This window comes from Rhipicephalus microplus, chromosome 4 (assembly GCF_043290135.1).
Source record: "Rhipicephalus microplus isolate Deutch F79 chromosome 4, USDA_Rmic, whole genome shotgun sequence".
Lineage (NCBI taxonomy): Eukaryota > Metazoa > Arthropoda > Arachnida > Ixodida > Ixodidae > Rhipicephalus > Rhipicephalus microplus.
Window position 1 is genome coordinate 226,008,987 of NC_134703.1, and position 72,089 is coordinate 226,081,075.

General features: G+C 42.1%; 4 protein-coding genes and 1 long non-coding RNA gene across 5 annotated transcripts in view; 3 read left to right on the forward strand and 2 right to left on the reverse strand.

Moving 5' to 3' along the window:
• Positions 1-9,708: 9,708 nt before the first annotated feature.
• LOC119170164 (uncharacterized) lies at positions 9,709-12,846 on the reverse strand. The gene has a single exon (XM_075893244.1). It carries the CDS (start codon positions 12,844-12,846, stop codon positions 9,709-9,711), a length of 3,138 nt encoding a protein of 1,045 aa, XP_075749359.1.
• A 7,895-nt stretch (positions 12,847-20,741) lies between these two features.
• LOC142761708 (uncharacterized) lies at positions 20,742-37,480 on the reverse strand. The gene is made up of 6 exons (XM_075894027.1): positions 37,244-37,480; positions 35,434-35,528; positions 30,904-30,996; positions 29,417-29,596; positions 25,613-25,847; positions 20,742-23,251 (listed from the first exon to the last, which is right to left on the reverse strand). The coding sequence occupies exons 1-6, from the start codon at positions 37,434-37,436 to the stop codon at positions 23,142-23,144; spliced, it is 906 nt and encodes a 301-aa protein (XP_075750142.1). The 5' UTR covers positions 37,437-37,480; the 3' UTR covers positions 20,742-23,141.
• A 2,081-nt stretch (positions 37,481-39,561) lies between these two features.
• Positions 39,562-44,908, forward strand: LOC142814769 (uncharacterized). Its single transcript, XM_075894024.1, has 3 exons — positions 39,562-41,759; positions 42,103-42,360; positions 44,775-44,908. Exons 1-2 carry the CDS (start codon positions 40,364-40,366, stop codon positions 42,321-42,323), a joined length of 1,617 nt encoding a protein of 538 aa, XP_075750139.1. The 5' UTR covers positions 39,562-40,363; the 3' UTR covers positions 42,324-42,360; positions 44,775-44,908.
• On the forward strand, positions 44,288-55,321 carry LOC142814485 (uncharacterized). The gene is made up of 3 exons (XM_075893245.1): positions 44,288-44,296; positions 44,798-45,035; positions 50,223-55,321. The coding sequence occupies exons 1-3, from the start codon at positions 44,288-44,290 to the stop codon at positions 50,918-50,920; spliced, it is 945 nt and encodes a 314-aa protein (XP_075749360.1). The 3' UTR covers positions 50,921-55,321.
• Positions 55,322-70,016: 14,695 nt separating this feature from the next.
• Positions 70,017-72,089, forward strand: part of LOC142814767 (uncharacterized) — a 9,756-nt gene continuing 7,683 nt past the window's right edge. The window contains exons 1-2 of the long non-coding RNA XR_012895086.1: positions 70,017-70,370; positions 70,898-70,976. This is a non-coding gene — a long non-coding RNA (uncharacterized LOC142814767). The remainder of the gene's footprint in view (positions 70,371-70,897; positions 70,977-72,089) is intronic.

The following is a 72,089-nucleotide window of genomic DNA, read 5'->3' on the forward strand; positions in this document are numbered from 1 at the left end:
ATTGGGTTCTTGATGAGGCGCTCATGGCCGTTTAGCTCGCTCCACTTAAACCAAATTAGGTGTTACTTGACGTCAATGAAAAACGAAGTAGCTGAACATCAACTAAACTTGGTATGACGTGACGTGAATAGATGACGAAAGTAAACGACACATACAAAGAGGATTACCATGACAAGGGAGTCATATAAGACATAATTTACCTCCACCTCGTAGCGTTGGGCTGGTTTTAAAGTGACATATCAATCTTTCTCGTTCGGCTTCGCATATCATTGAGTCTGACTATACGTGGGATCTGCCAACTTGTTTTATTTATGCAGTGTATCGAAATAGCAGAAAAAGAACGCAGGCCGCTGTGGCTGGCATTTCTGGATATCATGGCAGCTTACGATAGAGTGATTCAAGAAGAATTGTGGGGAATACTGAATACAGTGGATGTGGAAAATGGAATAATTAGTTTTCTAAAGGATAGCTACAAAAGTGAGAAGGTAGTTATCAAAGGGGAAGAACAGGTATCTGAACCTAAAGAGATAAAACATGGGCTTCAAAAAGAATGTCCCTTGTCACTTTTGTTATTTATGCTATATCTCTAGAGACTAGAAGCCAAATTAGAGGGAGTCGACTCGGATTCAGCCTTTCTTTTGCCAAGCAAAAAAAAACAACACATTGAACATTCATTACCAGCATAGATGTATACAGATGATATAGTAATAGCCGGCAACAAGGAAGATCTGCAGAGATTGATTGACATCTGTGGTAATAAGGGCGATAAGTTAAATTTGAATTTCAGAAGAAAAAAATCGGCAATCGTGATATTAAACGATAACAAAGGCAGTTAGCATAAGATACAAGAAGTCACGCAAAAATGGTGGATAAACACAAATACTTGGGCGTATGGATAAATAATGGGGCTGAGTATCTAAGGAAGCACGAAAGATACGTCACTGACTAGGGGTACCAGCAATGCAGCTGTAATGAAAAATAAAGCCCTGTGGCACTACAATAGGTGTAGGTGCGACGTTATGAGAGGGATTTGTAAAGATGTCATGGTACCGCGTTTGACGTTCGACAATGTGTTCTTGTGTATAAAATCAGAAGTTCAAGCAAGATTGAACAGCAATACCCCAAATCAGGGGGTACAGGGAGACATGGGATGCACATCGTTTGAGTGTAGGGAAGCTAGCAGCAAGATAGAATTCGAGGAGCGATTGAGAAAAGTGGGAGAGGAGCATTGAGCTAGCTGTGTTTTCAGTTACTTGTACATGAAGAATGCCGATACTAAATGGAGGAAGCGAACTCGAAAACTGTCAAGCAAGTATTTAGACAACAGCAGAATACCAAGCCAAAAAGAAACATCAGTTAAGAAGAAGCTGAAGGAAACAGAGAGTGACATTTGGAAGACGGGAATGCTTACGGAACCATAACTTGAGACCTACCAAACTTTTAAGCAAGAAAATCCAAGGGATGATATCCACGATAATTCTCGGGGTAGTTCTTTGCTCTTCAAGACTAGAACGGAAGCACTGTGGACCAAGCCGTACCAAGCGAAATACGAAGGCACGGACACGGTAAGTTGCGCGTGTGTATAGGAGGAGAAAATGCCTGAAGATTTCATAATGTTCTTTAAAGGGCTCCACCCTATAGTCGAAGATAACGGCGCCGAATTTTTAATTGCAGTGGGGTTTAGGCACAGTGAATGCAAAATAGACTTTACACGGTTATAAATAACCAGGAGACGGCTAACTGATTGGTGGCTACAATGAAGGCGCGAGTGAAATGCAATTCTTAAACACAGAGTGATAGTACTTAACTTTATGGTTAGGTGGCGTGAGCCACCGCCCCGTCTAAAGGGCACAACCGGATACATCCATCCATCCATCCTTTAAATATTTGCCCATAGTGAACGCAATTGTTGTACAAAAGATATACGGAGTGCTTCGCAACTAAAATTATTAAGGAGCCGGCACATGCGGTAACCGTGTTCTGTGATAACCGTTCGTTGTACCATAAAGTTTGATTGCATGGTGGATTACGTGTACATAGTTCCGACTGCAAATGCACTCAGTAAAAAAAAAACCTTGTGGTTCAAGTAATTGCCTTAATAAAATGGGGGCTATAGGTTTTTTTTGTGGCCGTCACGTATTTCGTTAGCCCTGTAGCAGGTCTGTAGAATAGTAAGGGAATGCGCTTTAGATAATTTCTTGAATACCGACGCCATGCCTCAAAAACGTTATCACTGCTATCGGGAACCAGATACATCGTCCACAAGGTACCCCGACAGACTGTTTGGAGCCAGCGAAAGCAACAACCACCTGCTATGTCAGCGGTGAATAACACTGCATTTTCGAGCTTACGTATAACGTCACCACTGTGTTTCTCCGTGTCATTTGGCAGCAAGGATTGCGGTAGCGGACAAGCAAATAATTTCGTCCTTGCACTTCGTACAGGTTGCAATTCACGCCTACAGCCATCGACGGACTGTTCGCTTCAAGTGGCATCGACTGAAGTGACGTCAGCTATCCTGTTCACGTCACAACTCGCGCCTGCTGCTATCAACACTCTGGTGAAGTGAAGCGACGCCTATCGGAGTGACTTCATCAGCCGGACTGCCTACAAAAGCGGTTGTCCTGTGCGCCAGCCCGTCATTTGGCAGCAAGGGTTGCGGCAGCGGACAAGCAACTAATTTCGTCCTTGCACTTCGTACAGGTTCGTCACATAAACTTTTGCATCTACTAATCCTTCTTAGCCGCTGCCCTGTTGCCATCAGTCTCTCGTGCTTTTTTTCAAGATGCCGTCCTGTGCTGAGCTAGCGAAAGATATAGCAACACTACGTGCTGAATTGGCATCAATGCAAGAAAGTCTGAGCATGTTTAATGGACTGTATGAATCCGTGAAAGTTCAGAATGAAACCATCTTGAAGGAAACTAAGTTTCTGAAAGAAGAAAACGCGAAGCTGTCTCAACGTCTTACGTCACTCGAGCAGTATTTACGCCTCAATAACGTAGAAATCAAAGGTGTTCCCGTCACGGAAGGTGAAAATTGCCTGGCTGTAATACAAGCTATTGGTAAAAAAATTGGTTGTCCTGTTGTACCTTCTGACATTGACATCGCTCATCGTGTCCCCGCGAAAAAAGACAAGAACATAATCGCGCGTTTCTGCTCGAGATCAAAGCGAACGGAATTCATTAGTAAAGCTAGGAAAGCTAAACTCACCACTTCTGCAATTGGTCTTTCGCGAAGCAGTGACTCACCTTTTTTTGTGAATGATCATCTCACGCCAGAGAACAAGCGTCTTTTCTCGCAAGCTCTCGAATTGAAGAAGGCTAAAGGGTGGCGATTCCTCTGGACCGAAAATTGTGTGATTAAGGCCAGAAAGACTGAAAATAGTCGTGTTTATCGTATTTCTAACGCAAACGACCTGGCCATATTTACATAATCAGTGCGCCTGCACATCCTTTTTTTTCGTGTTTCTACCATGAACAGAGGCATGTTTTTGTGTGACAAAACGAAAGCATTGCTCCTTGATAAACCGCCTCAATTTTCATTCCTTCATTGCAATATTCGCAGTCTTCGTAAGCATCACGATGATCTGATCAACTTTCTTTCTATACTTGACCATAACTTTTCAATCATCTGTTTGTCGGAAACGTGGCTGACACAGGTAGATGGCAATCTATTTGATCTGCCAGGGTACATCAGTGAACATAGTTACCGTGGAAATCAGAGGAGTGGCGGATCTGCTATCTTTGTGAATTCGTCGATTGCGTACACCCGTCGTCTCGATCTTTCATTCCAAAATTTATTGTGCGAGTCTGTATGGTTAGAGTTCGACCGGAATGTCTTGCCACTCAATAACAGGCCTACAATCCTGGCATCCATTTATCGTTCCCCGTCATCATCTTATTCGGACTTCTCTTCACAGCTAGAAGAAATACTTAATCTCTTAACCAATGAAAATAAGAACATCATCATTTGTGGTGACATCAATATAAACATACTTCCTCCTAGCTGTCAATCGTGCTCTGATTATATCAACTGCTTATTTAGCTAAGGTTTCTCTTCCTTAACTGATGTTCCAACTAGGTGTGACACTGCCGGTTCTTGCACGTTGATAGACCACATATTTTCATCATCAACCTCTGATTACAACACCGGAGTGATTGATTATTCCATTACAGATCATTATCCCCTGATCTTCGTTCTTGGTACCGCAAAACGTGGACAGCACCGTCAATATACGAAAAATTCCTTCAATGAAGCTTTATTTGCACGAAAAGTGCATGACACATACTGGAATAACGTTTTTCGAGAAGATTGTCCTGAGAAGGCATATTCGATTTTTCTATCAACAATAACGAATTACATTAACGATTGCACAACCCATGTAACCCATAAGCACACATTCTCGTCTCCTAGTAATCCATGGATTACAAATGCGCTGCTGCGCTCAATAATAAAGAAAAATAATCTTCACAAAAAGGTGAAATTACAGCCTTTCGACGCATCTTTGCGAGCTAGATTTAAAAATTATAGCAACATTCTTTCTAGCGTCCTTAAACGTGCAAAACGGAAATATTATGAACGGCGAATAATTGAAAACGGAACAAATACTCGGCGTAATTGGGAGCTAATTAAAGAATTTCTGAATGTTAGGGAGTCCGATGCCAGTATTAAAAAAATAATTTACAAAGACAAGGAATACTCTACCGAAGCTGATATGTCAAATGTTTTTAGCGATCATTTTGCCGCGTGCCAAAATACGCTCTCACTTAGCGTTCCAGCCTATCTTCCACGTAGCCCTCAGTCCTTCTTCCTTCGCCCGGTTTCTTCTTCAGAAGTTTTTAACATAAGTTCTTCCCTCAAAGTTACGGGACCAGGCCTGGACTCCATCCGGCCCTCTAGAATAAAACTGGTTGCTGCAGACATATCATTAGTTTTTGCAGATATTGCTAACAAAATTTTCAGAACCGGTATGTTTTCTGAGTTGTTGAAACGTGGTAAAATAATTCCTGTGTACAAAAAAGGCTCTCGTGATAACATTAACAACTATCGCCCCATTTGCATTTTGCCATTTTTTGGCAAAGTCATTGAAAAGCTTATCTACAGTCGTCTGATGCACTATCTAAACAAATTTAATCTTCTTTCCCCACACCAGTTTGGTTTTAGGAATGGTTATTCAACGGAACAAGCATTGCTCAAATTCACGGATAACATTAAACAATTTATTGACGAAGGGTTCGTTGTAGGTGCCATATTCATTGATCTAACAAAGGCATTTGACACACTAGAACATTCTATTCTTCTGAATAAGCTCGAGTCTTTTAGTATTACTGGCCCAACTCTAAATTTTATTCGTAGCTACTTCTCTAACAGGCCACAAGTCGTATATCTTAATGGTCAATTTTCATCGACTAAATTATTTAACTGCGGTGTTCCCCAAGGTTCTATATTAGGTCCGTTGTTATTTCTACTATTCATAAATGACTTACCTAATACGCTTACGTTTTCTAAGTGTTTGCTATATGCTGACGACACGACCATTTACTCACCACATAAACCGCTCACCGCACTTCAAGACACACTTAATGCAGATCTTAACAACGTGCATTCATGGTGTAGAAATAACAAACTTCAGATTAATCCTACTAAAACAACTTTCGTACTCTTTCATAGCCCACAAACTGTGGTTTCTTCCTCCATAACTGTCTTGCTGGATAATTATACTTTACTGGCATCTGACAATGTTAAATTCCTTGGTGTTACTCTCGATAAACATCTTAAATACAATAGTCATGCCAATTCACTTATAAAAAGGGTTTCATTTGGTATCCGCATTATCATCACAACACGTGCATTTTTTCAACCTCATGTTTTCATCTCACTTTATCATGCTTATATTAATAGCCATTTATCATACTGCTTATAATCATGGGGTAACACATACGCCATTCATCTCAAACCGCTTCATCGTCTTCAAAACCAGGCGATCAAGTTAATGACTTTTAGCCCATTCCGTTGCCATTCTCTACCTATCTATCAACATCTTCGAATCCTAGCCATTCAACAATTGTTTTATCATAGATTGTCGCTCATCACATACCATCTCATTCATCGCGAAATATCACTTGATAACATTCCTTTCCATATCTTCGTCAACAACAATAATACCAGGTTTTCAGAGCGTAATAACTTCCTTTTACCTAAAATCAGATCAAACTATGGCAGATACACAGCACGCTTCTTTTGTGTTCATCTTTGGAATAATATCCCTCTTCATGTTAAGTCGTCTCATTCATTGCAGTCTTTTAAACATAATATGAAAAGCATACTGTTAATTGAGCCCCTTGTTCATTTGTAATAAAACATTTTCATTATTACCTCTACGTTTTCAATTCCTGCTTTTACGTATTCTTGTAGTTTTGTATAATGTTGTTCTGGTAAATTACTTTTTCGATTTGACTATTTATTGTTCTGTGTTGAATGCACTTTTTATTTTTGTTCGCACTTGCAGCTTTTGCTGCTGTTACTTACCTTTTATGTACCCCATAAACAATAGGAGGTCCCCCTGACAGTTTCTTACTTTGGGACCTCCTGACGCTGTATATATTATGTGAGCTCATTTTTTTGTACTCATGTACTCAGCAATAAACTTGAATAACCTTGAATAAACTTGAGTACCGTTATCTTATGGGCCCTAACTACGCATTGTGTACGGTTATATTTTGCCTCTCTGCATGTCGGTATTGCTCAAACGCGTTCCCCGCTCATGAAAGTTTTTGGATGGTAGCTGTTTCTTCAAACTGGTATGAAAGTTTCCTGGTTTATTATGGTAATTTAAGTGAGCTGGCAAGCTAATATAATTGGTTGAACGTGCAGCGCAGACGAAACTGGGCGTGGGGTAAGTGTGCATCCAATTTTTTGTCCCTCACCTGTGCCGCGCTGTACGGCTAACCAGTCTCTCGATTTGGAGGTGTGTACGCATCAGGAGAGATGGGGGGTAAAGGGGTCTCCACAAGCTTCGACAATATGTTGTTCTTCAACACGCACAGACACCGCACAGTACGTTGGCCTCTACCATTATGCATCCGCCGAAATGCGGGTGAAATTGAACTCACGACCTTCGGGCCAGAAGCAGAGCATCATAATCATTGATACACCGTGGGGGGTTGTTAATCTTGTCTTTGATCATGGTTGAATGCAGAAAAATTCTTTTACAAAGGCGGAATAAACGAGCCACGCCGGCAAACTGTTCGAACGACTCTTCTTCTCTATGTGGTGTTGTTCTTCTAGTCAGGAGTTCGTGGGCTAGTTAAAATAGCATCCTGTAATTTAGACGCGCCCAAAAAAAACTTGCGAAACCAAACAATTGCGCTCTGTGAAATGAAACGTCGCAAATGACGAATAGTGCGGTCTTTGGCTTGTTCATGCAAAACGATTTGCATACTCAAGGAAAATGAATTTATTGATGAAAAACTCATTTATTCATTGTTTTCTTGACACTTTCGGTAATCTTGCATTTATTATTTCAAACGGTTTCCCTGGTCTCATGAAATTCGAGCCAATGAGCTTTTGCTGTAGACAAACACATACAATGCATGTCACCACTGCTTTACACGTTATATGCTGGGTGAACTGTTGAATATTTCATGACATTGTGATTAGTGCTAAAAGAAACTCAGTGCACGGTACGGCAAAACTAGTGCTTGTTCTGTCAACATCCTTTGTATCAGATTTCTCAGCACATGGTGTTACGTATTCGGCGGCTGGACGACAGCCGGCCCAGGAAAGAGACGACTCAAGCAGTGCCAGGAAGACAATCCCGTTTATTCACCTTGCGGCGCGTTTTTAAGCGCTACGCAGCCAATCGCAGGTTGGCACGAAAGAAAAGAAAACAGCAAGATAACAGCAATCGGGCAATGTTATCAGAAAGCCCCGACGTAGAAAGAGGGCGAGCACTGCAAACGTTACAACTCGGCCAAAGCTACCCCTAGCGGAAGGCGTTCAAGAGGATGACGCTTCATGAACGGCTGGAGGTGGTAACAGGTAGCCAACACGTGGGCAGGTCTCCAAGCACAGCACTGACACGTTTCGCACGGTCATATTGTCTTTGTGCACGGCGTGGGCGAAGACCCTGAGGTGCATGGTGGCACTGGTCGTTGAAGTAGCCACCGCAGAAGGAAATGGAAATGGCATTGCGCGTCGTCTGGCTGGAACACGCCCGCGAAGGTTGGCATTAAAGGCCAAGAGGAGGCAATGTCGAGAACAGGCAATGTTCAGAACGGGCACCACTCGCCGAGTGTCGATTGGCTGCAGCACGGGAGTTGGCTGCAGGCGCCTGGAGCAGGGTTGATTTCGCCATCTGGTACGACAGGATCTGAAATGGCTGAGTGGACGAGCGGTAGAAACGCAGAAACTACGTCAAAAGCAACCTGGCGCCCAAGCTTAGAAAAGCCCGACAGTTGATTTCACTGGGAGCAGATAACGTGAAAGCCGAACACGATAAGGAAAAAAAAAATATATACTTGCGCCAAGTTGCATGCACACAAAAGAAACAAGAAACACTTAATAGGTTCGGCTAAGGCAGTCCGCATTAGCATGGTGTTTGCCTTTCTTGTGCCGCACTGAGAAATCAAATTGCTGAAGTGCTAGACTCCAACGCATCAAGCGGCTGTTTTTGTTCGACATTTGATTTAACCACACTAAAGGTGAGTGATCAGTTTCAAAAACAAATGAGGAGCCTTTGAGGTAACACGACAGCTTTTCGAGAGCCCAGACCAAGCAAGCACATTCTTTTTCAGTTGTACTGTAGGCTTGCTCGCGTGATGTTAGTTTTCGACTGGCGTAGACAAGAGGATGTTCCTCGCCCTTTTTGTTCACTTGACTTAGAACAACGCCCATTCCGCGGTCACTGGCGTCACACTGAACTAAGAAGGGGAGAGAGTAATCTGGTGCCGCGAGGACCGGTTTGCTGACAAGAATCTTTTTGATCTCAGCAAAAGCATCTTTACGAGCCTTATTCCAACTTACAATAGTTGGCTCAGTTTTGCGCAGTGCGTCTGTGAGAGGACTAGCGATATTTGCGAAGTTGGGAATGTAGCTTCTGTAGTAGTCGGCTAAACCCAAAAAGGAACGCAAGTTAGTCTTTGTTTTCGGCAAAGGAAAGCTAGTGATTGCTTCAACTTTTATTTCGGAAGGACGTCGCTTCCCTTGGCCAACAACATGCCCCAAGTAGTGGACTTCAGAGCTCGCAAGACGACATTTGGCGAGTTTGAGAGTCAAGCCTGCCTCGTGTATTCGAAGGAATACCTGCTGCAGATGTTCCAAATGCTGTTGCCAGGTGCTCGAAAAAACAGCTATGTCGTCAAGGTACGGAACAGCGAACGACTCGGCTCCTTTGAGCACTTCATGCATTAACCTTGAAAATGCGAAAGGTGCATTCTTGAGGCCAAAAGTGAGCACAAGAGGGCGATATGTGCCTGTCGGTGTCATGAAAGTGGCGAGCTTACTGGCGTTTTCCGTTAGTGGCACTTGCCAGAAACCGCGTACCAAATCTAACGTAGAAACGTACCGTGCCGCGGACACTTTCTCGATCAAGCCCTCAACGTTTGGAATGGGAAACATCTTTGTTTTTGTTATCGCATTCAATTTTCGATAATCGATGCAGGGTCGCGGTTCCTTGCCTGGACTTTCTACAATAAACATAGGTGACACTTATTCGCTTTCTCCTGGCACGATTAGACCCAGTGTCAACATGTTTTGAACACAATCGTTCAGGATCTTTTCGTGACGGGGGGAAAACCTGTGCATCCTGGTTCGGAAAGGTTGGTTGGATGTTAACTCAATGTCGTGCTCCACGAGATTTGTCCTGCCGGGAGTGGGACTAAACAAGTCTCTGAAGTTGCGCACAAGCAGTTCTAACTCCTTTCTTTGCTTGTCAGTTAGAGAAGCTTGTTTAGTGACAGATTGGACTATCTCTTCTGTTGATGGGGAAGAGCAGGGGCTTGGCACTTGGGGTAGAGGAACGTTGATCTCTTCAGGCTCGTTAAGGACAATGCTCAACGTCTCACTGCGTTCGATAAAAGGCTTCATTAGATTGCAGTGATATATCGTCACATCATTGCGTTTACCGGGCGTCGTTACCAAGTAATTGGTGTCGGAGAGCTTTTGTTTAATCGTGACCGGCCCATCCCATGCTACTTCCAGTTTATTTGCCTTTGACGACCGCAGAATCAGCACTTTATCGCCTTCCTTGAAGGTTCGTGTGCGTGCGGATCTGTCGTAGTACACCTTTGAGCGTTGCTGCGCTTCCGCCATGTTTATCTGCGCCAGTTCTTGCGATTCACGTAGGCGCTTCAACAAGGTCAGCACGTACTCGACAACTGATTTGTCTACGAACTTGTCTTCCCACTTTTCTTTCAACAACGTTAGCGGGGAGCGAAGCGCTCGACCGTAAACAAGTTCCGCCGGCGTGAACCCAGTCGCTTCGTGAGTGACGGAGCGCAGAGCAAAGAGCATCGCGGGAACAGCTTCGTCCCAGTCGGCGCCTTTCTCGAAACAGAGTGCACGCAGAATGCGCTTCATTACAGAGTGAAGTTTCTCGACTGAATTACTTTGCGGATGGTAGACTGAGCTGTGGTGAACGGATATGCCGCATTTCTTCAAGAACGTCGTGGTGAGCGCGCTTGTGAACACAGAACCTTGGTCGCATTGGATTTCACTAGGAAATCCAATTCTTGCAAAGACGCCGAGTAGCGCGTTTACAACTGCAGTGGAGCTTAATTCGGGTAATACCACTGCTTCCGGGAACTTCGTAGCAGGGCAAATGAGTGTTAGCAAGTATTTGTTGCCCGCCGCTGTTACTGGTAATGGACCTACAATGTCGACAACTAATCTGCGAAAGGGTTCGCCAATCAAAGGCACTTGGACCAAAGGTGCTTTGAGTTTTTCGTTTGGCCGCCCCGTCCTTTGGCAAACGTTGCAGGAACGTACCCAGTTCTCCGATTCTTTGAAGCACATCGGCCAGTAGTAGTCGTTCAATAACCTGCTCTTGGTCTTGTTGATACCTAAATGGCCAGCCCAGCTATCGCTGTGAACCAAACCCAAAAGTGCGACTCGATACTTTTTGGGAACGACAAGCTGTTCAAAGGTTCTGCCTTTCTTGTTTTTGAATATTCTGTACAAAATGCCTTCTTTGACTATGAGCGACACGGCTCCTTTTTGTTTCCGTTTTGATTTTTCCCAGCACGTCTTCAGCGACTCGTCGTTTGCCTGCTCCATTTTGAGAGCGCTTTTGTCTAACTTTGCTAGAAGCTGAAAATTTTCACTGACTGGGTTTATCGCTTCACCTGGGAGCGCATTACCGACGGGAGTGCTGCTATCAAAGGCTGGCGCGACACAATTGGCGTCGACAGGAACAGTTTCGCTTGGTGCAGTAGCTTGTGTCGGTTCACTCTGGTCTGTAATTTCTGTGTTACGGGTAGCGCTGGTAGCTTGAGCTCTTGTTTGGGACCTCGTGACGACCATTACAGGGTTAGCATTAAGTTCCAGTCCTGCATTTTGGAAGTCCCTCATTGATCGGTTAGAAAAAATGTAGGGAATTTTCTGAGGAAGTTTATCGGAAACCGCAGCATCAGTTTCGAATGTGCCGAAGGCGCCCTTCATTTCGACTCTGGCTACCGGCAAACACTTCATGTCTGGCTCTAGTGCCTGGCGTACCCATACACATGAACCTGTTAAGTTCTCGGGCTTAACAAATGACGGGTGGACGATATCAAATGTTGCTCCTGTGTCGCGCAGAACGTTGCAACTGATGCCGTTCACCTTCATGTCATATGTGTAGGGCAAGAGTAAATCGCTCTCTTCGGTTAGCAAATTGACGGAAACTGCTGGCTGTCGGCAACCGACTGCGATGTGACCCGGTTGTTGGCATTTATAGCAGACCAGCGGTTGTTTTTCTTCGAACTTGGAACTTTTCGGTTCACTCGCGTTGGCTGCATGCCCTTGGGCTGGAACACTGTCGCCTGGTTTCCCTTGGTTAGTTTCTTTCGTTCCTTTCTGAAATTTCTTGAACGCTCCTGACGGCTTCTTTCTTTGTTCTTCCGAACTTTCCATTCTACGGGAACGGTACTCGTCCGCCAAGCTGGCTGCCGTTTGCAAAGTCTCTACGTTTGGCTTGTCCTGAATCCACAGCCGCATTTGGTCCGGAATGGACGCATAAAACTGCTCGAGCGCAAACAGTTCAATCAGACGTTGCTTGTCCTCGTATGCGTTGGCACTCTTAAGCCATTCCTCTAACAAGCTCATGGATTTGTAGGCGAATTCTGAAAATGACTCCCCTTGGCCACGCCTCGTGTTACGGAACTTCATCCTCAAGGCTTCTGTTGACAAGCTGTACCTTCGCCTCAAATGAAGTTTCACTTTTTCGTAATCATGAGCATCTTCATCTGGCATTCTCGCGATTACATCGGCTGCCTCATTTGGAAGTAATGTCAACAGGCGTTGCGACCAAGTCTCTTTTGCAAGTGCAGCTCTTGTACACGTCCTCTCAAAGTTGACGAGATACAAAGTGATGTCACTGCCAGCCTTGAAAGGTTGCATGTATCCTCGCATATCGAAACTGTCATTGCGTTCAAGGTTATGCAGTTGCATCTCTTTTAACTTCAGTTCTACTTCTCGTTCTTTGAGCTTTTCCGAGACTGCCCTCCAACACTCCTCGACTTCGTCGTCGTTTGCTCCGCATTTGGATATCGCTTCGATAATTGCAGGCTTCCGCATAGACTTCTGTACAGGGATACCGAGCTCTTCAGCTAGCAGCACTAGGTTGGGTTTCGTTAACGACGTGAGGATCATGACTGCAGTTAACAAGTGCTACCCTGATATGTACTACTATTTAGCAAAGTCAACAACAAATACAAAAGAACCTCGACTACCAAGTAAATGCTGCTAATGCTCCCAATGAAGTCAAGCAAGCCGTGCTCTCACCAAACCGGACGCCAAGGCCGCCTTCGACGTGCGCTCCATACCGCCGCCACCGCTGCCACCAGCTGTTACGTATTCGGCGGCTGGACGACAGCCGGCCCAGGAAAGAGACGACTCAAGCAGTGCCAGGAAGACAATCCCGTTTATTCACCTTGCGGCGCGTTTTTAAGCGCTACGCAGCCAATCGCAGGTTGGCACGAAAGAAAAGAAAACAGCAAGATAACAGCAATCGGGCAATGTTATCAGAAAGCCCCGACGTAGAAAGAGGGCGAGCACTGCAAACGTTACAATGGTCCGTTTATTTTGAGCATCTGCTCATACTAATTGTCATACTCTTAATTTGATTGTTTTGTTTATAGGTCTTGACTGCTTCCATGCATAAGAGAACCAAACTTTACTGTGCCAGGCTACTGGGTCGTTTCTGTATTGTTTTTATCTTTTGTTTCCCTGCAGACAACATTCAGTGAGCCATCTGATGACAGTGTCGTGCTGGAAGAGGAGCCAAGTTCACAAAAGAGCTCCCTTGTTACAGATGACGAGCTTCCCGAAATTTCAGACAATGATGATATTGGTCTTGAAGACAGACTAAGTGCACAGGACAACGATCCAGAAATGGACAGGTAGTTTTCCGACAACCAAAAGTGTGCAGAAGGAACTCCTGTTGATGGGTCAGACCCAGAAGATTGCGACGTCAACGATCCAGATGCTGATCTTTCGGAGTTTATCACGGAGAATATATCTGTACAGTTTTCTGGCATTTTCGCAATTCGGTTGCAAGCCATACTGCTGGTACTTCTGTTGTGGCAGCGAATCTACCATGGACGCAAGTAGACAAGTTGCTCAATGCAATATTTGGCCAAGAGGTTTTTCCGTTCACTAAGTATGGTTTTCAAAAACTCTGGGATTCGCAGAAATCTCATATGGTTCAGGTCCATGCTTATTGTTCAGCGTCCAATTTTCTGACTGAAACCCATGACCTCAATGAACAGCTCTGTGATAGATGCTCCCAGGTGTTTCCACTTTCTGCTCTGCTGAAGAGAGGAAGTTCTTTTATCCTGAAGGACCTGAAGATACAGTTGCAGCAGCTTCTTAAAATAATGGGAAACATTGTTGGCAACAACTTGCAAAAGCTCTGTTCAACCTCCTCGGATCGATTAAAAGATATTAGCCATGGTGCGCTGTACAAGAAGATGCGCCATGTGCTCAAGATGAGGTGGAGCGACTTGATTTTAACTGTGAACACAGATGGCTCGCCAGTCTTCAAAGCCAGCAAAGGCTCAGTAAGGCCTCACTGAATGAGTTGCCTGTGCGTCTTTGTTGAAAGAACATTCTGATTGGAGGAGTTTGGTTCAGCAAAGAACATCCACCTCCTCACCTTTTCTTGAAGGTCTTTGTGAACAAGTTTCAGGATAGGGGGAAGATAACATGGTTATTTGCGCAGAAGGTTGTCCATTCAGACGTGAAATGGCTTGCTGCTGTGTTGACTCGCCTACACGAGCCGCTTTGCTGAATTCAGAACAGTTCAATGGATACTACAGCTGTTCTTTGTGTCTGCAGAAATAAGTTCTTGTAGAAGGTGAAGATATTTTTACATTACCTAATATTGGCACGTAGCAGTGTTAATATTAACCTCTGCTCAGCCACTACCTCAGAAGCAAGAGGGAGCGAGTCTGCATGCAATTAGCAAAGAAACTACAGCAGCCAGCATCGAGAGCTGCCGCTATCCACTGTGCATATGCGTAATGTCAGGGGTTGATGCATACGATGACACGACTGATTGAACGAGAAACAACTGATTTGTTAACGATTCAAAGAGATTACATAGCTGATACCTCGTGAACCGCTTCGCACTCGCCAAAGATCTCTCGCGTCTGCCTTGCGGCCACTTTCTTCAACCGCTAGTAGTTCCACAACATCACGATAGGTGACGCCAGTTGTCCGTAGTGGGGCGGTTCAGTTCGAACTGTCACGGTGGATGGACGTGTTTTTTGAGCGCTCCCGATTGACTGTGCAGTTAAGCGTTTTTGCATGTTTTGAGCTTGTCTTTATAATTGTAAGGCGGCAGTTGAAATCTTCGTAGCACTTATTTATGGTACGGTGTTTTCGGGGGCCAGTCACCAGGTATTTATTAGTTAGTGTGTGTGTGTGTTTGAATTTTCTGTTGTTTTTTTCTTTTGCCGCCCCGTGGGGGAGGTGCGCGTACATTGAACACGCAAATTTTTGTAGTAGAGCTTAGACTTTCTTTCTTTTTTTGCAGGGCAGGGCTCGAGTTTAGTAATTATCGAGTATAGGGACAATTGGTGTCAGAAAGAAATGGTTAAAAAGACTTTAAAGCGTTAAGGATGTGTTGTGGGTTTGAAAGTGGACCCAAGTGTAGAAGCGCTTGGAGAAGAGGCTGGCGCGAAGTGTAGGCAATGTGAGGTAGAGGAAAAAATAGAGAAAATGATGGTTGCCCAGAGTGAACTGCTGATGAGAATCGCCGATCTCGAGACTGCGTTGGCGACAAAGCAAAAGAAAAAAGAACATCCACCTCCTCACCTTTTCTTGAAGGTCTTTGTGAACAAGTTTCAAGATCGGGGGAAGATAACATGGTTATTTGCGCAGAAGGTTGTTCATTCAGACGTGAAATGGCTTGCTGCTGTGTTGACTCACCTACACGAGCCGCTTTGCTGAATTCAGAACAGTTCAATGCATATTACAGCTGTTCTTTGTGTCTGCAGAAATAAGTTCTTGTAGAAGGTGAAGATATTTTTACATTACCTAATGTTGGCACGTAGCAGTGTTAATATTAACCTCTGCTCAGCCACTACCTCAGAAGCAAGAGGGAGCGAGTCTGCATGCAATTAGCAAAGAAACTACAGCAGCCAGCATCTAGAGCTGCCACTGTCCACTGTGCATATGCGTAATGTCAGGGGTTGATGCATACGATGACACGACTGATTTAACGAGAAACAACTGATTTATTAACGATTCAAAGTGATTACATAACTGATACCTCGTGAACCGCTTCACACTCGCCAACGATCTCTCGCGTCTGCCTTGCGGCCACTTTCTTCAACCGCTAGTAGTTCCACAACATCACGATAGGTGACGCCAGTTGTCCGTAGTGGGGCGGTTCGGTTCGAACTGTCACGGTGGATGGACGTGTTTTTTGAGCGCTCCCGATTGACTGTGCAGTTAAGCGTTTTTGCATGTTTTGAGCTTGTCTTTATAATTGTAAGGCGGCAGTTGAAATCTTCGTAGCACTTATTTATGGTACGGTGTTTTCGGGGCCAGTCACCAGGTATTTATTAGTTAGTGTGTGTGTGTGTTTGAATGTTTGTTGTTTTTTTCTTTTGCCACCCCGTGGGGGAGGTGCGCGTACATTGAACACGCAAAGTTTTGTAGTAGAGCTTAGACTTTCTTTCTTTTATTGCAGGGCAGGGCTCGAGTTTAGTAATTATCGAATATAGGGACAATTGGTGTCAGAAAGAAATGGTTAAAAAGACTGTAAAGCGTTAAGAATGTGTTGTGGGTTTGAAAGTGGACCCAAGTGTAGAAGCGCTTGGAGAAGAGGCTGGTGCGAAGTGTGGCAATGTGAGGTCGAGGAAAAAATGGAGAAAATGATGGTTGCCCAGAGTGAACTGCTGATGAGAATCGCCGATCTCGAGACTGCGTTGGCGACAAAGCAAGAGAAAACGAGGGCAATGGGAGAAAGGCTGAAGTCCGCCGAGGAAGCACAAGCAAAGGTGAACAGAGGAGCAGCCTACGGAAAGAACAGTAGGGAACCGAAAACCAGAATGGTGGAGAAGAAAGAGCAAGCAAGTTTGTTAAAAACAGGTTCAGCCGATTCCATTGTCGCAAGGCCCAGTTTCAGCGAAATAGTGGTGGGGCTGGGAGGGGACAAAGCAGCTGGCGTCACAGGTGCAAGTAGCCCCCAGGTGCAGGACGCTCCAGCTGAAAAGTCACAGCATGTGATAATCGCCGGGGACTCGAATTTAAATTGATGCACAGAAGCCATCAAAGAGAGGGTAAGAGGGGACAAGAGGGTTGCAGTAGGGGCGTTCCCAGGACGCAAGCTGGAAGCAGTCATGAGGCAAGCGAGCGTAAAACTCAAAACTACAGCTGATGGACGAAACCTCGTGATGATTTCAGGCGGTTTAACTGATGTCTTAAATGAAGATACAGCAGGACTAGCAACCACACAGGCGAAAGGCATCAATGACAGGCGCGCCACTTCTTCTCAGGTACAGGTAGCGATATGAACGATACAGGAGGTACCGGTGCGTAATAGCAACCTGCAAAAAGCGGTTGTCGATGCAAACCAAGAGATATGGCAGATGAGTCGAGAGAAATGCTTTGAGGTGGTGGAAATAAACAGAGAGGTGCATAGGTGGGGTTGTTTTCAACAAGACAGAATTCACTTTGATGGGCGGCTAGGTCATGAGGTGGGTTGGCGACTTGCAGGACGTGCAGTAGCTTTTTTGGGGGGTAAGTGGGCCCTTCGGGGTGCAGGATAGCTTGTAACGAGGAAAGCAACCAGGGAGACTCTTTGACAGGTGGTATGGACAGATACGATTCGAAAGCGGCACCAGTATCTAAGATAGGTAGCATCCGAGGCAGAAATAGACGTAGCCACGAGTGCCGAGTCAATTCAGACATAGGGTATATTAACATGCAGAGTGGTAGGAACAGGCTGAAGTGGATAGAGATAGAAGAACAGCTAACGGAAGAGAGGCCGATGGTATACGGTTTTGAAGAAACACATCTCAGGGACATGAAACAACCTCCGAACAATCCGCACTACGCGTGGGAATATTGGAATAGAACAGAAGGCAGCAGAAAGGAGTGGTATAGGGGCATTCATTCATAAAAGTAAGGCTGGCAAAGGGTCAAACAGGAGTGCAAGGAACATTTATGGCTAAAAGGGTAAGTGGCAGGTCAGATGACACTCCTTGGTTTCGTGTACTTGTGGACGGGAGCAAAAGCGAGAGAGGCAAACGAGTTAATGGTAGAGTGTATAGCAAAGGACATTCAGGAGTTAGGAAGAGAGTGCGGGATAATTATACTAGGAGATATGAATGCGCACATAGAAGCTATAGATGGGTATACCGAGCCGACAGGCAAAATGATCATAAATATGGGTGAAATGCTTGATTTGGTCATTTGCAATAGTACCGAGAAGTGTGAAGGGCAAATAAAATCGGAGGTAGGAAGGCTGCAGTCGACGATAGATTATGCACTGATGTCACGTAGGATGTATGATAAGCTCAGGAGAATGCACATAGATGAAGGTGGCTCCAGAAGTCTGGGTAGTGATCACAAACGTATCAAGCTTAGTTTTGAATGAGCAGTGAAAGTGGGAAGGAGACAAGATGAGCAACTACAGGAAAATTTTTACCCAGAAAGGCAAATTGAAATAGCCACTAAACAAATGGAGAAAGTAATCACGGAGGATAATAAGACAGTGTGGGCATACACGAATCTAATTAGACTGTCTGAGCTAGAGCTTGCTAAGACGCGTGACAAGTCATCCCGGAAAGAGACCCAAACCCAAAAGTTGGTGGGATGAGGAAGTTAAGAGAGCCATAGCAAAACGTCAGGAAGCCTCTAGGGAACACAGACGTGCTAAGCAGCGGGGTGAACCGACCGATGATGTTGAAAGAAAATGGGAAATCTTTCTAAGCTCCAGAAGGTAGGCATCCCTTCTGATCAATGAAAAAATTAGAAGAAAGGGAGCCCAGTAGCTAGCAGAAGTACATAAGAAAGATAGAAAAGCAGCTGCGAAATTTTAGAACCATCTAAACTCCCTAAGAAATGAGACGAGCCTAGAGCAGAGGTTTATAACTACAGCCCTAGAGGCTAGGTTGGAAGGGGACGAAGCTATTAAATATATAAGAACAAGGGTGACAGAAAAAGTTCAACAAAGAAGTGCTTTATGCACCACAATAGACAAGGATGAATAAAGTGGCGCAGTGACTCCAGTTTTACAACGAGAGTGGGAAAGGGCTGAGAAAAGGGTTCCTAGTTGTACATCAACAGGCCCAGATCGTAATCCAATTATGCTGATAGAGACATTATGTCCGAAGTCTAAGCAGGCTTTGAGAGAGGCAGTGAGCAAACTAATAAGCGATGGTGAAGTCTCAATGGATCGAAACTTAGCAGGATGAGCATGATCTATAAAGGAAAGGTGGACAAAGCTGACATAAACAACTACCGTCCAATAACAGTGACTTCAGTGGTCTCTAGGCTGGTAATGCAGATGAAAGTGGGACTCGTGATGAATGTGGTCTCGTATAAAGGAAAGACTGCAGGCATAGATAGAGGATGAGGGCGTGCTGGGGGAACTGCAGAATGGGTTTCGGAAACACATGAGGTTGGAAGACAATCTGTTCTCGTTCTCACTGACGCAGTGGATCGAAATATCAGAAAAGAAACAGAGGCCCCTGTGGCTAGCATTTTTGGAAATTAAGGGAGCGTACGATAGCGTGGTTCAAGAGGAATTGTGAGGAATACTGGACACACTGAGCGTAGAACATGTAGTCACTAATCTTTTAAAGGATATCTTTAGAGGTAACAAAGTAGTTATAAAGTTGGAAAAACAGGTATCCAAGCCTGCAGAGCTCAAACGGGGGCTTAGACAGGGGTGTCCCCTGTCACCCTTATTATTCATAATGTACCTAGAAAGACTAGAGGCCAAATTAGAGGGAAGTGGACTGGGCTTTCACCTTTCCTTCGTCAAACAAGGAACTGTTATTGAACAGGCACTACCAGCATTGATGTATGCAGATGATATAGTGGTAATGGCCGACAAGAAGGAAGATTTGCAGAGATTGGTGGACATCTGCGGTAATGAGGGAGATAGGTTAGATTTCAGATTCAGTAAGGAAAAATCAGCAGTCATGATTTTTAATGACAATGAACGTAGTGAGCTTAGACTAAAGGAGGTCACGCTAGAGATAACAGATAAATACAAGTATCTGGGCGTATGGATAAGCAATGGGGCCGAGTACCTAAGGGAACACGAAATGTACGTGACGACTTAAGGTAACAGGAATGCAGCGGTAATGAAAAACAGGGCACTGTGAAATTACAATAGGTATGATGTTGTCAGAGGAATATGGAAAGGGGTCATGGTTCCTGGTGTGACGTTCAGCAATGTGGTCTCGTGCATGAGATCAGAAGTTCATGCAAGATATGAATTAAGCTACGTGGAATAAGTAGGCTTGCCTTAGGAGCTCACGGGAATACACCAAATCAAGGAGTACAAGGTGATATGGTATGGACATCATTTAAGGTAAGAGAAGCTAGCAGCAAAATAAAGTTTGACAAGCGATTGAGGACAATGGGGGAGGAGCATTGGGCTAGAAAGGTATTCAGCTACTTGTACATGAAGAATGTCGATACAAAATGGAGGAAGCGAACCAGAAAACTGACTGGTAAATACTTAGAAAACAGCAGGAGCCAAACCAAAAAGAATAATCGGTTAAGAAGAAGGTGAAGTAAGCTGAGAGAAATATGTGGAGAATCGGCATGATTAAGAAGTCCGCACTAGAGGTCTATCGAACTTTTAAGCAGGAAATTGCCAAAGAAAGGATCTATGGTAATACTTGGGGCAGTTCTCTACTGTTTGAGGCCAGGACGAAAGTATTGCGAACCAAGACATATCGGGCCAAATACGAAGGGGTAGACACGGTATGCAGTGCGTGTGGAGAGGAAGATGAAACTGCCGAACACTTGATAATGTTCTGTAAAGCGCTTCACCCTATAGTTCAGGATGATCAGAATCAGAATCAGAATCAAATTTTATTGTTACTGTGAAGTAAAGTCAATACAGACAGTATACAGAAGGAGGTCCCGTAGTCAGAGACTGAATTGGGACCTCCTGTGCATGATGAACATAAAAACAAATAAAACATCGACAGGAAGGAAAAAATTCCAATAATCATAATGATATGGGGGATCAAGCACATTTCATAATATAAAGAAACCATGTAAACACGAGATGTAAAGAGAAAAAAGAAAAAAATATGTAAATATATGCACACATATATACACACATACATATATACACACATACATATACACATATATATATACACACTTATATATACACACATACATACATGTGTGAAAGCATGCTTTAGGGGCTATGAGAATGAAGTGCTACGTGTTGTATTGGTTGACAAAGAGCTTTTTTAATTCTTTTACAAACGAGTGTGGATTCATTACTTTTAAGATGGATGGAAGTGAATTCCATATGGAAAGTGAGCTAAAATGAGCGGTTTGTTTGCCATAGTTAGTCCGGGCTTTCGGTAAGATGAAGTTTTTTTGGTAAGCAAATCTAGTGTTGTTGGTATTGAGAAGTGAGGAGGATGGGATGATGGAAATGGGAAATAGCTCATTTATATGCTTTGATAAATATATGACTAGATTATACTTAACCATATCGCGCACTGTAATGATGTTGTAGCTGTAGAATAGTTTTTTTGAATCGGTGTAATGTGAACTAGAAGTGACTATTTAAATTGCTTTGTTTTGAACAGTCTGTAACGGTGCGAGGTGAGTGTTGTAGGTAGTGCCCCAGGTAGTTATACAGTAGTTGATGTGAGAATGAATAAATGCGTAGTATAAAGACAAGAGAATGGAACGTGAAAAAAAAGGGCGAGACCGAATGAGGATGCGTATACCATAAGACAGCTTTTTCTTGACATCTAAAATATGAGAGTGGAATTTTAAGTTTCTATCTAGTTTGACGCCCAAGTAAACACAATCATTACTAGCGTGGATCGAATGATTTGGGATACTAATTGAAGGATCCGTTACTAGTGATCGCTGATGTGATGAAAAGAAAATGAATTGGGTTTTTTGAGGATTGAACTGTAATTTGTTTAGCTTACACCAGTGTAGTATATTGCGAAGATGTGTGCTCAGCTTATTTATTAAACCGTCTATGCTATTATCGGAACTGAAAATTGTCGTATCATCAGCGTAGAGCAAAAATTTACAGTGTATGATAAAATTTGGTAGATCATTGATACAGATTAAAAACAAAAGTGGGCCCAGAATGGACCCTTGTGGTACTCCTATGTTCGTTGTTGTTCGTTTGGAGTAGGTACCGGAAATACTGACCGTTTGGTTTCGATTGAGGAGATAACTGCGAATAAATAACAGAGCAGGACCACATATTCCCATTGCTTACCTACTGAAACGTTCCGCATATACGGATCCGTACATACGCAATTATTGGACTACGGAAAGCCGCATCATGCGGAAAGATGCGAACACCCGCAGGTTACGAAAAGCGCCATATCATGCGAAAAGATGCGGACATCCGCAGCTTACAGAAAGCGCCATATCATGCAGAAAGATGCGGACATCCGCAGCTTACGGAAAGTGCCATATCATGCTAAATTACCCGATAAGCAGCTTACGGAAATTAGCATAATGCAGAAACCATGCAGCTATCTGCTGCATCTTGCAAAGATCAAATGGACATCTAGATTTTGAGTAAAAGCAATTGGCCGTTCACGTTGTTTGCAAAAGCAAGTACTGTGTAGAAATATATATGAATATTTCATTCTTAATAAGTTGCATGAAGGTGAAATATGTTTGCTATCTGAAACAGCCTTGATGAGTAAACAAAGGCTTGAAATAAACAAATGTGTTAAGAACCTACCTAATTAATATGCTGGACATCACAAGCTGCCTTCATACTCCAACAAAATAATGCAGGGTTTTATGTAATAGAAAAAATGCCAGCTAAATCTCCCTATAGCTGCTTAGGATGGCATAATAAATGTAGCTTCTGTTAGAACTAAATGAAATCAGTCCTTGCCCAAGAAAAGCGTTTACATGCACTTCACTAGCAGCCTTGCTGCAAGGACTAAATCTTTTTTATTTTCTGTGTATCCTAGCTGTGATATCAGTTTGCATGCATACCTCAATGTTGACTTCAAATAACATGACCTTGCACCACCACTTCACGAGTGATAGCTCACCCACAAAAAGATGGGGCAAAATAATGTGCAACAACAATTTAAAAATGAACAATTTATAAAAAACAGTTTTCTTGCTCGTACGGTTGCTGCTTTGATGTGACCTGTAGTGTCAGGTGGCGACCGCTGCGACTGGCTTGCCAGGAAAAGGAGAGGATACCCCCCCCCCCCCCGCATGCTTCTTCCAGCTCATTTCTTGAGAACTTTCAATAAATCTGCCAGATGCCGGTTCATGTTCCGGCGACGCTGAGCAACTGGTAGCTGGCTTTCATGCACCTTCAGGTGTTCCTCGTATGCATCTGAATACATAAATTATAGACAGATATGAGTCAGAAGCACATTTAGGCAGCTTAGTAATGCAGAAAAATGAAACATACAGAATGACACTGAAAAAGAAATGCCCATATTATTTTTTTGTATATACATCAATAACAATGGAAAGTGCGTGAATGAGCACCATTGTAAGTAAGAACATGTAAATTACGTGCTTATTTCATAAAAAATAACTAAGTACGTCTTTCTTACTAAATTGAACAGGATGATAAACCTATAGTGAAATCACATTATGTGAAATCTTGAATTAAATATTCAAATATTTCTTGGATACTAACTAAAATTAAAGTATTGCCATTAAAAGTCCGCACTCAGAATATATATATATATATATATATATATATATATATATATATATATATATATATATATATATATATATATATATAAATATTTATATATATATATATATATATATATATATATATATATATATATATATATATATATATATATATATATAAGCACATTTACTTCCCTTAAACTTTGGTTTGTCTGCAATATTACTACTTGAACACCTTTTCAGCACAAAACACTGCAAGTTATGAATCTGAGAGATATAAACACACGTAGACAGGATCGCGCATTCGTCATTAAAATACGTGCCACCCAGACCACAACAGCCCACCAAATAGAATACGCATGAGCAAACAGCAAGTTTTAAACCTAATAAAATCATGTTATAAAAAATTGAATAACACTTTGCACTGTGCAGCATTCCTTGCAAAAGCATGACACTAGTATTCATTGCCATATTGAAGACATAATGAAAAGTAAATTGTAATTCAGCTGGATGAGTATGTTAACCTATGTGATTTCCCCTACACAAAATTAAATTTTACTATTTAATCTCTGGCAAAAGAAAATCGAAATCGTCGCACTGTTTGAGACTTAAAAAACCAAAAAGTACTAGCACTCATCAACGTTGATGATGTATATTCATTCAAAAAACAGACTAAATAAATATTCAATCACTTATCCACTAACTCCAAACACTCTTCGAAAGGGAAATTGCTTGGACATGTTAGTTGTTCATCGTTCTTCACAAAACAGGGTGCAAGTAAGAACAGAGGCACGAGAAGAGACCAGGGTGAGCAATCGTCTTGGTTTCTTTCTTGTCCCCTGTTCTTATTTGTGCTGTTTTATGAAGGTCCTAACACACTCTAGAAACTATGTAATCGAGGCTGATATGACACCATAGTGACTACCTTGATGTACTTCAAGCAAGGAAAGGTTATGAGAGGAAGTTTTAATATTATTTTAATATTATTACTTCAACAGCACATTGAGTGAATATACAGAAGCCAACACTTTATTGACAGTGAAAAATTCGAAGAAGCTTGTTTAGTTCAACTCATGGGCAGCAACAGTATTTATTCATCCTGTTTATATAATGTAGAACCATGACCAAAAGTCATTAGTCATGGTGCCCATGAGTTCCCTTTGATTTTGCCCTCAATGGCTGCCAGATCAAATGTGATATATGTAATATAAGTGTATTGTGTAGTGATCTGAGTCAGTGATGTCTGCATTTTACCAGTCTTCCAAAACTGCAAGGTTGTACTGGCAAGAACTGAATAGCTGGTGTCACAATCCATGCATAGCAATATTTTTAAGGTGAACATATTCAACAGAGTCTGGCTGGGTGAAAATCAATAAAAATAAAATAAACTTTCCAGCCGCTTGTAGTCCAATGTATTTACACTTCAAATTTGAAAACTATAAACTGATCCATTGTTTCAGGACCATTTCCTCTCCTTCTTCTGGGGTGACTGCTTGACAGGCTCATAAACGAGAATGGACAATATCAAATGCCATGCTTTTGTTGGCTCCACATAATGTTTCGTTTTATATTTTGATTTAGCTATATCAGACTGCCATGCCAAATCCAAAGGCCAAGCCTAGTTAATCGAGTGCTTTTTCTTAGCAGAGTTGTTCATACGCTAGGTATGATCAATTGCAACATATTCAAGTTTTTGACTACATATACTTCTTCAAGATTGAGTTAAAACCCCAAGTCGTTTTTATGACTATTGCATAACCACAAATGAGTTCTCACTGACCGACGAGATTTTCCACATTAATATTTCCCTGCTACTTAAATATTTTTTCAGGTAAATTACTGAAAATTATGTTGATGGTTTCAAGTGCGAGGTGCATGGTTGGTACATTCCTCATTTTAATGCTTGTAAGGATTACCTCAAACTGTACAAACTTGATGATACTCCTACGAAAAAGAGATAATAAATTTAGCTCTGGTACTTGTAATGTACTGGCTACCATAGGCAGTGCAAACAGTTACCATATATACAAAATAAAAGGCTTACTTCTCAGGGCATCCAGCTTCCTAGGCGTCAACGCTTGTTTTTCTACGCTTGGTGGCCCACCATCCTCCTTGTGAAGAAAGCGGCGACATGGGGTGCCCGTGATGCTCCTATTGTAGAGATTTTGGATCCCCCATATCGCCTTGGCTGTGTCCCTCACCAAAAGGGTATCTTTTGGCTGCGCCATCAGGAAGAGCCACTTTTCTTTGGAGATTTTGACTCCATTCCCAAGATCTTTCTGCATAAAAGAATACATAATGACTTAATGTAGATCATTCATGGATAATGAAAGCAATTTTTAATAAATGTCTTAATGCAAGTTTATATAAATTTTTGTTTATAAATCTTGACTTCTCAATTGTTAAAGAACCATTTTTGACAAAGTAACATAAAAAATTTAAGTTGGATGTAATTTCGATGACAACCAGGAAATTCCTCAGTTGAAAACTTTACCGTAAACATACATGCACGCTGATAATGTAGTGTCATCATCACTCAGCGTGAGGCACACACCCAGACCTTATCTGAAGCAATCTTCAGACCTTGAGTACTTCCCCAATTCAACCTTTGCACCTATGGTCCCACTACACATGTGCAACTGAATAATATTTTTTTCTTTCCATATAATTCTCCCAGCTGCTTCTTAGTTCAGAGGAATGCTTTTTTACTGTATCGAGAGATAGCATATGTGATGCAATGCATGACAGTACACATCAGTACATGCAGTTCCTAGCTGAACATAGCTGCAGGTGACTGTTTTTCTGGCTTGCTTTTTTCTATTTCTTCTATCATGCTTCAGCATGTACCATAATTTTTGTTTGTTCATCAGACTGGATGTAACTTGAACTTTTTCATCCTCAACATCTCTAAAGCTTTCACCACCCGTGCATTGCTTTCTGTCAGGCAGAATATACATTTCTACGCAATTTGTGTTTTTCCAAGCCTTTGTTTTCACTTAGACTTGGTTATTCATTTGAAAAAAACGCCTTAAATTTGTCATTGAGCTCTTGGCCTCATAAATAAAAAACCCTTTTAAGATTTTGAGATGCTCCTCAAGTTCTTTTGCTGTAAAAAATAAAAAAACTCCATCATACTGCAAACTGCAACACATTTGAGAACACAGGGAAAAGCTGGACTTCCTAGTCCCGAGTGCCACAAATGTGTATGCAAGCCTGAGTTGCACACAAGGTTGTCAATAATTAATGGCACAAAAATATTACAAACTAGTATTGTTAAGTAGACTACACAAAAAGGAATAGAGGTATTCTTATTATAACAAGATATTACACATAAAAGAGAACCATGAAAAGGCTAAGTAAACATCGTCTTTGGTGGCTGCACGTGATCTTCATTTCTACAATGAAAGCAGCACTCAAGTGCTGTACCAATGGTGCCACCAACCAAGTGAGCCTCAGTAAAAGCTGGCACTTTCACCTTTGTGGCAGCTAGGGATCAAGAGTGCCTGAGTGAAATTTCGGGGTAGAAAAAATTGAAACAAAACTGCCATCAACGTGGCACATGGGATACAAAGGGTCAAACATATTACTGTAAAAACTCACATATAGTCCGAAGTTTTTCTCAAACTTCATGATGCAACATTTCTGCTCCATACTATATATGCTGATTTGAAAATTTTCTTGCCAGAATTCAGTTTTGGTTTTGACACTGTGCAGTGCTATCATCATCACCAAGCTTATGCAACAGGTACTGTTGCAATCACATCATGATGCCCAAAATTTTAAACCATATAAAAAGACTGCAAAAAGCAGCATTCAGCTGCATTTAAAGCATTTTTTACGCTGAGTGGGTACTGGCAGACTTGAATCAGAAGCATGGAGCACTGCCGGGATTCTCATCTACATTTGTGCTCGACGTCTATTGGTGTCACTACCAAGAAGTGACTGCTGTGTGACTACTGCTGCGGGTCATCACCCAGGGGAGTTTGCATCTCAGCTGCACCCAGTGTGCAGCTAAGCAGAGGAGTTCAGTCCTCGCATCATTTCAGGTTAGATGGCAGTGATTCAATATGCATTCAGAAATGGGGGAAAAATGAAGGGGAAGAACACACAAAGTAGGAACAGTGTGCTGCAAAGCGATGTCCACTACAGACATGAAAAAAGCAAAAAGCAGGAAAGTTCGAAGCCTGCAGACGGTTGCCATGTCCTGCCAACACAAAAAGTTGCCGGTGATAGCAGCGTACCTACTTTGCGCATTTCTCTTCTTGTTTTTTTTTTCGTCCTCCCCCCTTTTTTTCCCCACCCTCCGAGAACATTTTGAACCACTACCGTCTAACTTGAAATGAAGCAAGGACTGCACTCCTTTCCTTTATAGTTTTTTATTTTGAAACGACGATTATGAACCGGGACATGCGCCTCCACCAGATGACGTCACTACAAACCCCCTTAAAATTAACACGCCAAGATGACAAAGATAGGTCCTCCTATCAAAATGTCGGCCAGCCTGTCTGAGACACTTACACTGTTCACTTCGATTATCCCACTACATGTTTCCATCTGTTGGCTCCTACCTTGACTTTGAGAACTGCAGCAAACGAAAGAAATAATGGCAGAGATGGCACCTAGACGGGCAGGTCGGATGCGCAGGAGACGGCCAGTTTTGAAATGCTAATGGCAATGCAACAAGCAGGCTTTTTCTTGTTCTGCTCAATTTTAGCGCGGATGTACGTTGTAGACACTGTTTACCATAAATAGAAGGTGCACATTAGACTTCAGTAAATATGATAAGTGCATAAATCAGTGTATTCAGTTTCTGCTTTCCTTGGCTTATACACAGGTAAAATGTTTTTGCGTTAGGTGTCCCCAAAATGCACCTCAGACTTTATGCGCATCCGACCTGTGGGTTTTACAGCAATATGTACCCTTGTAACACCAAGTCATGTGTCCCTATAAAGGGACACATGACTGTGTCCCCCTTCATAAAAAATGGCTTGATGTCCCGACCGCTTTTACGTTTGTGCACACAGGGCCAGCAAGTGGCACATGGGAAACAATGTTACTTGTCATAAGTTGCTGTGTCATTAAAATGTTTGTATACAGGGACATGACCAAATGCATTGTTAGTATTGCTTCTGTTCCTAACGCAGAAAGACACTGGAGGGATAAAAAAGTAGAAATGAAAAACTCTAGAATATATTGTTGGGCTAGCTGATTCATTCTGAAGAAAGGAGATGAAGGACGCAACCCACACAGATGACAAAAAAAAAAGGCTACAGAAACAACATCCTGTCCAGCCCCCCACCCCCCTCACTTTTTTTTGATATACATGGGTTGCACCTTTCACCTTTCTTCAGAAGGTAAATGCAGAATGCCATGTGATGACGATTTTCACCTTAGCCAGAGCACCAGTTATGGGAACTCGCTGCTAACTTGCTTGCAAAATTCTACAACAGTTACGCAGTCTCAAACCGTTTATTCGGCCAAACACTGGTTGAAATACATGCAGACTTGGTGGTGCATAGGCATGCATCTACAGACTAGTATTGATTAGTTTTTCAGCTACAAGGCCAATAAAGGTGCTGTTTTTGTAGGAACCTCCCCCCCCCCCCTGTTTTTTTTACACTCAAGTATTCGAACTTCACACCCATTCACACCAAGTCCATATAGACGGTCAGCAACTGTACTACCGGTGCACCTGCACAGTACTGGGCATTTGTACACACAAGATTTCTGTGCAATGAAAACAGGAGCGAAAAAAAGATGACAGTAAGTCCACCTTCATAAGTGATCATGTTATTAGTGGTGTGTGGCGTATACCAGGCAATTATGAATGTTTTACAGGGAACCTTACCTGGGTAGTCTCAGCTTCGGAACAGTGCTGAGCTCCTTGTGGCATCACTGGCATCAGAGCTGGTAGTGGTGGTGTCTGCTGCGCATCTACTAACAGCACTGCTGGTGGTGGTAGCGGTGGTGTTGCTGCTGCTACTGCTGGTGCTACTGGAGGTGGCACTGGTGTTGCAGCATGTGGTGCCTTTATTTGAAGTAAATATTCGAGATGTTAGCACTTTCAGTGATTCAACTAACACACAAATATCTCAACATCTAAGAACAAAGTAACTTTACGTGTCAAAAATGCCTTCATTTTATTGCAAAACTTTGCTATACAGGATTCCGACATTTCAGTACTGCTAATTAAGTGTGAAATTATAAGAGCATGGATGTGTATTGAAATCTTTGCAATATGTATTTCATGGGGAGACAGAAATTTAAGTAAGACGTATTATTGCGAAAATCACATTAACCAAAGAGACTAACAACAGGAGAAAAATATGCATACTGGGTCAGAACTGATGCCTATTGGGCAGTACTAAACAAAAAGCACCAGCTCATGCCAGCAGTATAGTGCAATTCCTTTTGCTCCTGGCCGTCATTTTAAAATAAACGTAACATCAGTAACAGTTTACGATGCAGCACGTCATTTGTCCCACTTTACACCAGTAGTATTTCACCATCACTATCGGCGAAAAGATAATTAAGTAAGCTATTCAACAAGGATGGTGAATAAGACTAATTCTCAGCAATTTATACCATATTTCTATAGAAGTTAGAGAGTTGCGCAAGTTGGTACTTGCATGATGCATAAAAAGAACATGGAACAAGATAAACAAGTAGACAGAACAAAAGTACCAAACACATGAAGAAAAATCTTGTGATAGGTACTATAAAGAATTGCCATTTCTTTTCATCAAAGTGCTCGCAAATTTTTTTCCTTATGTGCGTTTGGGGTGTATATTATTGGCAGACTACTAGCGCCTGCACGAGGTGCACGTGCCCTGTTATGAGTAAAAGAAGATGGCACTCTGTAGAAAGAAGGATACACGCGATTTGCTTATGTGCCGTTTGAGTATAAGCCTGTGTGGCATGTGAATTCTTCTGTGAGAGTAAATCCATTTTTTATTGCGACGTCTCATGTGAATTAAAAACACCGCAATGACAACAATCTGTATTGCATATTTTCTGATGTTAAGTTTAGTTGAGTCAGTACTTATCTTATTTTTCTTTTGTTAAAGCTTAACAATGCCCTGACAGGATGCCTGTTCAACGAGCCATATTCTTGCACAACTTGTCGTGCAACTAACTAACTAACTTGTCGTGCAATTTGGGAGTGCCTGCAGCAATGACATATTAGCACAATGGCAGGAAAACTATCGCTCAAAACCCTAGAGCTATGTTATAGTCTCATGAAATCTCATAAAAATAAGTGCTCCTACTATGGACATAATTATCCACTAACACTGCTCCAGAATGAGTTCACTTCTAACGACCATTGATGCATACCGTATATTGAAGGCTGTCAACCACGTCATCTCCAGCAGCATGGCGGTCCTCCTCCCTTGGCCCACAAAACCCCTGTGCAATTGCCTCTGGCACCTAAAATAAGACATTGCAAGTTTAAAGGGACACTAAAGGGCAAGATGACTTTTCTCACCCCATAAGTAAAGTAGCCTTCGACGATACCAAAACACCACACTTGCAGGGAGAATACACTTAATAAGCGAGAAAACCCGCAAGAAAAATACAGGTGACAACGCCACCTTAAAGTTTCCAGACCATTTGCTGTGACATCACAAATTTTGAGGGCTCCTACTAAGGTCCACGTGGTTTCTAATTGAAGAAAATTCAGTAAATTGTCATCAGAGGATGGCACAGACCTAACACATTAAGGTTGAGGAAATCGCATTTAGACAGTGGAACCTAAATACAATAAATACACTTTAAAATCTTTGACATCACACACGCAGACTTCGGCACAAAATTTAAAAATGAAAATCTGAAACATGAACATGAACATTTTTTTCTTTAGTAACAAACCAATGGTAGTGAAATAATTGACAATAAAGTTCTCAGAGTACAACTTATCAATCTAAACCAATTCACTGTTTTCTCGTACGTCCCATCAAAGGAGTACAGCAAAATTTTACATACTGTTAATTTCAATAAAATAAGCAGCTATCGACCCAATCATTAGGTTACAAATGTTACTTTACAGCAAGATAATTGGCCTGTTATTTTCGGAGACTATTTTATTGCACGAAGTTGTAGTAGAGGTACAGAAAGAACATGTAGAGGTGCGGGGCTGGAGTGGTTTCTTTGTAAACCAAGATGGCTAAATTGAAGGAATACTGTGACCCAAATTAAGCATGCAGTTTTCACCCCTTTTTCTCCAACTGTGGAATGCACTGTCGTTACATAAGTGGCAACCACAGAAACAATGCTATTATGATTTATTTTATTATTAAACTTTGTTTTTGGAACACAGTGGCACAGAGCAGCTATTTTTATGATTAGAAGCAAAGCTTCATTATGTGGGAGTGAGGAAATTGACTGTGCATTTTGAATTGTTTGACACGGTAAGTCTAACGTAATATTTTAATACCACACATAGGCCACACACTTGTGCATTAAAAATAAAAAATATGCTTTATCTTTCCTCAAAAACACAAGAACCTATATAATTTTTTTAATATGACAACTTTAAAACAATTACACACTCACACTGGGAGCGCTGCACAAGGGCCACCATGCGGCGATTCTTATAGTAACTCACTAAAAAACACACGGTGCTTGTAACCAGTTTACGTTAGTGGGAGAGTGAAATGTAACAGAGTACATCTTTTCTTATCAGTTGGGGTTTTAGAGTTTAAAGGCTAATTTCTGTTACCGGGCCTCTATTTAAATAATTATTTTTGCATTCATTTCAGTATTCAGCATTACATGCACTTCAGCACAGCAGATGGAAAAGCATTGCAGGGCCTTTTAACATGCAAGACTGTAATGCCCTGTTTACGTTTAGCCTCACGTGCACATGTGCACGCAGTTGACAACAGAGGGGGAAAACAAACGTGAAGCAAGGCAGGTACCAAACTAGTGATGTCATAGTTCGTTAGTTGTACACATTCCTATATATTTGATGGCAATGTCACAAGTTTCTTCATTGTACTTCAGCATAGTTGTGTGCGATTGCACATCACACACTTTAAAACTATGTTCAAGTTTGTTCCTGGCTGTATTACCCATTGATGTTTCATGGAAACTGCATGAGTTCACATAAATCTAGTCCCTAGTTATCTCGTCTTGAATATTTTCAGTCAGTACTCCTGTAAGTGTCAAGGAGATTATGAGGACAGGGCCTGCATGAATTTAGTGCAATATCTTTCTTGCAATTAAATGAAAATCAGTGGGTGAAGAAGCACACTTTGAAAACATTTTCATGAACATCTACTTTCCTATAGCTCGAAGCTGCTTTCCCACACAAAGAATGCCCTGTCCAACCAGCTCAACACAGAACTCATGCACTTTTCAATGACCTCGAACACCATTTTAAAATAACTAATGTGCACATGCCTTCTGCTGCTGACTGGTACAGTTGAAGCATGCTTTCTTCAGCAATTTTTCTGCATCGATAGGGGGTAAATGGAAACACGATATATAGCAGGGTGAGCACAGATTTGAAAGTAGAGAATCCAAAGATAGTCAAGAAGTTTCAAGGCAGTTTCAACCCATGAAACACTGCATCTAACGAGAAATTTTTGTATGAATATGATGTTTCAAACTCTGACTAAATTTATCGCACTTCTACACAACCAGTTGAAACTGAAAATCACAATTAAATCACTTTGCTAAATGAAACGGTTTGTAAAATTGACACCTGGAATTGTGAAATTGAGGTACTTTAAGTCTTCTATGACTGTTTTTTTTGCTAACCCATGAGTGCTTCTGTGAATAGCTAGTTTTTGTGCACAAAAACTTAAACCTCATATATTTGGTCCAGGTGATTACAGACCAGGTAGGCAGTAACATAGAATGTGATGCAGCCAAAATGCAACCATGAACAGAATGAATGCAGCAATTTTGCAACCAGGAATAACAAAAAAGTTGCGTGGAGACAACTCCCATCGCATGAAAAACAAATACAGATGGCCATGTTCATGCGAAAGCATTGACAAGAATAAATCGCTGCCACCTGCATACTACCTGATACGTGAAAACAACAGGTTGATTGAACTGTTTCATGCTTGTTGAACGAATGTAGCTTTGTGAAAACAAGACCAAGCTAGTGACTACGGGTGACAAATGTTTTAACACAATAGCATTAGTGCCAGCGTCTCTCATAATCATATGGTGGTTTTAGGACGTTAAACGCCACATATTTATCAGCGTTAGTACCAACACTTGAAGAAAAAAGCATCTTGAAAAAGAAAATTGAAGTGTTCAGTGCCTCTTTAATTATCTCCTTCATAAAAACTTCTTTTAATCTATTTTGGTAGTCAACTTGAACCTTCTGAGTACCTACCAGAGGGTGTTAGGTTTTACCTTAGATTAAAAACAACAAAAACTTTTGCTGTGTTTGAACAAGCTTTAGCTATCACTACACCATAGAAAAGTCCAATGCTGATGTCATCATAAGCAGTGCCCCAACACACAACAGGTCAGGACAGGTGCTAAGAATTTTCCTAGTATTAGCAAGTCTTGGCATTTAAAAAGCATATTAACTACATGAACTACTCACTTGACCGAGAAAAAAGCGAGAAAGAGCAACCTAAATGCAAGAGGCAAAAGTGAACTCATTAAAAGATGATAGTAAAAGAGAGAAAGCGAGATGAGGTGGCATGAGGGTTGAGGATTGAAATGGACATTAGGACAGAGCATGAACAAGCAGAAAATATGCAAACTTGCACTGTGTATTATTTTCGAAATGGACAGTTTGCTGCACTAATGCAAATGTATAACAGAAAGAAGAGAAGGTTGTACTGTCAATTTATATTAAATAGCCATGGCCCCGAAGTTCAAGGTGTTTTCAGAGAGAGCATTCTATCCCAACACGTCCAAAGAGCTTGAAAGTCCTCGATGAATGGATGGATGGATGGATGGATGGAAGAATGAAGTTATTCATTTATCCATCTATCGAAACAAGGGTACTGAAAGTGCACTTTTCAAAGTCAAGCATTTTCAAGGTTTTCAAGGACCTCTATGAACCCAACATGCAGTGCTTACCCATTCCTTTGACCACAACGTCTTGCAAATCTTGATTTCTTTTTCGTTCTTCCACTAACTTCTTTCTAAGGGAAATAATCTCCTGCTCTAATCGAGCATACTTCCCATTTTTTTTTCCGGCTCATGCCTAGCTTCATCATCTGCAGGCCAATCCATTGACATAGTCTCCATTTCTTTCCGCTTTGCCACCTCCTTTCTTTTCTTTCTTTCTTTTTGGCTCAATTCTTCCTGCGAACAACACTGCATGAATACTTTGCATGGCTGCAGAGTACTGCCTTGACATGCACGGATCCTTTGATTACCACTGATAATGAATTTGCTGAAAAAAAATTTCATTCTTCAACACATAATAAGCAATAATTGCAATATTACATATAAGTAATTATTGGTAATGTTTCCAGTGTCTTGTAAGGAATTACATATATATAAACTTTTTTAGCATTTGCCAGAGAGTGAGCAAGCATGTCTTGGAATCCCACAGTCGCAGCTGTCCCTATATGCAATTATTGAGTCTAAAATCGGCCAATGATCAAAAACCTTGGGCGTGGTCATTATGGTTTACGGCATCACTATGAGAGAACAGTAAGCAAGTTCAAGCTGACTTTGATGAATAATTGCAAGATTCAGGTGACATGCTGAGCTAGAATGAATGGCTCACATGTTCTCAGGAGCTTCAACTACAGATTCGCAGCATTTTCTCGCCACGCTCAAAAATTGTTGTGCTACCCTTTCAATAGACTTAGAAAGAAAGGATTATTGAGACATTTGTCAGGATAAATTATCAGAGATGCTTCACAGGTAAAGTTTAGTTACCTCACAAGGGGAAACCCCAAGAACGTCGTCAAATACGTGATGTGGCCATCGTAGACGACGCTTCTGCACTTTTCGTGCAAGTTCCTGCTTGGATTCTGTAACAACAACACCACAACAAGGCTACTCAGAGAAAGTGATATTAGTTGCAGTAGGCAAAGGAATGCACAATAATGCAATATTGCTGATGCACAAGTGATAAAAAGTCTGCATATATGTATATATAATTAAGACATGCAAAGTTTTATTGACAAATAAACATGGGCACTTTTAAAATAAATGGTGACTGCCAGCTATGCAGCTAAGTAGTAAAATTATTGACTTGTTATTGGACAAGAATAATTTCATATTGGCAGCTGGCTGCTAGACAGACATCCTAACTTTTAAGAATCTACAGACACTAAAAGTGGACGACGTGATACAATAAAGAAGCCAAAGGGCTATTACTGTACCAAGTATATTATCACCTACGCCTCATTAGTTGTGACCTAGTTGCCAAGGTAACAATTGTGAATCATGACCAAGGCAAGGGGGTGATTGCCCGCAGAATAGTGACGTAAAGTTTTGCACATGTTGTACTTAATGCATACCTTTTTGTCAAGACATCTGTGCTTTATTTGCAATGATGCAGGTTCATAAGCGCAGTGTAAGAAGATTTGCTCTGCACTGGTAAGTAAGCAATGCACTTAGTTCACTGTGAACTTGTTGCTGTAGCCTGTTTCAAGAGGGTATCTGAATAATATTGCTAAAAGCAGTCCTCTCTTCAGTGAATATATCACAATTTTTTTTCTTGTCCGTATTTGTTACATAAGTTCTACTCAATCCAAGACATATGTAGCATAAAAATGTAAAAGACTGAAGTTCTTTCTGATGTGCTGCTTCAGCTGATTCAATGCCACTGCTCTCATTGGCTAAACAGGCATAGCATTGTCGAGTGAGAGAACTCTTTGGTTTAGAATGCAGCCTGGCTTCAACACCCGTTCATAAATGCACTTATGTTTGATGCATTTAATTAAATTGATGTTGCAGCGACTCAAAGCGATAGCTCACTGCAACACAATTTACAAACACAGCACCATTCAAGGCATCAAAGGCAGCATTATAATCATGTTACGGAAACTTTCTTGAAGCAACAAGGCACACTTAGAGCTGAGCTGCACTCTAGGAATGCGAGATACGATGACCCAATGGGTGAAATAATGCTTCTATACAGAAATCTAAAATTGAATAGAAACGCGAGAGCACCCACGACAACAGGATAAAAATGTAACGACGTTTCGGCATCCAGAGAGGGTGCCTTTGCATTGGGAAGAAGGCTCCCTTTCTGGGTGACGAAACGTCGGTACATTTTTGTTTTGTTGTGGTCGGCGCCCTAGCCTTTTTATTCAATTATTCTCGACTAGACGGCCATTTATCGTACCCTTAAGTTCCAAAATCTAAAACTCATCAACACATCTGAGAAAAAGCCAAGGAAATAATCTTAGTGCTTTCTTCAGCGAGCACAGTGGCACAACAATATATGTATGTGCAATTTGCCTACGTCTACAGTGCACAGATATACGCAAGCTTTCAGTGTTATATGAACCACCTTAATTTTTTTTTCTGCCACAGTCAAACGTTTTGCATATGCGTAAGGTATTAGCGTAACGACAAAAAAAATCAGCGAGATCAACTGGCGCCATACAAATTTACTTATAATCGGTTACTGTCCGCCGATGGTACTGAAAAAAGGCGCGGAGATAGCAAACAAAAGATAAAATTGTACAAGACGTATTGATAAGACACACTTTACAGCATACCGTACGCCACTCACCAGCCAATTCGATGACGTCCCCGGGAAAGAAATCCTCAAGATCGCCATCTCCATTGTCTTTCTTGTGGCGCCAATATATCATTTTATTTTTGCCGCTTGCGATGTCTTTCTCAGACGACGGAGAGAAATCCCTCACCAGTCGGTGCGACACAATAGCTCTGGCGCCATCCTTGTATATAACGTACGCATACATTATGATAAAAATCAAGGTAGAGAAGAAAAACAACTGTAAATGATACAAAAAGACAAGACAGCGCGACAGCGAGGAAGCGTGCAAGCAGATGGCCCTTAGAGGCTAGGTTACGGAGGGATTCGTCTGCTTTGGGCTTTCATGGATTTTGGCTATCGTGGTGGGCTCTAAACGTCGTCTGCTCTCACTAGAAGCATTGAAACCATGCATGTAGGAATGAAAAGCAGAGGCGTAGCCAGGGGAGGACATTCAATTGCTGCCAGAATTTTTCAGTTTACATCGTTCTATTTGCAGGCGCACATACAAACGCGTATGCATAAACATGCATAATTGATGACTGGCCCCCCTCCTCATCATAAAAATTCTGGCTATGCTTCTGGAGGTAAATATATGAAACAGCACCAATTTTTAAACTACCCACACTAACTATCCGTCAAAAACAAAATATTGTATTTGGTGAGTGAATGAATAAGGTAATTATTTCTTTTATTCAAGAGCCATCAGAGCGACATATATGTAAGGAATATTCCTTCCTCCATGATATGAAAGGTCATCGCGCACATCTTACATGGTGGATGCGGCCTTACGGAAAGGGCTCTTCAATTAATGATTTACAAAGGCGTGCACATTTTCCAAGTACAATTTCAACATATTCTTGTAATTATTCACTTCGACAGCTGGCTTGAAGGTCACTCGATTGAATAACACCAGTTGCAGTGGCTGCATTTCGATAGAAGCGAAATGCATGAGAACCATGTGCTTAGAATTTAAAAAATGCTAGCTCCGTAAAAAAACTCTGGTTCGTCGAAATTTCCAATGAGGCTTGCTAGGGCGTCCCTCGTAAGACCCCAACAATATTTATGTTATAAATAATTAGACGCTAAATTAAGCAGCTCTTTGAAACAGGAGTTGACTGACCTTAACTGCTTAGTGGAACTTGGCAATATTACATCAGGCAAATGGGACGATGCGAAAACGAGCGTCTTAAGGAACATGCGTAAAAATGGCTAACAAAGCAGACAAATGGGCATATCTTATTGCCCGTTTGAGCTCCGGCATTTCACTACTGTTCACCTCGGTTTTATGACGAGCTGATTCTAGGTAGAAGCGGGTATATGGGGATGCGTGGCTTCCCTTAGAAGCAATATCATATTAAGAAAAGCGGAGCTGATTGCGTCCGCGATACCGCTGTTAAATTTCTTTGCACGCCACTGAATTGAATTTTTGCGTGCACATTTTGGTCAGGATATCATGTTTTACGGGTGTAAAACAGGCTCGCCATAGTTATACTTTGCAGTGTTCACTGGGACTCACGGATTCACCTCAGTTTGAGCCTATAATTAAGGAAGCCGACTCATGAGTTCTTTAGCATAATTTAGCCTTTTCGATGCTGGTGTCATTTCTCTTTAATGTCAGTACCTCACACAACTCTGTCATACAACTTTTGACCTGCACTTGATAATACAAATTTCGGTGGTTACAATTTAGCCAGGAACTCACACGATATACCTTCATCAAGAACTTCCCGTGAAATGTAGCTTGGGAGGAGAGGTGGCACATGGGCGCCATCCGCTAAATCACGCTCTGATTGATAAATATTGATGCCGATCATAAACGCTCGTGCGTTGAGATATGTGAGCACAGGCGATTGTAAACGTGAGTAGTTTGGTCGCCTAACAAAGGCACAGCTCACTCAGACTCATTCAAGAACTATGTTTTGCCCTTAGGGCTCACTGGGACTCAGACTAAAATGTTATTCAGCCAGGCGCAGTCGTACTCAACCTCGCAGATCGATCAGAGTCTGGTGACCGAGTGTGTTTGCCAATCTATGTTTACTTTAGTGAATCATTCAATGGCAAATTGATATCGTGACCGGCATATATGTATTTTTAAAACTATTTATTGAAAAGAACACGCAGGAGCAGGTAGTCTTCCCGATGGCTTTCGACAATTGGAAAGCAGCACGGGCAGTTTGATATCAGTCGAAGTTCACAGAAGCAATGAATATCTGCAAGTAGTTCAACGCAACATGAATGACAATACATTGCTGTCTGTTGCCTGGGTAGAGCGTATCAGAAAATCCTGAACACGCAGGGGGGGGGGGGGGGCGAGGAATAAATAAAAAAAAACTTTAATTTTCAATTTTAATAGCAAAATCGGTTGATCGTTTGAATGCACTGACCTTGTTTAAAAGTGGTGATTTCAACATATTTTGAAGATCTAGAAATGCACCATTTTTTCTATGCCTTTTATTTACCATGTATTGGTATGGTACGTATTGGGTTGATTATTTTGGTATCAGTACTTGGTTGCTTTTTTCCCCTAAGTGTTTAGAGCCCCCGGAGCGCCCTGAGACAATAATCCGAATATGCATGATGCGTGTCATCAGTGTAACTGGTATTTTAATTTTTGTTTTAATAAATATACACACTTCTTTTTTTTCTTGCATTTACGTAGAGTTCTAACAGAACTTACAACCTCTGCTTACAAGATTGAGTTCGGATGACAGTTCAGCCAACACCAAAGTTATTTAACTGTATGAGTTGCAAAACTGCGTTCTAAAATTTTGAAAAAATGTTGACTCAATTTTTTGAAAGTTAACTATCATTTGCACTACCTCAAAACAACAACAAAGCACAAATAATCAAATTATAGTAAGTATTTTACTCAATAGATGACGCTACATATTTTTTGCGTTTAACCGAAAAAACAGTAATGTATTCGCAATTTGATACAGGAAGCCTAGAGAAATTCACAACTCATGCGAGTACTATGGACGTGCTCCTGTGTGTCGTGGTGGTTTGACAGTTCGACATGAGTTCACTCATCGATCCCCAAAGTTTGTTTGCGCCAGGTGTTCTAGGGACGACCACATTCAAGTCATTTTTCTGCGCCGGCTGCTCTATGAGGCCGTGCTTTTTGAACGAAAAATGAGCCAGGATTCACCAAGGAACACTCGAAAACGCTATCTCGACAGAGACGAGCCCTTCGTGCTGCCGCGGTCGACGGCGTTTTGGAAAAAACAGCGAGAGCGCAGCGGCCCCTGTGACCCTCGCTACGATGCCGAAGTCTCCGCGGACGCGCAGGCATCAAGCGGTCACCCGTCGCCATCGACCAGTGAGCCTGCCTTGACCGCAGACGGCGCAGACGATGCGCTTAGTCGCGGCGACAACGTCGGCTTGGACCCCGAGGATGTGCGCTCATCACAGGCCGATAGATACTTTGACGACGACACTGTCTGTGAACACGCGGAGACGGATAATGGTGCGTGCACTGAAAGTGTTGAAGAAACCCAGCTGCATGAGCCTTTAATGGATGACATATTCAGCGACTGCAGCGACTGTTCTGAGAACGATGGTGACACTGAAGCTAGCAACAAATCGGAAGAGGCGCTCCCGACCTTTCTAGATGAGTCGGAGTTACTAGCAGCAGATTTTGCGCTCTTGGACTCTCATACTTTGCCTGGGTCAACAACATCGAAGGCAGCGGCAGTAGTTATGATCATGGCCTTTGTGATAACTCATGGCCTCATCTGGGTGGCCTTAGGTGATCTTCTCAGTCTTATTGATGGCCTCTTTGGCTTCAAGGGGAACACTCTTCCACGAACAAAGCACCTGTTCAGAAAGATGTGGTCGTCCAGAACAAGGAGCCTCGTCAAGCACTTTTTCTACTGTGATGTCTGTGGCAGCCTGCTGAACTCCCAAACTGGTGCAAGTACCATGAGGTGCCCCACTTGTTCTGTAGACAGTGACGTCTCAGCGCTGAAGGCCAAAGGAAATGTTTTTATTATTCTAGACTTGAAAGAGCAAGTAAAATCATTGATTGCCCGAAGTAAAGATGATCTCTTCAAGCGACTTATTCAGTTGAATGAAGGCAGCAACGAAACCTCAGTGGCCCTGGACGACATAACAGATGGGGCAATTCTCAGGAAACTGCGCCGGAGTGGGACTTCTGGCAGCATGGACTTGACGCTCACATTCAATACAGATGGGAGCCCCATCTTTAAATTGTCAACATCATCGATATGGCCAATCGAGTTCTTGATAAATGAGCTGCCACCTGAGTGTCGTATGAAAAATTGTTTGGTTGCGGGCCTTTGGTTTGGACGGCACCCAGACATGTCACTGTTCATGGGCAAGTTCGTGGAAGAAGTCAACAACTTTGGCCACCTGATCTGGAATACAGCATCATCAGTCATTAGGTCGACCATCCATGCTGTCTGCTGCTGCGTTGATGCACCTGCTCGTGCTGCTGTGAATAGCATGGTCCAGTTTAATGGCTTGTTCGGGTGTCCCTGGTGCTACGCTTGCGGAGAGCATCATGAAGGTAATTTGTTCCCGTTGTGTATATTGCACTCATTGAGTGCCGCACTGTTGAGAAAATATTGCTGGTGCCTAAACTACTGCTACAATATAGTGTTTTGCTAATAGTAGTAACCTGCTATGAAAAACTTAGAATTGTAAAGCCTTTATATTTTCAAATTCAAAATGCCTAGTATCTAAGAATAGAAAGCAATAGGGCCCAGTGTATCTACTATACAGAAAACCATTATTTCAAGTGGTTCATAGCCTAAAATAAAGCTGTGAAACTGTGTTTAAATTACACTTTTTGCATTGTCTGATGATAAGAGCTTTGTGGTTACTGAAGCTTTTCTACCAATTTTTTGTAGGACGCCAGAGGTACACGAATGTCGTGGCAGATGAACTGCGAACACCAAAAGGCATGATGCGAGACATGAAATTTGCCATTGAGGTCGGCGAGCTAGTGAATGGGCTGAAAGGACCTTCCCCGCTTGCAAGGTTGAAGGGCTTTGACCTTGTCCTCGGCCAAACTGTGGACTACATGCATTGTGTCCTTCTTGGCGTCACCAAGTGTTTTGCGGAGGCTTAGTTCGACTCCAGCAACAATCAGGAAGCATTTTACATAGGTTGGTATTGCTTTGTAGAATACAAGTCGGGGTTCAGCCCCATGTTTTTGACTAAGGACAAAACATAACTCGTTGCGAACGAATTCCCCCCAGCTTGTCTCAACATGTCCTGAAAATGTCTGAAGTAACATGCTTACCTGTAGCTAAATATATGCTACATGATGGGCGCAGGTTATAAGGGTTGCTTGTCGTTAGTTAGTGAGAACCTTTTTATGGAATTCAAGAGACATTGGTTTCGTACAATGCAGAAGGGTTGATAGGTGGGCTGGTTGGTATAGATTTATGATGAAAACTTGGCAGAGCAAGAAAGCAAGGCACAATGTGTACCTGCTTTTTTCTTTTGTCTTGTTTGTTTATATGGCCTAATTTTCATCATAAGTTTAATAGTTTCTGCAGTGCAAGTTTAAATAAGTTTCCATGTCTAATTCGCATTGTCAGTTTACTGTAAATCAATAAGCTTTCACAAAATTCACACAGCTCGATTCCTTGACATATACAATATATTATGTTGTGTGTGGCAGTTTGTCATGCGTTTGAAAAAAATTATTCAGGTGATGTGCCTTAGAAGGCAGCCCAGTGTCACAAAAGTTCATTATTACATGCATGAACATTTGGACTGAAACAGTTTTAACATATGTTGTACATGAAATGTGTCGTTAAATATAAATGGTATGATTGTTAGAGAAACATTCAGTACATACGATTCCAAAATATCTAAATTATGCTGATCTGACCTGTGAGTGTCCATTTCATCTTACTTTGCAAATCTGGCATGCTTGTGTCCATTGTGTCCAGGTTATGGAATTACGTCACTTCTGCAAAAGCTGAAGTCGTGTATCTTAGTATTTCACTTCACAACATAGTATTATATATAAATATATATATATATATATATATATATATATATATATATATATATATATATATATATATATATATATATATATATATATATATATATATATATATATATATATATATATATAGTAAAAGATCAAAAATGCTAGCTAATGCTGCTAACAGGGGTAAATGCTAAAGCAGCAAGGCATAAGTAGACTACATCAGGGATGACAGGTTGCATTAAAAATATCATATTGGGACAACAACTTCAGAATAAAAGCCTGTTGGATTTTTCACAACGATGAAGGCTTTGAAATATAATATATATCTATGTTTTGCTTTCGTAGTTTTCTTACAGCAATATTTTGTTAAAGAGCAATAGGACCGGCTTATCCACTCGAACGTCGCTTAGTGTGGCGATGCTGAGCGCAGTGCCACTCAACGCGGTGCGACTGCACACTGGAGCGATGTAGTGCAGCCACAGAGGGTGCTTTGCAACATCTACTTCAACAATGGAGCATGTTTTACTCGCACAGCTGTGCTATACAGTTAGAGTGACACATCCCATTACATGTGCGCCGCTATGGTCAAGTGCCCTGCCACACCCTGATGCACTTGGTGAAGCACAGCCATGCAGTGCTGTGTTCCCCATTAGAGTGATTGAGTTCATACAATATTTTCTAACCTTAGTAAGCAGTGAGTGGAAACAAAATACAAAAGAGAAAAGAATTTGTTTCAGAAGGAAGGCAATGTAGGGGTTGTGTTTTTTTAAATGCTACAGACCACTTCTGACCTGTAGCAAATGGCCTTAATTGAAGCTCAAAATAAACAATTCCTAAGCATCTACCTTTATTCAGATCAAAAATTTGGTAAAAGTCATTTGCATTAAGGTAAATACAATTTCTCAAATGTAGTTACATTATATGAAAGAATCACTGGCAAGTGTAAACACTCTTGATAAGAAAGAGCACAGTATAAAGTCATGGGAGGCTAACAGCAAACAATACTGAAGGTGAAGTTAAAAGCTAGAGGGCTGTTTTTTTTTACATGTTGATAGCTGTCATCTCCAGTTGGTGGTTCAAACCGAATGACATTGGTAAGTAATATGCTAGAACCTCTACTCACGAGTTGCACTTAACTACTAACATTACCAACTGTTATCTGCCCAGGCCTATCATTTTTTTAAGTACTTGAAAAATGATTCTTATTATATAATTATAGATGAACAGTATATTTTGGATAAAAAATGTTGGCCATGGCATCAAGATATATGGCCCAATTACGATTTTTCTGGTTTATTCTCTTACCATGCACAGGCAATGGTACATGAGTTCTGCAACTCATTTGATGTGGAGTACACTATGCTGCCACATAAACATGCTGGGAAGTAGAAAAAAAAGCAACTTGTTGATCACACAGTTCAGTATTTCAGCACTCCAGAGGCGTATATCTCGTGCCTGCAATAGATGCTTATGCTTCAATATGGCAGTCTCTCTTTTATGGTATTTTTTTGCAAAACTATGTCCCTCTTATAAAATGGTGGAATGGGTTACTTATATCACATTATACGGCAGGGCGCCAATCAACTGTCGCACAGGTGGACAAGAGGCTGCTCTTCATCAAGCCTCCTCAGTGCTTCACTAGGTTCCCACACTCGATCAGAGAACGTTGCCATTGGAAGGCGAGTGAATGGTGCCACTGGCTCCTCTTCTATGCCGTGCCATGCTGCTCAGAGATCCTGCCACAGCGCCACCTGAACCACTTTGTGCTTCTTGTTGAAGCTGTGTACATACTCCTTTTAGAAGAGCTGACTTCGCCACAAGTTCAGCGTGCTGGTAAGTTGCTCAGATTGACTGTAGAGTGTAAAGGGTTATCCGTTAAGAGATGAAAATGTTTGCTTGATAATTTTCTTAGTTGCAAAGTCAATACGAAAGGTAAAATTCATGCTCAAATACAGGTGAGCGTAACATGGCTCTCATAGCAAATGCTTTTGTTCTAATGTGAAATCTTGTGTGGGTGGGTTTCTTGTTGCTTCTAAAAAGTGTGGTTGTTTAAAAGTATGGTTGTTTAAGAGTCCCTTTATAGACTTGGGCCTTTTAAAGAACAAACGCATTCCGTAGTAAAGTTGGTGATGATCATGTCTGAAAAGTATAAAGTGCCCAAGTGGCACATAAATGGTGGAAAATTAAAACAAAGCTGTGTTTTTTTCGTTCTTCATTGAAGTTAGATTTGAGAGAGGCAAAGGCAGCACACACGCATTCCACCATATGGTGCACTGCTTGGAATTTCCACAGCTGGTTGTTGTTCGCTTGATTCTATCTAGCCTTATGAAGGTGGATCGCTTACTACAGCGTGTGTTTGCAGTTCTTTGTTATACAATGGGTAGTGCCAAGTGCTTAGTGTAAAGGCGCTGAGAAGAAATGCAGAAAAAAATTTTGTGGGACAAAGGCGCAAGCAAGTGCAGCTTGCAAGACCGAAAGAAAGTCATTGGGGCCTTGTCACTTCACATTATGTGGCTTGCTCTTACATCACAATTTCAGAGGACATAAGGGAGATACACCACTTGTGTGTGCTAAACTTAGAAAAAGGGGGTGTGTGCATTGGCTGAGTCTGTTTTGTTTCCTGTAGAAGGCATCATAACAAAACAGTTCACATTCTTTGAACCAGCTCTATAATGAACCAATCTCAAATACAGTTCAGAAGAGATGCCCCTCATACAGTGCCTTGCAACTTGTTACCAACCATGATTCTCAATAAGGTATGTGAAGGGCTTTTGTAGTAGCCATATGTTTCTTTGTGACCTTGTGACGGGTTCGGTAAATAAAACCAGTCGGGCTAGCTGTGAAACCTTATTCTCTGGAGAGAAAAACAGGTGAGCGTTTCATTTACCTGAAAAAAATGTTTTCACAAAAACAAAAAAAAACACAAAATGGCGAATTCTAAGATCAGCAAAAGGTAGTCTAACAAACACTGGCAGTTCTCGTTAACAAGGGGAAACCCCTACGAGTCTAAAGTCTCTCCAGTTCTTGAGTTGAAGTCCAGACACGCAAGGAGATAGATACGGCTCACTAGTGGTTCGCGTTCTTTAACAGTCCAGCGGTGAAGCTGCCGTGGGGGCAGCGCTTAAGCTCAGGCCCATAGCTCGACGGCTCGTTCCCTCTCCCGGTAGACGACGTCATCTGCAGCACTGTCTTCAGCTCGAACACCAGAACCAGACCGTGCCGGGAACTAGCCGATAGCCTTGGTGGTGGTTGAATCGTCCCCAGGACTCCGTAATTGTCGTCGCCGGCTAGGTGCATGCCTTGACATCTCGGTACCTGCACCTGATAGCTCACATTCGGCACCCTAGCCGCGTTCTTGCTTGCTTGCTTGTTCCTTTCTTTTGTGGCTCTCACCCACTAAGGGGGATTGGCCAAGAAGCCGGTGGTTAATGCAAGTCAATACCTTTAGATTTTCTAGACTAGGGGAATATGATTACTGTGTTTTGACTGTGAAATTAATTTGCCGCAATGTAAAAAAAAGCACCCACACGATTCTTCCTCTTTCTTTGATGCCGGGTTTCTGGATTCCTTTCTGCGATATTCTTGTGGGTTTTCTCCTTTTTCAATTACCAGTGTTTCACGCACTGGCACAGGTAACGCATTGTCAGTAGTCCATCTTGCCGTGCCTAATTAAAAAATCACTTCACCCGTACACTTCACTCATATAACAGACCTAAATGCTTTATAGAGGAGTTCTCTGCCTGATAATCATATTAGAGAAATTAATAAAGACATAAATTTATAGAAATTAACAGCAGCACAACAATTATGATAAATATTGCTCTCACATCAACATGCCCACCAAAAGTATTAGAATCTAGCATCACGTCATGGCAGTTGCCTTTGACCAGGCTTACGACCACATACATGAAAATTTTGATGGTGATGATGAGTGCCTGAACACTCACTGTGGAGATAAATGAAACAATATGGCAGCTGTGATATGAGCTGGTTATGGCACACAGAGACATGTGCCAATGCCAAAGTTTGTATTGGGCATGGGACAACTAGCATTAACCAACAAATATTACACACTCACCTGTGCAGCCCCCCCCCCCCTTCACAGTAAAAAACATTTACCTCCTAAAAATTCATGCTGCATTACTTAAGGTATATTGCCACCTTCTCAGAAATCTTTTTTGATTTTGATGGCTTTGTGTTGGCAATAAAGTGGCTGTTTAAAAACCCAATTTGGGCATATTAGACAAAAAAGTGCAAGTATTCACAATGAATTACGGAAATAGTCAATAATATGCCTCCTCCTGCCCCTTATTGCGGGAACGATATTAAATACCGATCCTTTAACAGCAAATGAAAATCACCTGGCGGTGATGTAGCTGTACAATCAGGCTATGCAGTGAATTAGAATATTTGCACTGTTGTCAGTAATAAGTATAGTATATTAAAAAAACAGAAGAGGGTAATTTTAGATGGTTGCAATCCACTCAAAACCTTGCATCAAAAGCCATTGGCAGTTTCCAATTATTCAAATTCATTGTATAGATTATTGTTCCATAATTAAGCATAGGATTTTCATTGAGAAATGTTAAATCATTCAAAAGTTATGACTTTTGTTGCAAGAATAAACTAAAATTAAGCATTATATGGGCAATAACCGCGTACAAACTCACGGGACGAAGAGAATAGACACAAACAAGCGCTGTTTGTGTCTCTTCGTCTTGTGAGTTTGGGTGCTGTTCCTGCCCATAATATGTCACCAACTAGGCCAACTATCAGTCCTGCTTCAAAAATGAAGTTTTGAAAAAAAAGAAATAAAAGGAGTTTTCCTCTAGCCACTAGGCTCATAGCTGGGACCTTCCTCAGCTGCCACAATCCTCGTTTGGTGGTTCAGCTGCTCCTAGTTTTATAAATGTTTTTCTTGTCAGCCATTGACTGGCGGTTCACAATCTTCGAGTGATTGCGGTGCTTGCAGAGACAAGCTACTGTGCTGTTGTAACTAGGATTGATGTCAGCTTGCCTTAAGATATCTATCGTGCCACCATTTCGATTACAGAGCTGACATGTTCAATCTAACAGTCCAAAGAAAGCGGTGTGCGAGCCTACGTGGACAGTTTTGGGGACATGCTGCCAAAGTGCCCGACTGAAGCATTCATTCATGTTTTGGGTTTTTGCGCAGGCATAATTCATAAAAACATATTTAAACAGATGTGTGCCTACACAGTCTTTTCTTCATATAGCATGTCTTTCAAAAAACATCACTTGTGCTTGTATTGACTTGTGCCCAGCGGTTTCACTCAATTGTTTGCAGGTGCATCGACTTTTTACACTTTGCATTTCAGCCTTTGTTTAACTCAGAACTTAGCCAGATTTTGTTTTTATTGGCAAGATGACAATCTTGGTGAACTGATAAAGATAGCTTTCACAATGGTAGTACAGCACGTTGGCGCAATGTAAACATTGTGTCACATTCTGAGCCTCAATACGAGCAAATAATGCAATTAGCAATACAAAAGGCCACAATTACCATTACTCCATCTTAATAGGCTTTACAATACTTCTTCACAAACCAATCTAAATGTATCCTGCGAATTTGGGCACAAGTATAACTTTGTGTTACTGATCAAAATGTAAGTTTCATTTTCACAAAGCATCACTTCCAGATTTAGGGAAGTATACTGGTAATTTAAAAACGAAGATAACTGTCGAACAGAAATATATAGAGAAGTCGTTTGTGCTGCAGAGCAATCCTGAATGCCTGTACATTTGAATATGTTGAAAAGGGGAGATAGTTTTTTTTTGAAGTATTGTTTTCAAAGGTGGCGACGTACCTTAAAGGGGTGCTATAAAGAAAAATGATTTCTCTTATATGAATAAACTAGCAATAGAAAGATGCCCGATAAAAAAAACCTCAAAGGAAACACTATTGCATAGCTCACGTCAACTTAAAAGGCATTTTGTAACATAGGTAAATAAAGCTCACGTACCACCAGAAGTTCACTGACACAGACTGTGGTCATAGCCAGTCAAATCAGTCGCCGGTGCTATGTAATGTGAAAAAAAGCTACGTAAGGTTATGCAAGAAGCTGAAAACTCGTTCAACTGAGCCATTGCAATCAATATTGATGTATATGTCTAAAGCCTTGAAACTAATACACAGTTATTCAAAGAGTTTAAATTTGTTTGAAAATGATTCTTGGGACTTTCTTTAGCGTTTCAAAGTGTTTATGCTAAATTATCAAATCCGTTTCGGGGTACCTTAAAAGCAGCACATGATGTGATGTGCAGCATGCTTTTTAGCATCATCTGCATTGTCACTGTCACTGTTGGTGCTTTCTCGACCATTTAGTTCTTGTGAAAGATTGTTGTCTTAAACATGGTCACTTTCATAATTGCTGTAAAGAAATTAAGAATCGTCTCCTTTGATATGCCGAAACTACTCCACACCTCAATGTTTACAATGAAAGTGGCGTGGCTCAGAGAACATTTTATTTACAGTAAATTTCTTCAATAAATATGGCGTTGTAATCAGACGTCAACACAACACAAATATAAAACAAGATGTATGTTGCCACCACCACCAAAAACTAGTGCTTTCTAGATGGCCAGTGTAGTGCCGGTTACTGACACATTGCCTTCGGAAGAAGTTGTGCTGAAGTTGCATGTTACAGTTCTAGGTGTTTCTGTGCAGCCTCTGTTTCCAGTTCCCGTTAGGACGAGGTCTTTACCACACTGCTTCTAAAATAATAAGACTTGATATATATAATCACTGCCTTATGAAAACTTGATGTTTTGTGCATGACGAGTATTCTGCCCCTGTTCTCATTTACCGCATTGTTTTACCATGAAGAGGTGCAAATGTCAAAGTGGCATTACTAAAATGCACGACCTAAATTAGTTTAATATCTTCATTCATGTAATTTTTGGTTTTAGCATTGCCCATTGCGTCATATTAGGCCTTTTGAAGTGTTCAATTCCATTCAGAACTACAGCGTTCATTTAGTACTGAATATTAAAATCCAGGTCGTCTGCTACAAGAGTTCGTCTCCCGGACGAAGACACTCTACAGTCCACGCATGATGACATTTACCCTGCATCAACTGCTGCACCTTGCGTCTTCTGTGGAAAGGTTCGGGCCACTATGGGCACACTCTGCCTTTGTGTTCGAGAGTGGCAATGGAAGACTGCTGAAGACAATCACGGGAGCAAAAGGGGTGCCAAACCAGATTGTAGAGAGGCTCGTGATGTTGCAGCAGCTGCATCTTGTCACTAAACTACGGTCCTTTGAAACTAAGGTCAAAGATTTCACCTGTTCTCTTTTTGGCTATCCGAAAACTTTGGCAGTGACATCTATTGACTCAGTATCATTGTTTGGAAATCCTGATCCTCCGCCTGAGTTGACAGCAGAGGAAATCAGTGCTTTGCACTCAGTGTTTATGTCTGCAAGTGATTTCTATGAACATTTTCGTTTTGCCTTCAAGAGAACAATTTTGCATAGCAGGCATTATACGAGGGCAAAAAAGAGTGATAGCAGCATTGTGCGCACTGCTGAAGAAGAATATTTCGTGATCGACAGGATTGTTGTTGTGCAGAATTTCTCACACAATCCTGAAGAAATAATTCTTTTGTGCAAGAAAATAGTATGCACTGAAAGTAATGTCAAGCTGCCTGGCCACATTAAGGAGTTTTTTTTTCACATGTGTCTAAACCATCTGTGTTGAAGGTTTCGGATATTGTTGCACCTTGTTCGTTACTTGCATTTCCAGCTGATGAGAAAATGTATGTGTGTGATTTGCCGAACTCCATCGAACGAGACTGATGCCTTATGGGATATGTCATAGCAATTTCTAGTGCACAAATGCTGAAGGGACACTAAAGAACAATACAGTTGACTTCAGCAATTAGCAAATCGGCGAGGAAAGCGAAAAAAATTCCTCTTGCGGGAACTTATGTGGCATGAGAAAGCGACAGGGAAGAGGAAATTGACTGAAAAACATTTTATTGCAAAAAGTGTGTTCGCACACTGTATCAACCCTTCCTGCTGTTCACAAAACTACGCGGACACCACTTTGTTTACGTCCGGGAACAGTGCAACCATCCAGGTTTTGCTTCTAGCTCCCACGCCATTTTCAAGCATACCAATAATGGGAGCCTTCTTCTTGCCCTCAAATAATGGTGCCCTTGATGATTGTGGACAGCGAGCTGGACGAGATGCTGCATTCTTAGTAACGTACATTCTTTCTTTGCCCTTTTCTACCTGAATGACAATTTCAGCCTTATTTACTAGGGTGATGAACTTCCGCTTTTTCATTGAAGCGGGCATTTTTGTGGGCAGACAAATCGGCTTTCACGATCGCTTCATGCAATTTACGTTGGACTAAGCATACACAGTCACTGCTACCACTCCATACACGCGACGACGTGCGGCAGCAATGGGCACGCAAAGCCAACAAAGCTAGTGAACCACAACTTACTGCAGCGCAAGAAGCTCCATGTAGATGCCAATTTCGCTACCTAGTCTATGATTACGAGTTAGCATAATAAGCGGGTGTTTTCGTGCAAGTCTTAAAATATTACCACATGACCACTGTAAAGTTGTCACGCATTCTTGCGGTTTGCATTTAAAGGTGTAAAGGTGTAGTTACTGCTAGTTAAATAAATTTTTGGCTTGGGCACTCTGCAGTGGCTCGTAGCGATGAACGAATGATCATCATCATGAACGCCAGCTTCTCTTTTTCGTAAACAGTCATGGTGGCGGCTACCCAAGTGCACTGTGGTCATAGTTTTTTTGCAATTCAAGTGTATTACTCATGCATTTGAGCAATTTATTAATGCAGGTAATGTCACGATAGTGAATTATTTACACACTTTTTTCTAAGAATTTCGTTATTCAAGGACTTCTGTTGAAATATGTTTCGTATTCGTGAGTCATCAAATGTAGTGACTCTCTTGTGCATTTACAGATTCTTCGAAAATATTTCGTCGCAGTAAGAATTGGGTTCCCTCAAAATTTAGTTATTGCATGTTACGACGGTACATAAACTTAGCCTGAACTTCTAAAATGCCATTCCAGAAACCTCAAGGTGCATGTTTCATAAAAAAACGTTAGTTTGAAAGGAAACCAAGGTTCGGTAGTTTGCATGCTATTAGCAAGCTCAGAAGTAGGCTTTTCAGTTCATTGCATTGACAAAGTGCAATACTCAGTTACTTTGAGTATGGAGGTTCCTTCCAAGGCACCCATCGGTAAATTAAGTCTTGCCCTACAGCTGCTCTTGATCAAGTTTTACGCGAAATTTGAGCAACCTATGACATCGCAAGGGTAGGGCAAAACATCTAGGTTGCTATTAGGTGGAATTTTATGAGCCAGCATTGCACACTTAGCAGCAATGAATAATAAAATTATGTTTAGACTATGCCGCATCAGCGTGCAGAGCTTGGCAAAAATGAAACCTTTTTTTTTTCACCTATGTGTTGAGAGGCAACGGCACCAGAAATTGTTTTCTTTCAATTTATCAAAAGAATGCACGCGTAATATTTTATACCATTTTGGAACCTTTTTTTCTGATATTTCCTTTTGCAATCTTTGTTTTTTTAAGGCAGTCTTACTATTTTTCTAAATTATATTGAGGGTCTGCTACGTCACGATTTTTGTACTATTGCATTCCACTGGTGGTGCATGTTGTGTGCTACATTTGCTCAATTTCTCAATTACTAATATGCAAATCTTTAAAATGCTTTAGATGTTCTTGGACATCAACCTTTCACTTTATCATGAATAGTTGTTTGCTTCAAGTGTCTTTCTAAGGGTACTGACACAAAAACTTTGGCCTCGCGTTTTTCTGCTGCAATATATTGCTGGGGGCCTGTTAGTCATAACATGACGCATCCTTTGCTGCAGCACATGACAGATAAATAATTATAGGCCCCTCATTATTGACCACTTTCGGTTTCGATTTGAGAGAGAGCTTCAAACACGAGAAGCAACCGAGTGCAACTATCAACAGCTAGTGTGTGCAGCTCTCGACCACACTGGCACACAGAACTGTGACACACTTTTGCACGGTAACAAACCTATGCACATGGATATTTGTATACAGAGCTCACTTATTTTGAATTGAATCGTTAGCAGCTATTACCATGTACCTGAAGAAATTATGGAAACTACCTTGACATACTCAATCATAAGTGCACACATTCAATCATTTGAAAGGCATCAGTATGAATATGAGTGAGTGACAAGTGTCCTGAGAAAATCTAAGTAAAAACATCAGCGATTACTTACATGAGTGCAAGTTTCCATGTAGCATCATTGTGAGGGAATGTCAATGAGTGCGAGTTAGTCTGAGCTTGAATGCAAGTGACTACTCATGATTTGAGTGAGTGACGAGTGATGTGATCATGAACATGAGTGAACACTCAATGATGAGAGTAGGCGTGAGGGGGCGAATGGGTGAGCACTGAAGGGGGGAGTAGAGGGAATATTCTTCATTGAAGTTATGTGTGGATGTGAGTAAAGTGTGTGTGCAAGTAAAATGAATACTTATGAGTGCAAGTACCAAAAGATTTCAAGCAAGCCCCCCCCCCCCCACTCCCCCTACAGCGAATAATAACCTTACCAGATTTGGGAGGGGGCACTTTCTCGTTGCTCGACTAGTCCCTGGCACTTATTTAACACCTCCCGCAAAAGGGAGAAGGGCACTTGCTTGGGTGGGGGTGCTTGCTTCGCATTTTACAGTACCTACAAGTCTGATTATGGGTAATTGTCAAGGGGTGTGAGCAGGTGTAGTATGACAATTATATTGAACAGGCAACTATGAATTGGAGTTTGTACTCATGCTTATAAGTAACATTTTTCCACGAAAACTTCTGTATCTGTTTTATTACTTTTCCATATGCATCACTGTTATTCCTGTGATACTACAAGCTTTTTCATTACTCAAGCCTGTTTTTCATGCAATCTATACATCATCCCCAATAATCATGATCCTGTAAGACTGCAGTATATAGAAATAATTAAATAAATATTCGGGATATCTCGGTCTACCCACAGTTCTTCATCACGGGGGGGGGGGGGGAAGGTTCATTGCAACTCTCTTGCCCTACTTTAAAGTGAAAGTATGAGGCATATTTTGCACACTCCCCTCTTGGGGGAAACCTGTAGTTTAGGTGAAACCTGTTTCACCTCTTAGATGAAACCTCTGACTGTATGTTCATGCACTTTCCATGCACTAGCTTAAAGCCATTTATCGTGTGCGCCTTACAAAATCCATTCGTTTCCAAACCGTTTGTGTATTAGATACCCCTGTCACAGTAGACATTTCAGTGTAATTCGAATGGAATGAGATTTGTATATAATGAGATTATGTGGCTGCTACAGAGATATATACCATTAGAATTCAATGAATTAGGCAGTTCGAGAAACACATTTGCCGTCACAGTCAAACAAAATGTCTACCTTCTTAAGAGGTCGCATTCAGCATTACCGATTTGACCTGCATGCATGCGTACATGCTAATAATGTAGCTTTTGTAGGGCATCTATAATTTGAACTAGAATGCCGTCACAAATGTCTCTACTTTTCACCTGAGTGGCACTTGGATGCCGGTGTTGTCGGCGATGATGTAAACATACGGATGCCTCTGGGCATGTATATGCATGTATCCGTAGTGATGGCTCAGCTGCATGAGCGCAATGAACCCAGGCAGAGAAGAGACTCTTGCTTTCATAAAGCTGCGGCAGTTCTGTTGCAAGCTGTTCACGTGCATGTGCAAGACCGTGTTTTAAAGCGAAGAAATGCGAAACGCTCTGGGTTTTCGTTATGTATGAGGTTATGTGGGAGGTTATGCACCGCACGCCAGGTGTGCATATGTTACTTCGCATTCTAGAAAACCTAAATAGACACAATAAGGACGTTCATTTTGACGCTTTCTTTTCTGTCATGCTGCGCATGGTGTGTTGCTTGTGGTTATTCTATCAGCTGTTTGTACTGGTTAAGTGGGTCATTCTGGCTTATAGTGGCCATAAATTATGTGATATATAAAAATTCTGTGCACATTTATTTAGCAAATTCTTTCCACTTGTCTGTTCAGAAGAATAATAAAGTAATTGACAGTTACAAGGGAGCACCCACCCTGTCTGTGTTTCTTTCAATTGTGTGGTAGTTATTTTTGTGCGAAACTGACTATTCATTTCAGCATACCTTCACAATTTTTATCACTCTACATTTCTTTTCATCAACCTTTCCAGCAATTTCTTTCTGAATGGTCAACATTGATATCATGTATGGTCATAATGGCGTTACTTTTTTCGGGATGTGTACACCACATCCCGAAAAAGCTTCACAGTTAGGTAAATTTAGTGCAAGGTCATGCCGTCGTTTGAACGCCAGGTTTGATAATACATAGATGGCTACTCCACCATGATTGCTTGATGGTCTGTGTGCGTATTCAGATGAGTAGTTGGGGAAGCCGAAAAGATTTTTATCAGCGTCTGAAAGCCAAGTTTCGGTGATACAAATGATAGGAAAGGGCTTTGTGATTGTAGAGAGAAGATTTTGAATGTCGTCGTAATGTTTCCGCATACTACGAGCATTGAAATGAATAAGCGAACATGAGCTGTTAAAAAGAAAATGATCCACCTCCGAAGTGTTTAGGTAAACTGACATGGTGAATCAGATACAGCGATGGTGAAAAAAAACAACAGCGTATGCGTAAAAAAAACAGGGATATCTAGATTATAAAAGAGATCAGATTCCTTAGTAATGCGGTAAACCTGACTGTCGGTAGTTTTCCTTGCCTTAATTGCACAATTTTCTGTCCATAAGAATTTCCAGTTATTGGCTTTCTTTAGAGTTAGAGCCTTAGTGAATAATGATTTATTTGAAGGCGTTAGGTGATCATTTACGTACACAGGGCTGTTGATTGCAGAAGAGATACCAAGATCCCCAAGACACAGCTTAGCTTTACGTGCCTTAGAAATGAATTCATTCTTCTTCGAACGCGAGCAAAACCTAGCAACAACATTCTTTTTTTGCTTGACCTTCGTTGGGACACGGTGCACAATGTCAAAGTCCGAGGGCACAAGGGGGCAACCTACAGTATCGCCAACGTTTTGCAAAATCGCTACACAGTCTTCCCCTTGCGTGCAGGGAATGCCCTTGATTTCTACATTGTTGATTCTGGAGTACTGTTCAAGTTCTTGAACCTTTTTTGAGAGCAAGTTGTTTTCGTTCAACAGTCTTTTATTATCGGCAGCGAGTACCTCTTTTTCTGAGCGCAGTGTCTCAACAACGTCATTCAGGATTTCCATGCTCTGTTTTAAATCGTCAATTTCGCTTTTGAGCTCCTTAACATCAATTCCTGAAGATTGCATTCTCAACAAGGCTTTACCGAAGACATCATGAGCCAGACGGTCAGTCTCATTGTTAAAGTTCGCTTCAATTGCATCAATGCGCTTCGCAAGTTTGGCACACGTCGGCATCGCTTAACAAGTTTCAGTCACACCATAAATTGCAAAAGAAAAAAAAAACTACAGTACTTCGGTAGCAGCAGCAACAGCGAATTGAACAGAAGGGTAACCTTAGAATACTTAACTACTAACCTGCACGAAAGACAGAATTCACTTCAGTACGTGACCATCCCGCTGTCGCTGCTGCAATGGAGCCTTGGTGGGGACGGTAGCTTTATAAGTGTCAATTCAGAGCAGGAGCGTCACACAGTAGGGCCGCAGGAAGCTCCTTCTGGTGTCGTCAGGCTGCCCTCAACGGGTTGACGGATCGGCACAAATGATGAATTTGATCAGTCAAGGCCTATGGTAGCTCCTCCTCACGGCGGCAGAATGCCCTACACGTGCCGGTAATCGCGCCGGAAGGACACGATACGGTATCTGTACGAAAGACAGAATTCAATTTAGTACGTGACCATTCCGCTGTCGCTGCTGCAATGATGGCTCAGGGTATTTCAAAGCAGTTGGGTTTAGGGACAGGGAGGGCAAAATAGACTTTAAGCGGGTAGAATTAACTGGAAGGAGGTTATATGATTGGTGGCTAAAGTCAAAGCACGAGTGAAAATTAAACGCATCACAGCAAAGTACGAATCCTCAACCTCACTTTTTAAAAGCGGAAAAATAAATCTAGTTTTTTGTTCATTATATATTACGGCTTGGTGGCACAAGCCACCACCCGATCTAAAGGGTACAGTCATATCCATTCATCCATCAATCCGGATGTAATTGCCTAACACACCCGGACTTCTAAGTAACACGTCCTCGCATCGATAATCCGTGACGAAATCTTGAAGCCAACGTCGTGGTTTTCTCAGTCTGCGCAGGTCATCAGTAGCTAACAGCGCTTGAGTGGATTGCGCAGAGTCATCGTGCAGTTGTCGGGTTGTGTCTTGTGTTTCCTCATGAAAGCACTTTAACTGTGTTTCGCTGGCTAGCCTTGTTTCTGTGCGATTGTTCTTCGTTCTGGTGATTGTGAAAGTTTCTTTGTCGCGGTCAGTTATCGTGTATGGTTCGTCGTTCCAAGGATCGAGCTTCCCGGCTTTGAATGATGTCTCGTACCATGACTTGGTCACTTACTTTATAGGGTGCTGGCAGATGCTCTCAGTCGTGTTTGGTTTTCATACCATTTAACCATTTAGGTAAGCTGTTATGTTGCCAAATGCTTCTTGCCGGACCATCTCAATGTCTTGTTGGGGCTCGTGGATGTCTACCTGCAGCTGGGTGTCAATTATCCTTCGAGGTGTGTAATTAAACAACAGTTCGAATGGTGAAATTTTGAGTCCAGCGTGGAACTGTGCGTTGACTTCGAAGGTGGTTTTGGCAAAGTATTCACTCCAGTGGTCGACGTCTCCATTAACATTGTTGCGTTAAGGTTGGAGAATTCGACCGTTAGCTCTTTCAACAAGTCCGTGGTGCGTACGGCACTGTGAGAGTGTGTTCGATGTGATGATGATGTAGATAGTCATTCATTGTCATGGACGTGAACGCGCTGTCATTGTCACTGATTATGGTTCTTGTAACTCCGAATTTAATGACAATCTCTTCTTCAATGAATTGGATCACATGTGATGCACACTTGCTCAGCCCTGCCCATGTGACAATGAACCTCGTAGCTGAGTCTACAGCTGTTATGATATATTTGTTCTCATCAGCTGTGTTGAGTGGCCCAACATGGTCGATGGCCACTGTGTGGAAGGGTGTTTGTGGCATCTCCCTTGGGTTGAGAGTTCCTGGTTGTACATCCGTTGCGTGGTTGTGCTGCGGAAACACCCGGCACTCTCTCACATACTGTGCCATGTCCTGGTCCATATTCTGCCAGTAGTAACGTTTGGGTAGTTTGGACTTCGTTCGCAGGGCGTCTCCGTGACCAGCATGATCGTGGTGACTTTGCATTAGAGCAGATTGTAGCCATTTGGGCACGACAACTCGTTGTATTGTCTTCCCATGTTGGGTTACACTGTGCATGAGTATGCCATTAACGACCTGGTAGCTTTTGCCAGCTTTGCTTAGGTTTCCCGTTTCAGTGGCAGCTTTGATACCTTTGATAATAGTGACCAGTTTTGCATCTTTGCGCTGGACTTCACACAGACGTGAATCATTTGCCCTCAGCACAAACACTGCGTTCACCATTCTCGATAGTGTGTCTGCCACGGTATTTGTCTTGCCAGATGTGTGACGCACAGTGAAATGGTATGTGTACAGGTCTAGGACCATGCGTGCAAATCGCCTGCTGGGATTGTTTTTGGACATAATGTGCGTAACAGCCCATATGTCTGTTATGAGCTCGAAATGTTCTAGTCCTTGCAGGTAACAGTGGAAACGTTCGGTTATGGCCCAGTGAGCTGCGATTGCCTCAAGTTCCGTCGAATGCTGTGGCTGTCGCTGTCGGAGACCTTTTGGCTTGCATATTCCACTACCCGGCCGTGTTGTGTGACCATGTGTCTGCGTAAACACTGCTCTGAGCACTGTGTGGGAGGCGTCGACATGTACTTGTGTCGGCAGGTTTGGGTTGAACGTTGCCAAGATAGGTGGCTTTGTCAGTCGTGCCTTCAGCGTGTCAATAGCGCCTTGAAATTCAGGCGTTCACTGAACGATGGTATTTTTGTCTCATGAGAAGTGTCGGTGGTTAAGCAATTTTCGCGGAGTATTTTATGTAGTTGCGGTAATGTGATGCGAGTCGAAGGAATGATCTAACTTCGCTTTTTTTTTGGCACCATGTAGTTCTTTATCTCTGCAATGCGTTGTGGGTCGATCGTCACTCCTTCTTGTGATATCAGAAATCCAAGGAATGGTATATCCTTTTCTGCAAACATACACTTGCTGTATACAACACGCAGTCCTAAGTCATGAAGAGCCTTCAGTACCTTGTCAAGCACTTCAATGTGTTCATCAATAGTGTCAATGAAGATGCACACATCATCGACGAAGACGATCACATGACCACAGTCGATGAGTTCTTGAAGACCTTCATTCATGACGCTCTGCATTGTTGCGGGTGCTGTGTATAGGCCGAAAATCATTCGTAGTGGTTTGAAGTGTCCATGTTCTGTCACGGTAGCAGCTTTCGAAATGTCTTTTTCACGTTGTGCTATGTTCAAAAAGGCTTTCTTGACATCCAGTTTTGACAGATATCGTGATCTGGCCACTTTCTGAATGAGTGTGTAGTGGCATCGGGTAGGCTCGCTTGACCGTCTTCGCGTTCAATAATCGATAGTCTACACACAATCGTTTCGATGTAGTCTCATGATGTGGTTGGTCGACAACGATTACAGGGGAGGCGTAGGCGAACTTTGAAGGGCAGATGATACCTCTTCTGATCCACTCTTGTGTTTCTTCCCGGATGAATCTCCTGTTGGCATCGCTTGTGCTGCAGGGCTGCATCCTGACCGGCTTTTAGTCAGTGAGCTCGATTGCATGTTCGACATGTGTGCACAGACCCAAGTCATTGTCTGCGTGGGTGAAGACATTATTGTTGTTCAGCAGAAACGCTTTCAACATTTTTCTTTGACTCTCTGTGAAATCTTCGGGAACAGGTTTACATTGCATCAACTGGGCGATTTCGTCCGCTGATAGTAGTTGGGGTACTTCACGTGTCACTGCTGTCTTCGTATCAATGGCTCCACACACTTCGATGACGTCTGTTGAGTGGACTTCTGGTTGGCTCGACATTTCTTTGGAGTATTTGATGCCTTCGCTCTTTACGGGGTTTTCCGTGCTCAGTTCTGTCACGAAGTTTGACAAAGACGGTTGTGTGTCAGAGTCACTGCTGTTTGATATACCGACATTCTTTTTCAGTTTCTGTATGAACTCTATACTGTGAATGCCGTTATCATAGCGTTCAATATAGTAAAACGGAATGGCCTGTCTCCAGTCAATGCCTACCATGACTTCGTATGGGATATTTTTGATCCCTTTAGCTTCTACTGTAGCACAGGCATCACCAATGATGATCCTCGCTTGAGTCACACCGGCTGGCTTGCACGAGTTGCCAAATGGACCACCCAATACACAGTCCACGTCAGTAGCAACCTCGAAATTGTGCTTTTGTGCAAACTGCTCGTCGATGAGTGTTACTGCAGAGCCTGTGTCCTAAACTGCTTGTGATGTGGTGTCATTTCCAATGACCTCTAGTAGTATTATCCTTCGCCCACTCGTCTCTGCGATGGCGACTTTATTGATGCCTTGTGGTGAGCTTTTCACTTGGAGACGTAGCACAGCTGCTGCTTTTTCATCTTCTGTGCGTGTGTCTGGATCAGGGCAGTCGATTGCTCTGTGTCCTTTCCTTTTGCAACGTGCGCACGTGTCGGCCGGCAAGCGTACATACTTTGGTGTCGTTGTGGTCGTTGGTTCAGCTGCATTTCTCTCGCTGAGCTTTGACAATTTTCTGACTGCCGGAGGTTCTTTTTGTCGCTGATTCCAACATCTCGTCTATCCAGCTGTTGGGCGTAGTGCAAAAACTCGGTGATAGTTCCACGTCGCAGGTCGTGAAAAGCTGCTAACATGGGTTTCACGCTTATTGACCGTACTCCCTGTATGAGCCAGTCAACCACATCGTCGTCAGACCGTTTATACGAGGCTCGTCTGATGCGTTGGAGGCGTGCGTACATATAGTCTGTCATAGTTTCATTCTCTCGTTGAGCTCTTTCGTCGACGCAGGTGACCCATTGACAGAACAGGAGAGGCTTGTCAAATTCAGTTTTTAATGCCGTCACCTATGATGTCCAGTCGGCGTGCAGGTGCCCAGTAGTTTGGCGCCAAGCGGCTGCGCGGCCCCTAAGTCGCGAGATTCCTACGTTGATTGTTGCTGCCTCAGTCCATGCGCACCACTCGCGCGTTTATTCTACGGCAGTCTTCCACTGAGCGAAGTTGTCTGATGAAGTTCCCGAATAGGTCGGCAGCGTTCCCGTGAGATTTGGTGTCGTAGTTATTTGCAGCTGAGCACTGGTGGCATTGTCGTTCGATGTGCCTGGCGGTGTTCCAAACTGCCTTTCAAGAAGTCGCGCCATCATTTGCAACGTAGTGTTGAGCATCGCGAGCTCCATTGTTCCGTTTGCGTTTTCGTTCGGCGTAGTTCGGTTTTCGATGGCGTCCATGCGTGTCAAACGAGTTGGAGAGATGCTGTCTTCGAAAATACTTTGAGGCGTTGTAAGCTTCAGCTCGTTCGTGCCGAAGCCACTAAAGCCACTTCGTCCGCGATCAGCGTGGAGTTTTCCACTTCGGTGTGGTCGGTCTCCATATTGGTCGTTGTCGCTGGCTGCACTTGCTGTTGCTAAGCCTCGGTACGTACAGTGTTATCTTCTCGCTTCGTCTTCTGTTCTACTTCGGCCATAGGTTCGTTGTTAAGTTCTCGTCGCGATGTCAGGAGTTGATGCGCACGAAGACACGACTGACTGAACGACAAACAACTGATTTATTAACGATTCAAAGAGATTACATAACTGATACCTCGAGAACCGCTTCGCACTCGCCAACCATCTGTCGCATCCCCCTTGCGGCCACTATCTTCAACTGCTAGTAGTTCCAAAACATCACAATAGGTAGCGCCAGTTGTCCGTAATGAATGTATTTGCCTAACAATAAACTATATTTGATGAAATAATCAATGGCGTCTGCAGGCATCAGATGCGTCGAGATTGCTATTTGTGGCTCATTTGAAGCACAGTACTGCACGTTATCACTGAGGAATTTATTACTAGTGCATTCTCGGTTAACAAAAATATAATAAATATAACTGCTACTCAAGAGGAATTGACTGGGATATAAGTTGTTTCGTATTTTAATTTTGCAAGCTTGTTTATTTCTCAGATAATAGAGCTCCTGTTAGAAAATGTGGTTTCTAGGTGTTCTGTTTAATGAGTTTGCTGTATAAGAGCAAAAACCTCCGCTGTCCAATGTATTGATGTCGCAAAGTGTCCAAGAATGCCTTGGATACCTTGTGGCTTAAAAGCTGATAATATGATGTCTCTTTTATAAGCAGGGTACTCAGTTATGCCTTTGTTTATCAAAGCCTATGTGCTTGTAGCACACTGGTGTTACTTATAAACAAGTGTCTGTTACATCAATCTCTGCTATAAAAGACTTCAATGTTATTCAACTAAGTGGAACCAAACAAAGCGGTACTATTTATCTTTCACGAGCTGTCAAGTACCCGTACGAAGGAGCGCACTTGGTACAGAGGTGCCATGATGTGGTGCTGTCAACAATTTCTTTTGATGCAAGAAGGAGCTGAGCAATTGATGGCATAAAGGGACCACCTCCTCTTGCCAAGGTGACATCATTGGATTTAGTCGGGGGGTTTACCTCTACACTACATGCATTGTGTTCTTGAAGGAGTAACCCAGCAGATCACAGAGCTTTGGCTGACTTCCACTAGCAAAGCCTTCTACATTGGGAACAGAATTGCGGAGCTTGCGGAACAGAATTGAGCGCATCAAGAAGGTTTGCCCACCAATTTCTTTCACCTGGTTGCCAAGGCCACTTTCAGAAAGGGCCTTCTTGAAGGCGACTGAATGACAATTCTGGCTTTTATATTGTTCCGTAAAAATGACACTAGGCGTGTTTGTTCAGAATGTATATTGACACTGATGCGTATCGCATCGACTAAGATGGAGGACAGCACGCACAACCTACAGACCACTTCCTCGTTGTCGTCTTCTGATCGCTGATATGTCAGCTACGTAGCATTAAATCCCCCCGGCGGTAAAAGCGCTGTCTCGATGCAAATAAATTATGATTTTCAGTAGGCAGATGCAAAGGCTTTAGCATGCTGATGTGCTCAACATCACTGGGTGTGGTTGCAGGCAGGCTTGTGGTCTCAGCTGTAGGAAAGATCTCATAGGTGACGTCGGTTACCTAGCGGATGACCCATATAGCGTGGCAACGACTTCTCTGATGTATGTCCGTGAAAGTGCGATTCAGGCTTTCGGTAAGGCCATTTGTTTGGGGATGGTAGGAAGTGGTCAACTTGTGCTGCGTTGGGGAAGAGCGCAGAAGAACGTCGAGTACTCGGGACAAAAATGCGCGGCCGCAATGCATGAGTAATTGGCGAGGAGCGTCATGGTGTAGGATGACATCGTGAAGCAAAAAGTCCGCAACGTCAGTAGCGGTGCGGGTCGTGAGCGCTCAAGTGATGGCATACCTAGTCACGTAGTCTATAGCAACGGCGACCCACTTGTTGCCCGATTTCGACTCAGGAAAAAAACCGAGATCTACACCAACACGGAATAAAGGTTCGGTTGGAATGTAGATCGGTTGAAGCAGTCCAGCCAGGGGTGAAATAGGTCGCTTCCTACGTTGGCATTTATCGCAGGAGGACATGCAACGGCGAATGAACCTGGCGAGACCGCGCCAAAAGAAGCGGTGACGCACACGGTCCTGCATCCGAGATACACCCAGTTAACCAGCAGTTGGTTCATCGTGCAGCTCTTGCAGCACGGTTGAACGCAAATGTTTCGGCAGGACAAGAAGAAGCTCATGTCCATCTGGTTGGAGGCTAAAATACTTAGTTCTAAACTAAGTATTTCTAAAGTATTTCTAAAGGGTCTAAAATACTTAGTTTTTCAGCTTTAATAGTTGGCTGTACCCAACCTCAAGAAATAACCAATTTTAACTAGTACATATCATGAGATGCAAATATGTGCTCAAGTAAAATAGATAACTATATCAGATAATTACCAAAGTACTTTAATGTCATTTGATCACCTTAGTTGTACACGTGTTATATTTGCACAAATAATGCTGTTCAGTTTACGAAAAAACAGTATTTTAAATGTTGTATTTGTGTAATGAATAATCTTTCTATGAGAAATCTCTAACAGTAAATAGTGATTCTGTTTTTTTCAATTATATGAACATACACAAGAAGATAAAAGACAATTCATCCTTATATTCAGTAGAGATAGACCAAGTCTCACTCACGTGCTCTGTCATTGCCCCAAGGCACAAAGCACAAGGGACTATGCAGGACTACCAAGGAAGAGTGCAAATGAGCTCTACGCAGCTTGGACCTCGAGGCATAAGTGCACACGACACAGTGCAGGGGCAAGGCGTCTCAGCTCTGACATAGCAATTGCGCTCTCTGGTGTAAACACACACACTGAAAGATATCAATAAAGTCATCAATCTATACAAGTATAAAATAATTACTTACAAGCACATTAAAAAAGGTTTTGCAAAACTGGTGTTATTGAAACAAAACTACATCAGATATTGAGATCAATTTTCCATGCACTGCTCGAAATGATCGATCTGAGAGTTCGGTTGGCTTTGCACAAGCTTGCTCACTTGTGAACGGTACTTGGCTGTGTTTATTCTTCAGAATCAGAATAAGAGCAAATAATTATCAAAATTTCGTTTTGTGTGCTTCCATCTGTGCTTTTGAAAACAGCTCGTTGTACGAATACATCAAAGCAGCTTCACCACTGGCCAACTAAGTATTTCTCATGGTACTGATGTCCTAAAACAAAATTGACTCAAATATTCAGTTTAAAATTCAACACAATACTTTAACTAGTGAAATGAGTGTTTGGGTGGCACAAGCTGGCTTGCTCATGAAACGTACTTGACTGTGTTTATTGCTCAAATGCTACAGAAGAGCAAATAGTTCTCTAGATTAATTTCATGTGCTCCCATCTGAACATTTGAAAACAGCTTGTACGCCTTCTTGTACCGCATCATTCCAACTGAACAGCTAATGGTCACAGTACTCATGTCTTGCAAACAAGAGAGGCTCAAGATGTTTTGAGCTTCCGCGCATTGCATGAAATGGTTCACAAGAGTGTTTAGTGGCACAAGCTTTCTTGTTCCTGATACGGGGCTGTGCTATCACAGAGAAGGTTCACAATATCAAGTAATTCTCAACGCTTTGTTTTGTGTGCTTTCATCTGAACATATTGAAATAGCTTGTTGTATGCTTGCTTGTACAGCATCATCCCCATTGAACAGCTATTTGTAATGGTACTCATGTCTTGCAAACAGAAGGGGCTAGACTTTTCATTTTGAGTTCTCACGTATTGCTTGAAATGGTTGATGAGAGTGTTTTTTTGTGGCTCAAGAATTCTTGTCTGTAATACTTGGCTGGGTTGATCACTGAGAAGGTGGACAAGATGAAATTATTTTCCACACACATTTTGTGTGCTTCTATGTGAACCCTTGAAAACAGCTTCTTGTACACATTCATGTACCACATCATCACAACTTTGCAGCTAATGGTCACGGTTCTCATGTCTTGCAAACAAGAGTGGCTCATGTTGTTGTTTTGAGCTTCCACGTATTGTGTTAAATGGTTTATTAGTGTGTTTGGTGGGACATGTTTTCTTGTTCCTTATACGTGGCTGTGCTATCACAGAGAAGGTGCACAATGGCAAATAATTCTCCACGCTCTTATTTGTGCACTTGCATCTGAACCTTTGAAAACAGCTTATTGTATGCTTGCATGTATAGCATCATTCCCATTGGACAGCTTTTTGTAACGGTACTCATGTCTTGCAAACAAAAGGGGCTCAAGTTTTCATTTTGACTTTCCACATATTACTTGAAATGGTTGATGAGAGTGTTAAGTGGTACAAGCTTTCCTCTTCCTGATACTTGGCTGGGCTATCACAGAGAAGATGCACAATAGCAAATAATTCTCAACGCTTTGTTTTGTGCACTTCCATCTGAACCTTTCAAAACGACTTCTTGCATGCTTGCCTGTATAGCATCATCCCCATTGGACAGCTATTTGTAACGGCACTCATGTCTTGCAAACAGAAGGGGCCCAAGGTTTCATTTTGAGTTTCCACGTATTGCTTGAGATGGTGAAGGAGAGTGTTTTGGTGGCAAAATAATTCTTGTCTGTGATTCTTGTCACTCAGACGGTGGACAAGAGAAAATAACTTTGCACGCTTTGTTCTGTATTCTTCCATGTTAACATTTGCATCAAAACATGAACAGAAAAAGGAAAGTATTCATCTTGCTTCAACAAAACAAGTACTGCAACACATATATAGTTTTTGCTTGGCAGAAAGGTTTCATCCATACGTGAAATAAGCTGTAACAAGCTGTTTTGGAAAGCTCAGATGGATACATACAAAATGAAAAATTGAGAAATATTTGCTCTTGCGCATCAAGGTGAACTATTGATCACAAAGAAGAAAGCTTTTGCCACTAAAACAGTCAGAAGAATTTCAAGCAATGTAAGAACTGAAATGAAAATTCGAGCAATTTATGTTTGCAAGACACAAGTACAGTGACAAGCTGTCAAGTAAGGCGATGCTTCCATGCATGCGTACAACAAACTCTTTTGAAAGGATCACATGCAAGCACACGAAACAAAGCGTAGAGAATTATTTCCTCTTCCTACCATCTCAGTGACAAACACAACCAATTATCACAGACAAGAAGTTTTGAGCCACAAAAACACTCTCATCAACCATTTGAAGCGATACGAAGAAGCTAAAAAGCCCCTCTTGTTTGCAAGACATGAGTATCGTAGAAAATAGCTGTCCAATGGGGATTATGCTGTACACGCATGTGTGCAACAAGCCGTTTTCAATGGTTCAGATGAAAGTGCACAGAACAAAGCATCGAGAATTATTTGCAATTGTGCACCTTCTCTGTAATAGCCCAGCCAAGTATCAGAAAGAAGAAAGCTTGTGCCACCAAACACACTGATAAACCATTTAAAACAATGCGTGGAAGCTTAAAACAACAACTTGGGTCACTCTTGTTTTCAAGACATGAGTACTGTGACCATTAGCTGTTCAGTTCGAATGATGTGGTACTTGAATGTGCATTGATTGAAATGTGTTATCTGAGTAATTGCGTGACACAAACTTGTGCATTTTTGTTTTACCGTTTTGATTTTTTTTAAATGCCTAGAAAACATCTTTTAAAGACATCTGTCTCATTTCATTGAGGGACGTAATCTTGCAATGCCATGCAAGCATGGTTCAAAAGAACGTTGGTGTAGTGTAACTGCAGAGAGACTTCATTCTCTAAAGAATTGAAGAGAACTGTCTAGGGCCAGCCTTCCTTATTTACTTTAGGAAGATTTAGACTTATAAAATAAGACAAAGAAATACTTTCTATCAAGCTTGAATTTCTGTATTGTGATGGCAATCGAGTCTTCTAACTTTTGAATTCTTGTATGTCGCTTTGACATTAGTATTTTAAAATTAATGATCCCTCATGAGAAACACTGGATCCTACGCCAGCTAGGAGTTACATAGGGATGCATACTGGGTTGTTTCTTGTTTAACCTAATATTAACAAGATTGTCAGTATCTATTAATAACTTTGTTTTGCACACTTATGCACGGGCGTCAGTATGGGGAACAAATGGGGTAGTTGTCTCCCTCAAGCCTCACTAGCACTTGCACCCACCCAAGCTACGGCAGTGCTTTCACCCTACACCAGCCATTTGCACCCACCAAGAGAGAATCTTGATTGATATGTGGGGTTTACCGTCCCAAAGCCACCATATGATTATGAGAGACGTCGTAGTGAAGGACTCCAGAAATTTCGACCACCTGGGGTTCTTTAACGTGCACCCAAATCTGAGCACACGGGCCTACAACATTTCTGCCTCCTTCAGAAATGCAGCCGCCGCCGCCGGGATTCAAACCCGCGACCTGCGGGTCAACAGCAGAGTACCTTAGCCACTAGACCACCACGGCAGCGCCCAAGAGAAAATCTTGCTGATGACCATTCACTTATGGCACCGATAATACAGTTGTGTGCGAGAGCTAATCTCAAGGCGTGTGCTCCTGGGTGTTGCGGCTTCGCTGTCTGCGTTTGAGGCGTAACCGATAGATCGAAGTCGAGAGAGTAAACGCGGAGTCTGTAGATATCAAGAGCGACTGCAGCCTCGTTTTCTTCCTCAGTCACGCAGGCTGTCTCCCCACCCCTCGCTTTCCTTCTTTATGGTCGAAGTTTGTGCGCATTCAGTGCGGCAGGCTTCGATTGTCGTAAAGTGGCTGTAGGCGTTCCGCTTAGTTCGCGGCGCCTTCAACGCACATAGTGGTGTGCGTGAAGCTTGAGCACTAGCAGTTTAGTGGCAACATGTAGCGAATTAAGGTTAGGTTTCTCTAGCTGCGGAGTGCATGTGGCTGCAGTTAGCATTGCTTCAACAAAAAGCTGCGCGTAGAATTCGCGTTAAGTAATATCGTAATCTTCGTAGAATTTTCGGTTAGTAAAAATGGAGTGTGACTGTAGAAAGTGCACTAGAAATTATTGTGGCTAAACGAGAGGGATCACTTTTCGCCACGGGGTAAAGCATGTGCTAAGACAGGAATCACTGGCTTGCAGCTATAGAAACATGAAAATTGTGCCAGCCATGTAAAACTCTAGGTGTTCGGTTAACATAAAAGTTGCTGAGGGATGTGCAGGCCAGTCTCGTGCGTTAAGCTGTCTCACGTTTTAATTGTTCTTCCTACTAGCGGCAGTTCAAAGAAGCTCCACGTTATTTAAAACAGAGCTTTACGCATCATTTACAACTTAGCCAAAGATAATTCTTCTCCACAGCTCAGCTGTTTTTACACTATTACGCTGAGTTCTGGCATATGCATATACAAGATAAGGAATATAATAATGCTTACAGATACAGTAAGATCAGCTGAATACTCATCTATGTAACACTTACGGCTCGTGCGAAAATTCTAAACAACACCACACTAATTACGGGGCCCAGAAGAGAATATCTCTACCATCACCATGTGTATTGAACAAAAAATAGTCAACATCTCGCAGATCTGCGCTTTATGTTTTCGTCGTTAATCTAGAATAACACGGATGAATTTAATCTTTGATGTGTTCTTTTCTGTTGGTCTTCTCGACGTTGGGTGTACTGGTCGCGTTCCTTTGGCGGTTATATATGGTTATGTACGCCAGTTAACGTATGCCATCACGACATGCTGCTGAACAATAATCAGCTGGGAAGCTTAGTGAAGTTCAAGAAAGCTTTTTTTTTCACATGCTCTCCGCTGTAGGTAGGTCCAGTTTGTTACTGCATTGATGAGAATCAACGGGATCATCGCAGAATGCTTAACTGCCATTTGCATTTCTGCGCGACTGGATGTTTACAAGCCATAAGTCAACCCCACCTGATAGCCGCCCTACGGAAGCCAGAATGGAATTTTCGGTAGCGTGAAAAAAAAACAATTGAGACCAATCAAACTTACTGCGTGCGTTTTTACGCGTGCAGAAAATGTGAGTTTATGAATTTGAAATCGTGTGAATGAGTTTTCTTCTTTTCGCCAGTTTCGAGTTTTTTTTTCATGTGAACTTCGGTATAGTAAGCTAACTACAAGCAGCCAAGACAAGCCCATTTCGGAGTCATTAGTTGTCAATATGGCGCTTGCGGGTTGTGCGATGGGTTATGTTGCTTGTATTCTGCTACCGTGTTTATACGTCTTCTGTGTGCAGACTCTATGCCTCTTCGAACTGTGCGGCAAGTGTGAAACAGATGTGGTTCAGTAAAACTGTGAAGAGTCATTTGAAATGCGAGGTACACCAAAAGTCACGTTTTTCATTTGCGGAGATGGTTACCGCGCCGTTGTGGACAACCTCGTAAAAGGCTTCATTCCGCTGAGCGTTGCCGATATGCCAAAAGAGGCCTTTATCGGTAAAGTGAGCCGGGTAAGGACATCAAGAACAGCTGCTTTTGCAGGGATGTCCACCTTCTTTGAGGTGAGTGTCATTTTATTTTCCATGACATTTTCCCTGGCGTGCATTTAGACGAAAAAAGGAAGGCACAACAAAAACATGTTTGAGCATACGTGCGTTTTAATTTTTATGTGCCACATTTTATCCGTGTGTTGTGTATGTTGGCGTGTGGCACCTGATGCCGCGCGTTTATGTCCCATGAGATATTTCGTTCGCAATCATGACCGATCTGTATTAAAATGTCTCTATTATGTGTGGCTGCACAAAGACATAAGTTGTAGCTGCCACTGTTGATCGCGATCAAAAAACCGTATTTGGGTTGGCCCTGATGGAGCTGGAAATATCTGGTGTGAGACCTGTAGAGTTGTCAATATCTGAAAAAGTCAATGTCGCTATTCCCAATGACCAACCTGCATTACATTGCATTTACTTATTATTAGCGTGCAATAGTCACACATTCTACGTTTTCATTCCTGTGTGGTTATTTATAGTAGTCTGCTCTCCAAATTTATGTGATCTCTGATTAAACTATTTTTACTGACCTCGTGCAGATGGAGAAAAAAATGACTCGCCGTGCAACACAATCTTTCCTACTAAAGTGACTGTGAAAAGAACGTCAGAACTTAGAAGGTAAATGTGCTTTCATAGCAAAAGTGATTTTAACAACATATACAAAATGCTACCTTCCAATGTCCTGGTTGCTTTGACAAGCCGCACGTCTATACAATAGTCGCCCATTCGAGTACATTTGCGCTAATTGGCTAGGCAAGGGTCACTCATTTTATGTCACATTTTTTTCATGTTCTGTTCGGTCGTAAAGTAGTAATTAGAGCAAAAATGATGACTGCTTCATTTGAAACGTTTAGGTACATATGTAAGCTACATCTGTACATATTTGCCATTTATATTCAGACATTTGCCAGTGTGTAGCACCAACTCACTCACTTATTTATTCACAATACTGCAGGCTAGCACAGCCCAAGCTGCAGTGGAATTACAAGAAAGGAGAATGGTACAGAATTAAATAATAACAATACTGGCACCACACTCAAATACGTCAGTTTTTGCCAGGATAATTCTTACGAAGAAAAAGAACAGCACTAATATTTAGCAACCACACTTTCGACTTAGTAATGTAAGAGTCTCAGTGATTTAGTATTCAGTACAAGAAATGTTGATCAAGGACTTCATCACAGCTGTCTGCCTTGCAACTTCTTTTACTCTCCGCCTAGAAGTTCAGTAAGCGAGTCTGCAGCAAGCAGCAGAGCGAAGAACAGGGCTGGGTGAAAGCACAGGTCTCCAAGCCAGCATTTTATGTTAGCAAAGATATGGCAATCAGAGATAGCTAAGTTGAGTATGTATGGTGTTGGCTGACTGAACTTCCTGCTGCTTCCTCTGTGGCCCCACTTTGTTTTGAAAAAAAAAAGACGGTGTCTTATGACATCTCTCTTTGCTTTTTTTTTATTTGCGCTCTGTAGGCATTTGAGAATTAGACCTGCAATACTAGAGTGAGGGTCAAGCCATGTTCCATGAATAAGTGAGGCATAAACTCGCAAAAGCTCATGGGATACGCGCAGTCTGCACCAGCTACCATTTCAAAGGCTCTACGTGTGCTGCATCACTTTTTGAGTATTGGCGTTTATCCGTGTCGCTTGCTTTCTTCTTGATAACGCAATGCGTGTGCTGCGAATTTCTAGCGCACAATAGCATGGCTGCACCTACGACTTACAAAGAAAGAGAAGC

Bases quoted from the DNA above. Each gene is read 5' to 3' on its own strand.
- LOC119170164 (XM_075893244.1), bottom strand. From the start codon at position 12,846: ATGATCCTCACGTCGTTAACGAAACCCAACCTAGTGCTGCTAGCTGAA.
- LOC142761708 (XM_075894027.1), bottom strand. From the start codon at position 37,436: ATGTATGCGTACGTTATATACAAGGATGGCGCCAGAGCTATTGTGTCG. The intron at 30,997-35,433 runs GTAACTAAACTT...GTCTTATTTTAG, and splicing joins TTGGGGTTTCCCCTTGTGAG to GTGCCAGAGGCAATTGCACA. The intron at 25,848-29,416 runs GTAAGGTTCCCT...TCTTTTATGCAG, and splicing joins CCGAAGCTGAGACTACCCAG to AAAGATCTTGGGAATGGAGT.
- LOC142814769 (XM_075894024.1), top strand. From the start codon at position 40,364: ATGAGCCAGGATTCACCAAGGAACACTCGAAAACGCTATCTCGACAGA. The intron at 41,760-42,102 runs GTAATTTGTTCC...AATTTTTTGTAG, and splicing joins TTGCGGAGAGCATCATGAAG to GACGCCAGAGGTACACGAAT.
- LOC142814485 (XM_075893245.1), top strand. The intron at 45,036-50,222 runs GTAAGTTGCTCA...ATTAAAATCCAG, and splicing joins GCCACAAGTTCAGCGTGCTG to GTCGTCTGCTACAAGAGTTC.